The 71,221-nt window shown below is 33.5% G+C and overlaps 7 protein-coding genes and 1 long non-coding RNA gene across 9 annotated transcripts; 3 read left to right on the plus strand and 5 right to left on the minus strand.

Moving 5' to 3' along the window:
• The first annotated feature begins 224 nt into the window (after positions 1-224).
• LOC149380131 (ubiquitin-like) lies at positions 225-2,123 on the plus strand. The gene is made up of 2 exons (XM_089604108.1): positions 225-329; positions 1,875-2,123. The coding sequence occupies exons 1-2, from the start codon at positions 225-227 to the stop codon at positions 2,121-2,123; spliced, it is 354 nt and encodes a 117-aa protein (XP_089460234.1).
• A 2,172-nt stretch (positions 2,124-4,295) lies between these two features.
• LOC149380132 (VASCULAR-RELATED NAC-DOMAIN 6) lies at positions 4,296-7,416 on the minus strand. The gene is made up of 7 exons (XM_089602888.1): positions 6,999-7,416; positions 6,768-6,909; positions 6,236-6,327; positions 6,067-6,166; positions 5,757-5,884; positions 4,544-4,800; positions 4,296-4,461 (listed from the first exon to the last, which is right to left on the minus strand). The coding sequence occupies exons 1-7, from the start codon at positions 7,314-7,316 to the stop codon at positions 4,311-4,313; spliced, it is 1,188 nt and encodes a 395-aa protein (XP_089459014.1). The 5' UTR covers positions 7,317-7,416; the 3' UTR covers positions 4,296-4,310.
• A 3,607-nt stretch (positions 7,417-11,023) lies between these two features.
• On the plus strand, positions 11,024-13,871 carry LOC149380133 (tubulin beta-1 chain). The gene is made up of 3 exons (XM_089604503.1): positions 11,024-11,509; positions 12,148-12,417; positions 12,959-13,871. The coding sequence occupies exons 1-3, from the start codon at positions 11,116-11,118 to the stop codon at positions 13,651-13,653; spliced, it is 1,359 nt and encodes a 452-aa protein (XP_089460629.1). The 5' UTR covers positions 11,024-11,115; the 3' UTR covers positions 13,654-13,871.
• A 2,951-nt stretch (positions 13,872-16,822) lies between these two features.
• On the minus strand, positions 16,823-18,430 carry LOC149380134 (uncharacterized). The gene is made up of 4 exons (XM_089603765.1): positions 18,370-18,430; positions 17,905-18,234; positions 17,603-17,734; positions 16,823-17,097 (listed from the first exon to the last, which is right to left on the minus strand). The coding sequence occupies exons 1-4, from the start codon at positions 18,428-18,430 to the stop codon at positions 16,994-16,996; spliced, it is 627 nt and encodes a 208-aa protein (XP_089459891.1). The 3' UTR covers positions 16,823-16,993.
• A 2,121-nt stretch (positions 18,431-20,551) lies between these two features.
• Positions 20,552-22,155, minus strand: LOC149380135 (uncharacterized). Its single transcript, XM_089603301.1, has 3 exons — positions 21,962-22,155; positions 21,528-21,857; positions 20,552-20,919 (listed from the first exon to the last, which is right to left on the minus strand). Exons 1-3 carry the CDS (start codon positions 22,035-22,037, stop codon positions 20,738-20,740), a joined length of 588 nt encoding a protein of 195 aa, XP_089459427.1. The 5' UTR covers positions 22,038-22,155; the 3' UTR covers positions 20,552-20,737.
• An 11,671-nt stretch (positions 22,156-33,826) lies between these two features.
• On the minus strand, positions 33,827-38,470 carry LOC149380136 (CwfJ-like family protein). Its single transcript, XM_089603210.1, has 9 exons — positions 38,277-38,470; positions 37,870-38,185; positions 37,656-37,792; positions 37,130-37,510; positions 36,224-36,607; positions 36,047-36,129; positions 35,050-35,416; positions 34,511-34,723; positions 33,827-34,419 (listed from the first exon to the last, which is right to left on the minus strand). The coding sequence occupies exons 1-9, from the start codon at positions 38,319-38,321 to the stop codon at positions 34,081-34,083; spliced, it is 2,265 nt and encodes a 754-aa protein (XP_089459336.1). The 5' UTR covers positions 38,322-38,470; the 3' UTR covers positions 33,827-34,080.
• A 15,157-nt stretch (positions 38,471-53,627) lies between these two features.
• Positions 53,628-54,798, plus strand: LOC149380137 (uncharacterized). The gene is made up of 5 exons (XR_016294265.1): positions 53,628-53,808; positions 53,948-53,985; positions 54,068-54,161; positions 54,276-54,365; positions 54,512-54,798. It is a non-coding gene; the product is annotated as an uncharacterized LOC149380137 (long non-coding RNA).
• A 753-nt stretch (positions 54,799-55,551) lies between these two features.
• On the minus strand, positions 55,552-57,010 carry LOC149380138 (uncharacterized). Of its 2 annotated transcripts, none has more exons than XM_089603759.1 (3): positions 56,801-57,010; positions 56,550-56,604; positions 55,552-56,054 (listed from the first exon to the last, which is right to left on the minus strand). In XM_089603759.1, exons 1-3 carry the CDS (start codon positions 56,870-56,872, stop codon positions 55,789-55,791), a joined length of 393 nt encoding a protein of 130 aa, XP_089459885.1. In that variant the 5' UTR covers positions 56,873-57,010; the 3' UTR covers positions 55,552-55,788. The 2 variants fall into 2 exon arrangements, with proteins under 2 accessions (XP_089459885.1, XP_089459884.1); XM_089603758.1 differs by having other exon boundaries at positions 56,792-57,010.
• Between the last annotated feature and the right edge of the window lie 14,211 nt (positions 57,011-71,221).

Consider the following 71,221-nt stretch of genomic DNA (forward strand, 5'->3'; position numbering starts at 1 on the left):
AAGGGAACCAAACACATAGTTTGGTTTTCAAATCACATGCTTTATCAAGCTTGTTTTATCAAGTTTCCCTTTCAAAATCGCACGCGGAGTCCGAAAAATCCCCTCCAAGTCCTAGCACTCTCTACATATCCAGAAGAAGAAGAAACATAAAAATTTCTTAGAGCTCTCTTAAGTCGAATTACATTGTTGATTAACTATACAGCTAAAAAAACAAAATCCCAAAGATGTCAAAGATGCAGATTTTTGTGAAATCTTTGGATACCAATACCTTCTACATCTTCAATGTCACCAGCGACGACACGATCGATTCAGTGAAGCAAAAGATCTTCGTAAGTCGTTTTATGTTAACAATCTACCCACTTCGCAACAAAAAAAAACGGAAATTGTTAAAACTATGAGTAATTTGCAGGAGATTTCTCTTTCTTTATCAATTTTAAAAATTTATCAAACTAAAATCTTTTAGTTACTAGTTTGTCACTAAATAATTGAAATTAGTGACATAGTTGTAAATAAAGAGATATAGTTTGATAAATTTTTTAAATTTATAAAAAAGAGAAAGCTCCTCTTAAACACTCAAACACTGTTAGCTTAGAAAATCTCCCACAAAATATATATATACACATATATATATATATATATATATATATATATATATTATAGTGTGTCTTGGTGGGCGGACTTTGTAGGTGAGGGTGGCCTGGGAAAAAGTTCATGCATACCCCATTTAATATACAAATAATTAGCAAAATAGTCAACTCAAACGTTGAGAATTGCTAAATAGTCAATGTTTTGTAAATATTAGATAAATAGTCAACAGATTTTAATTACACATCTAAGTTTACTAAAATGCCCAAATTTCTTCCCGCCCAATCGATTATTTACATGTATTTACTGCAGAATATGTAAAGTTCAAAAATTGTTATATCTAATAAGAAAAGAATGTATACTCGGATTCAGTAAATAAGAAATAAATAACGTCTAATATATAAGGAAACAAAATAACAATAAAACACCCACGTAAATTTCAGTCGCTATATATAAGGAAACGAAATTAAATCCAAAATTATGTTCACACTTAATTTAGGGAATTCTGAAACAAATAACGAGATTATTTACATGTATTTACATGTTTTTAGGAGATTATTTACATGTATTTACTGCAGAATATGTAAAGTCCAAAAATTGTTATATCTAATAAGGAAAGAATGTATACTCGGATTCAGTAAATAAGAAATAAATAACGTCTAATATATAAGGAAACAAAATAACAATAAAACACCCACGTAAATTTCAGTTGCTACATATAAGGAAACGAAATTAAACCCCAAATTATGTTCACACTTAATTTAGAGAATTCTGAAACAATTCAAAATTCAATTTCTGGGAATCCTGAACAATTCAAAATTCAAATAATTTCCGGATTCAAATCTAAAAGGACAGTCTCCGGAATTAAAAAAAAATATGATTGGTCCACGTCATCCTAGTGGCTATTTACCTATTATTTACAAAACCTTGGCTATTTAGCAATTCTCAACGTTTGAGTTGGCTATTTTGCTAAATTACCCTTTAATATAATAATTTTTTTAAATACCTGTAAATTTATAAACTTCCTTAACTACCTCATTTGTTTTTATAAAATTCCACAGATACCTCATTTATTTTATTTCAAAATAGTTCTGCCTAGAGACTACTAATAAAAATCTAAAAGAAAATGTAAAAAAAAGCTACTATTTTTTTTAAATGCTTAACAAAAAAAAATTACTAATTGTGATGTTCCGCCCTTAAGTACGTACGACTGTGTTTTACATGCATGCATGAATATTGAAATATAAAAAGATTAATTGTGATTTTCTTTTTCAATTTTCTTTTTCCAGGAGAGGGAAGGCGTGATGAGTAAGTTTCAGCGACTGGTGTACGGATGGAAACAATTGGACGATGGTCAGTCGACACTTTCGGATTACGGAATTCAAAATCTGTCCACGTGTCACCTTCTCCACAGGCTCCGCTGTGGACCTTCAACCTCCACCGTCTCCACTCCGGCGCCGTTCTCGTTCATCGGCGACGATGTTGCCGCCAGATTCACCAACGCCTCTGCTGACCCTTTTTCATTCATTTGCAAATAAATTTATTATATATTTATGCATATGAACTGTGTAGAATACTTTATGAAGACCAATATGTATAATGTGTTAGACCATACCCAACCGAACGTTATAACATTGATTTGGAGTGATGAATGAACCGAACGCCAAACAAGACGTCAAAATGGCGTGAGGTGAAGTTGATATATTGTGCTGCGCCATATTTGGCGTAGTATTGCTCACTATGCTAAAAACAATTTTCATTTGTTATTTAGTCCTTGCAAAATTTATTATTTACTCAATTGTCATTGTTTTATAAAATTATATCATATTTATCTCAAAAATTATTTTTATATATTAAATATTTTAAAAGACCACAATACTTTAAAATACAACATTGACATTTGGAATTTGGGAAAAACTAAAATGACATTAATATTAATACCGAAAAAAATAACATTACAACGACATTGAAATGAAAAAAAAAAAGACATTAAAAAAAAACACAAAACAACAAAATAAAATTGAAAATAAAATTACAATACATAAACTAATAATCGGGAAGATTAGCGTCGGATCCTCCAAGACCGGTGAAATATTGTGAATATGAATCAGAATTTGAAAATGGTGTTTGAGATTGTTGTTGTACGGCTCTCTTTTGTAAAACTTTGGCTTGTTCAGCTTCCCAAAATGCACGAACTAGAGGATCTGATATTTTATTTAAATTCATTTTCATTATTTTATTTTCTTCTCTGATTGTTTTCAAATTATTAGCCTTATCTATACTTTCTAAGAGGCGTTCCCTCATATCACCCGACTTCTTCATCTGTTTTCATTTTTAGTTTGGGCTTTTTCACTCCAATCGGTCGCTCAGAAGGAGATGGTTGTCTAACCGACTCAGGAGTTTGTTATTGAATAATTTTATGGAGTAATACTTCATTATTAAATAATGAATAAGTGGTATAATTGAAAGATATTAAATAAATATAAGGGTATAGAAATAAATAAGAGAAAGTTGAGTAAAAAATTAATATTTCAATTTGGTGTAAAAAATACAGTTCGGCTGCAGATGAAGTAGTGTTTGATGTGACATGTACTGTAAAATAGAGTAGAAAATTGTGTTATTGGGTGGAGTTGTTCTTAGACTTTTAGTTAGTGAGGATATGTCTCGTACATTTTATGGATGCACAAGACTTTATGCAGATGATCATATTATTTCTCGCAATACTAATATTATGACTTAGTAAATTACGGCTTTTTCTTATTCTTAATTAATTAGTTGGGGTATCATAAATATAGATGATAAATTTATGTTGATGCTTGTATTTAAGAAACTCAATTTTCAGTTTTACTGATACATATATAAAGTATCGTTATTTTTTAAAATTTATTTTGGACGTTTGGATCGATGATATAATTATAAGATTTTATTTTAACAACTATAAGAATTTAAATAATTTGTACATGCAGGTGAATCACTACTTGTTCATATATTAGTAAAATTGCAAGTTTTAATCCCCGTAGCGGATTAACCGGCAAAAACTCAATTCACTGCCTTCTAATTAAATGAATAAAACAGGTGTTTACATTTAAAAATGAAAAATAGTTTGAAATCTGTGCTTAGCGGTTAGTTAGATTTTCGTGATCTAATATAAGTTCAAAGAGAGTCTCTTCCCATTCCACTGTTAAACTTAATAAATAATTTACAACTATAGATTGCATTAAACGAATACATCTAGTAGTACTTGGGTAATATATCTATGAAACCCTAACGTCTCTCAAGTGTCTTGATCGAGGAAGGAGATTTTGGATTGACCGGACTCATTGTTTTTTTGTGATAGAATATTTTACTGTAGAGCTCTTGGTTGTTCATTGTTCATTGTTCTTAGGAAAATCTCAAACTATCTCTGCAATTGTGTTTGTGTTTCTCAGAAGGCTTGTTTTATAATGAAAAATATACTCATTTGTTGTGACTGTATGCACTAAATAGTACTCTTACTATAGTTACATTAATGTTATTACTAATCATATGTATATTTAAACATGGAATTGACAAGATAACAGCCATTAACATTGAGAACAAAATCAATACTTTATAGTACTACATTGAAGGGAAAAGAAACAAAAAAAACAAACAAATAGAATCGGCAATAAAAAGGCTTGGATAGTAGCACTATAAATTGATAGGGAATTGAACAAAAAATAACAACATGGCTTGATAATAAATAATTAAATAGCTCGCGCTTTTACGATATCGAGGCTCATTTCGCTCGGATCGGTCGCTTGCAACTCCACTTGAATTCCGTCCAATTCTCTCTTGAATCTGTCTTTCGAGCTCGCATAAACCATCTTACTTCTTACGTTAGACGTGTCCGGCGACCTTCAAAAAAAATTAATAATTGTAATAATTAAACCATCTTATTTATAAGCACGTTTCGATTACAAGAAGTTGGTCATATTACCATGCTATGAAGAAGATCTTGCTCTTCTGGCAATTCTCGACGGTGACGAAATCGAAATCGAAGACGGCGTAACGACATTCGTCGGCGGGTAGAGATTCGGCGAAATCCTCGTAGGTCTCGGAGGGACTACCGAGTTTCTCGATGACCACATCTTGGTTCTCGATCTTGAACACGATGAACCGATAATTCCTCTTTTTCAGCTCCAAGAATCTAAGTTTACAATCGTCCCTCACAGCCATTCCCGACGCCGCGTTTGCCTGAACTCGGTATCGGTTTTTTCGCAGGTCAATTCAATAAAATCCCATCAAACATTATTCTTTAGAAGGAAAAAAAAAAAATATAAAGGACGTGAAAACAACACGTCAAGTGAATAATTGATGATCACAAGAAGGGTAAAGATTACCGAAGAAGAAAAAACTCATACCATGTTTTTCTTTTCTCGAGTGAGAAACAAAGCGGCTTGTTGAGAGATAATGATGGAAAAGAAAAGAAAAAAAAATATCAGAGAAATGGGTTTTGGTGTTGAAGGTGATCAGGTTATCAAACCAGAAATCAGATCCTTATTTTGTGGGACGAATTTGAGGTGTGAGACTTTGCCGGTGTGGTGAAGAGAAATTTAAGGGACAAAGTCTAAGGTTGGGAATTACATTCATTGCCACGCTGTAGATTACAATTCCATAAACAAGCTTTTTAGGTTTAATTTATCTCGTAATTATTATCATTTTGTTATTAAACCCCATCATTCTGAGCTCATCACAAATCTTTTTCTTAGTTTGTGTCATAGCGATAAATTTTCATTGAAATTATAAAGAGGTATTTGAATAAATTTAGCTAACAATTCATCAAATTTGGTTTTTTTTTAATAGTGTCGAATATTTGAAAATTATGACTTTGTAACCAATTTTTTTTCCCAGCTTCAGCCAGATAAAGTACGCTGTTTTTTAGTGATTCAAGGTAATCATCTATTTTCAATTTTTGATAAGTTTCTACAAAATCTTTTTTTTTTTTATCCACATTTGGGATGGGAACATAATGATACGTATAATTGAAAACCCAAAAAAATAAAAGTAAAAAAATTAGGGATTAAATATGTGTTTCAAAGAAAGGATACAAAATATGAGCTTGGAATCAACATTACAATTTGTATAATACCTAAAGTAAAGGAGGACAGATAACAAAATGGATTACCATGATGTCAAACAAAATTCACCACTTTAGGCCCTTGTTTCTTTGGTTTCACATTACTCTGTTTTGCATTTTCTTCTTCCATGAAATCGTCCTCAAGATCGTCTCCGCTTAGCTTGGTCACCTTCCCAGTAGGCCTGTCGGCACTTATCGAAACTAAAAAAATAAAAATAAAAAGATATAGAATCATCAATCAACCACCCGAAAAATACATAAACAAAATAGTAGAAAGTAACGACACCTCTATGAATATCGAAACCATTTCAACACCGAGATTGACGAAGTATGCAAAACGATTGATAAAAAAGGGAAGAGAAGGAAATAAAAAAAAAACATACAACGACCAGGTCTACTTGAAGATGAAGAATCTCTGCTTCTTTTCTCGGGACAATCTCTCGCCAAATGTGTAACGCCTTCACAAATCTTGCAACAGCCTCCCTATAATTGAAGAAACTCAATGTCACCATTAATAGGCTTTTAGTTTTGTTTCATTTGACTTTCTTTTACCTTGGGATAAATGCCGTGCGTGTTTTTAGGGCAGTTTTTGCTCAAATGTCCGGTCTCGTTACAGATGAAGCAACTTGCAAACTTCGTTCCTCCTTCATTATCCACCGAAAACAAGTATTTGAAGAAATTAAGAAATAAATAAAATTTTGTTGAATTTGAACAAAAGCGCTTCATCCAACAACTTTTTCAATTACACTTGCAAGTTCGTACATTCCGTTATACGATATGAACAAAAGAATCATAATTATATATATAAGCAAGTGTCTAATATAACACCAACTATATAATTACATTTTAACATCTTGTTCATCAATAGTAGAAGAATCCACTCTCTACATCTTGGAACTTCATATTCAGGCTATAATCAGCAAACTAATTTGGTTAATCACTCAAAAAAAAAATATATATATATATGTGCTTTCCCGTAAAGCACAACCAAACCTGATCAACTGAACAAAAGCAAAGTGTTTCCTTTTGGTTCCTAATTCAATATAACAGACTTGAAGAAAAAAAAATTAAAGAAAAAAGTTACCATCTTGAAGAGGTTGAAGACATTTATCAAGAGAATGCCCAGATTCTCCGCAATTATAACACATCTTCTTCTCAATACTCTTCTCGTTCTGATTCGGACAGTTCTTAAGACTATGGCCTCGGCTTCGACACAGCAAACATATCTGCAACAACAACAACAACAATAACAAACTCAAGACAAAAAACGGGTATTCAATCAAAAGATCCCAAAAAACACAAAAAAAATTAAAACCTTGTTTCTTTCCCACTGAGCCTTTTCAGGGCAAAGTTTGGCGATATGGTCCAAGCCTTTGCAGATGAAACAGCTCTCGCCGGGCTTCATTCCCGGGACTCTGAGTGGGTGTTTCCTATAACCCTTATTGCTCGCTGTTCTGTTCGGATTCGAATTCGATTTCGAGTTCGGGTTATCCTTTTTCTTCTTGAAGTTTGTCTGCTTTTTCTTCTTCGGTTTCGTTGGGTCTTTGGGTGGCGTGGGTTCTGCTTTCGGGAACAGCAATGGATTCGCGGATTTGAAGCCCTTGCGAGCTTCTTTTTGCCTTTTGCTCACCATTTTTTTTTGTTCCTGCTCTCGGGGAAAAAAAACCGAGGAAGGGTTTATGAGGGTTTTGTTCCACAGAGTTGAAGATTCGGCGGCGAAATTGTGAAGCTGATTCTCCAAAGGAAACGATGATTTTGATTGATTGAATCGAAGGAAAGTTTCTGTGTCGTTTTACTTGAACGACAGCCCGTTCTTCTGACTTCGGACGACATTTGTTGTCGTTTATCTAGAAAACGACATCCAATTCCATTTGAGTATTGAGAAATAACAAGGTAATGCTAACTTTTCTCTGTTTTTTTAGTTTTTGTATTTTGCAAATAAAAATTATTAGTCAATTTTATTACTACTTTTTTTTGGAGAGTTAAGTGAATGGACCATACGGTATGGCCCATTCGGACTCTTTATGTTAAATTTGTGGTTTAATTATCCAATATTTAAGAAATAGCTCAATATTATGAGATAATTAAATATGAGTTTGACTATGTTTCATATTCAAATGAATATGCTATTTTCACTCTTTCAAACATAGTCTTCTGTTTTTCAATGATGATGCCAACTAACAAGTTTGTTCATATAAGTGTCATCATATAAAATAAAATAAAATAAAAACATATTACTTAAACAAAAAAGTGGCAAGTCTATTTCTCAAATGTTCCATCTATGGTTGGAGAAAATAAGCTTAGACGAATAGGCCATCGACCAGTATTGATATGTAAGGGAAAAAAATATATATATATATATATATTCACTTTAAAGTTCAAGTTTATTCAGTACCATTTTACTATTAAGATTTAAAACCCACAAAAAATAAAATATGACCTAGCTAAACTGCTTACTTCTAGTGTCCGCATAATACACACACACACACACACACACACACACATATATATATATATATATATATATATATATATATATATATATATATATATATATTTGCATGACCACAAAACAATCAATGGTGATGTAAAACACAAACAAAAATAAAAAAACAAAAAACATATAACTTAATTTGCTTACGCATAAATTTGCCTCACAACAATTCTTGAATACAAAATTGAAAACTAATCAATTACTCAATTGGAAGCAAAGCAAGTTCACGAGTTATATAACATTGTTAAATTATGATTGCCAAAAACATGGCATAGGCTACTACTTCCACTATTATGCTTTTCAAGGAAGGTTTAGTGATGACTACATTTGCTCTTTTTTCACTTTATTTATGTCATTCCAATCCCATATAATTGTAAGTTTGTAACATTGCTTCTCTTGTATCCCTCATATGTCCATTCTTTTTTCTTTCTTTCTTTCTTTCTTTCTTTCTCCCATTCATTATATTCTATTTTCGTATCGCTTATCCTTTCTTTCTTTCTCCCATTTATTATATTATATTTTCTTATCTAGTTGAAGTCCTCACAAAGGGTTTTCTTGAGGGACCCATTTAGCCATGCTTGGTGGGGTTAGGCTTGAGTGAAAGGCAAGTATTGAGTAATGGGCCAGAACCACTCTGTGGGCCCAAAAGAGGTTTGGGCCGAGACATCTAGATTAGTCCACATCAACTGCCAAATAAACGTTTGGTGATCTGTTTCAACTTTCAATTCACTGCTCTTCTTAATTTTAATTTATTGATTATTTAAATATGTTTGTAATGAGAAAAAGGAAAGTTGGATGATATAAGTACAACTTATCATATTTTGTGGATTGAATTTGAGATCAGCAAAAGAATAAACAGAAGACAAACCACGTGGAGTTGTTTGAGTGGATATATTTTTTGGTGCAGTGATTATGTGATTATAAGGTGACAGATCTTTGTCTTCTAAGAGAAAATATGGGAAAGCATCGGTGGAGGAATTTCAGTAACTTCACACTTGGACAACAAGTAGCCACTTTATGATTTTCCTTTTATTTGGTTCATTGCCTTTGCCTGTTACCTGTTCGTAACTCTATATATTCAGCAAATTAAATCATATCTATTTAAATGAACTCATGTCATGTCGCAAATGGTATATGAATTATTTATATATGAAGAACCTATCTTACCTTATATTTCTATTTAAGAATAGATATTTTGATCTTTATAATATATTTACCGGCAAGTTATCACTTAAATTTGTTTTGGACATTGTTATCATCATTACGTAAAACTAGTTATAAAAGTTTAAAACAAATTTTGTAATATTTTTGTTCATTATTTTACATTGGTCGTATTCATACCTACTTCACCTTCAAAACACAACCTATTTCTTTAAGGTCTATATAAAAAGATGGTCAAACAACACTTGACACTAATTTTCTTCTTTTACTAATTAATAACTTACTATCAATTATTTTTGAGACATATACTCAACACGTCTACCCTCACAACAACACCTTGAATTTATTTAGCAGGAAAGAGAGAAAAATGAATAGACGAGTTAAATATGATGGAAGAAAACAGAAAAATAATCTAGATAAAATTTTAAATGTTGACTGGTATACTATGAGAAAATATCAGAATTACTATCCATCTCGACTAACGCGTTTGAAAAATATAATTCACTAATAGTCGGGTTGAAGTAGAAACAAACTAATAGTCACAAGCATCAAGCTATTATAAATTCTAAAACAATGTAAATATTCTTTTTTTTTTCAAGAGGAATTTTGGCTCGATCCAAACTCACAGCTTCAAAATAGTGTAGGTGAAAATACTCAACATTTAAAATACTACATTTAGGCCCTACAATTATTCAAGTTTAAATGTAATAAACAATTTAACTTAAACTTGAAAAATTATTTAATCATTATAATATGTTGAAAATTTTACCAAAAAAAAACTAACTTCCAAATAACTAGATAGCTTGGGGGCCAAGATATAATTGAGAATATTTAAGATATTCCATGATTTACATTGCCGGCCGGTTTATTGTGTCATTCGACATAAAATAATACTCGATATATATTAACGGTAGGCACATTGAAAGTTCGTGGTCTTCCATTCCATGATCTTCCGGTCAACGTTAAAAACGCTAGTGCAAAAAATTGAGTAGTAGTTGTAGCTAAAAGTAAAGATGCCCGATGAACTAAATTTTTAAAAAATTGTTGTTAATGACATAACTAGATTTAAGTGTTTTTAGTTTCTTCAAAAGAAAAGGATTCAAGTTTTCTAATATAAATTATAAATGGGTTTTATAGTTATATAGCGATAATTATAAATGAGATTTCATTAATTATAATTAATTAGTCACTAATTTTATTAATTATTATTAAATTAATAATTTTGTTTAAATAATTTCTGTCTATTAATTGAGTTGTTTAAATAAAATTATCAATTTAATTATAATAAATAAAATCAGTGATTAATTAAATATAATTAATAAAACATTTATTAAAGTTGCTTATAAATTTCATATACGTAGAAGAGCGAAAGTGGATTCATATGAATCATATCTATTCATGTCACGTGCTTTCAGTGCCATCGTCAGAGTCAGAGACCCCTCTTGCATGTGCACTATATCAGTCGCTTTTTCTTCTGGAACACCACGCTCGTCTAGAGCGCGTAACAAACACTCCCCTCAACGGCACGTGACTCCTAGTCCTTCCCGCGGGTTTATTAATCCATCAACCGCCGTGAAATTTCTAACAGACCATACAATCAACGAGTTCGTCGAATTTCAAAAAGGCTTCGAATTCAAAACGACGTCGTTATAAGCGCCGTTAAAACTCTACTCGCCTCTATAAAACCCATGCACTTCAATCTCACCAAACAACAACTAAAACGATTAAAAACACACATATTCGAACTCAGTGACTCGTGAGCTCTGACTCAGCGACGATGAGAGAAATTCTTCATATTCAGGGAGGCCAGTGCGGGAACCAGATCGGAGCCAAGTTCTGGGAGGTCGTCTGCGCCGAGCACGGGATCGACTCGACGGGTCGGTACCAGGGCGACAATGAGTTGCAACTCGAACGAGTCAATGTCTACTACAACGAAGCGAGTTGTGGCCGATTCGTGCCTCGCGCGGTTCTGATGGATCTCGAGCCCGGGACAATGGACAGCGTTAGATCCGGGCCGTACGGCCAGATTTTCCGGCCGGACAATTTCGTCTTTGGACAGTCCGGCGCCGGGAATAATTGGGCCAAGGGACACTACACTGAAGGCGCTGAGTTGATCGACTCGGTCCTTGACGTCGTCAGAAAGGAGGCTGAGAATTGTGATTGCTTGCAAGGTATTGTATCGTTTCAATAAACTTAATTTTGGCGCGCTTTTTGTTTTGGTTGTGGTCAAATATGGTTTTCATTTCTGGAATTGTTATGGTTTCTTTTATTGAAAGGGAAAGGTGGTTCACACGGCTAAGTTTTGTATGTTTTGGCCTTTACAGTGAAAATAAGTTATCTTTTCATTGGAATGTGTCTACACGGCTAAATTTTTGGTGTAGCAGAGGAATTAAAGATCAGAATTTCAAAAGGAAGGCCTGTCTTAACACGACTGTTATTATCAGCCTAGTAGAAACAGTTGAAAATCTGATATGTTCATATTTTAAGTCAATTACAATATCTCTGTTCTTAGACTAGGAGCAGTCACTGCTAGCCTCATGAGTTTCTGTAACTTGGGTGTGAAGCCAAAAACCGTCTAATGATTTTATCCGCAAAATTGATCAAGGTTTCAAAAGGAATGCCTGTTTTTACAGGACTGTTATTATCAGCCTAGTAGAAACAGTTGAAAATCTGATATGTTCATATTTTGAGTCAATTACAATATCTCTGTTCTTAGACTAGGATTAATCACCGTTAGCCTCGTGAGTTTCTCTTAACTTGGGTGTGAAGCCATAAACCGTCTAATGATTTTATCGGCAAAATTGATCAGGGTTTCAGGTCTGCCACTCCTTGGGAGGTGGAACGGGATCGGGAATGGGAACGCTTCTGATATCGAAGATCAGGGAAGAGTACCCGGATCGGATGATGCTCACATTCTCGGTGTTCCCATCCCCTAAAGTTTCCGACACCGTAGTCGAGCCATACAACGCCACGCTCTCAGTCCACCAGCTCGTCGAGAACGCCGACGAGTGTATGGTTCTCGACAACGAGGCTCTCTACGACATTTGCTTCCGGACCCTCAAGCTCACCACTCCAAGCTGTGAGATTTTCATTTCCCCTACATTGATCATTTGTTTTCACTCCTTTGAAAATGGGCCGAGAGTAGAATATGATCCTTTTTTTTTTTGGTTTTCGATCTTGAATCGGATCGAAAAATCTGATGGATTTAGGTGTTTCTAAGTGTATGTGATTAGCAAACGGTAATGATGGGACTTTTTTTTAACCATTTTTAAACCTGGCTAGCCAAGATTAACCGATTTTTTAACAATCTTGAATCTGATAGAAAAATCTGAGGTATCTAGGTGTTGTTCCTATTATGTGTATGTTATTAGCAATGATGGGACTTCTAACCATTCTTATAATACCGTTTTTAAATGGGGTTATTAGGAATTTAACAGGTTTTTTCAAACAAAAACAGAGTTCTTTGGGCTATTTTGATGTTGAAAAATAAAAGTCTAAGTTTGGCCACTTTTAGTTCTACTCTCCCTTCCACCCGAAAAATCAAATTCCGCTTGTTATTAATGGGTATTTTTCCCAACAAAAAATCACATTTCGGAACGTTGTTCTTTTCATTCGTTCAGTCGGAGATTTGAACCACCTAATATCGGCCACAATGAGCGGAGTAACCTGTTGCCTCCGATTCCCGGGTCAACTCAACTCGGATCTCCGAAAGCTCGCGGTCAACCTAATCCCGTTCCCGCGCCTCCACTTCTTCATGGTCGGGTTCGCGCCCCTCACGTCCCGCGGATCCCAGCAGTACCGAGCCCTGACCGTCCCCGAGCTGACTCAGCAGATGTGGGACGCGAAGAACATGATGTGCGCCGCGGACCCTCGCCACGGGCGATACCTCACCGCCTCGGCAATGTTCCGCGGAAAGATGAGCACGAAAGAGGTCGACGAGCAGATGATCAACGTGCAGAACAAGAACTCGTCGTACTTCGTTGAGTGGATCCCGAACAACGTGAAGTCCACGGTCTGTGATATTCCTCCGACGGGGCTGAAGATGGCTTCGACGTTCATCGGAAACTCGACGTCGATTCAGGAGATGTTCCGGCGAGTCTCCGAGCAGTTCACCGCCATGTTCCGCCGGAAAGCGTTTCTGCATTGGTACACCGGGGAAGGAATGGATGAGATGGAATTCACCGAGGCTGAGAGCAACATGAACGACCTCGTCTCGGAGTATCAGCAGTACCAAGACGCCACTGCCGAGGAGGACTACGACTACGAGGAAGACGAGGAGGAACAAGAAGATGTCCAAGCTCGCGTTGAAGCCTAACTAGTCTGATTTCAATGTGTGTGTGTGTGTGTGTTTTTATTTTTATTTTTTTGGTTTGTGCAGTATGTCTCGTGTTTTTGTGGAGATGAAAACTTATTATCTGGGAGTGTGAATTTGTTTGATGGTTTCTTTGCCAGCTTCTGTGCTGGCCTATTATGATTGATATTATTAGTCTTCCTGATTTGAAAATAGCAAGTCGTCACTTTTCTTGTGCTCAATTTTGGCGTTGTACTTATATTCAGTTTTTATTTTAGTTCTGATTTTGGCGTTGTGTTTTGATTCAGTTGTCATTGTATTTGTTCTTAATATGAATGGTAGTGAATCTTTTGCTAATTGTTCAGTCTCCTTTGTATTGAGAGCTACACAACATTAGTAATTAATAAATAAATAAACAAATGGCTTTGGGTCCACAGCTATCGAGAGTGTAAGAGATTTAACCTTCATATTTCATTTTAAATGAGACAATAAGTAAGGCTCTTGGTAGCTCAACAAACTGAATTCATAGCTTAATATCCATTATTCTGTGTTAAAAGTGCATAATATCAATAGATCAGATTATGGTTCACATAAAATAAGTAGCTTGAATTAGGCGCATGTTTCAAGGCCGAAATGAACATAACCATAAGAATTGAATCTTGTGTCAAAAAGATATTTGAGAGAAATATGTTTGTCGTTTATACACAAACGACTAACAGTTCAAAGATATCGCGTCTTCTGAGTAGTTAAATATGACATATTTCACGAGCGAAGGTTCAAAAGTCATGTCTACTTATCATATACTGATATTGACCGTAGAAGCTATCACCATATCGAGACGGATCATGTCATGTGTGAACCTAACTCAATTTCATTCATATGGGGATTGTTGGAATAAAGTGTGTTTTATTGATATTAAAGAGCATTTAATATAAAGTTATTGGCTGATTTATGGGCCCAAATAGCTTTGAAAATTACCCAAAATCCTATATGTACTAGTTAGAACCCCTAAAAACATAAGTTTTGTTTATTTTTAGTTTCTCTTTTATTGTTTGGCTCTTTAGGAGAAAAAAAAAAGCCGGAGAAGAAGCCATTCATCACCACTATCACCATCACCACCAAAATCAGTGTTTCCATCTTCTTCTCTTTAATTATGGAACTCCTATTTATTATGAGTTGTTTTAATTTAGCTTTCATGGTTTGTTTTAGTTTATTTTGTCTTTCTGTTACTCTCAACACCATAAACTGAATCTCTTAAGGGTGATGGCGTAGCTTTGCTTGAATATGGTTGTGGATTCATAACTTTAATTGAAGTATTTTCTGTTCATCTTCTCTATCGCTTGAATTAATGATGTGCTTAATGCTTACCTCGTTCATGAATTCGAGGATTGTTCAATTGCTCGAGAGAGAATTAATAAGGGTTATTAAGTTATATAGCCACACGGATATAGTGGATTGAGATATAGCCCACCTTTGTTTAATTTCTTGTAAATAGCCAAGTAAACTTATTAACAAATTAATAAAAGCTTTATTTAACACAACCAAACATATATTTTAGGTAGTTAATAGGCTGACACGTATGCAAGTTGGCTATTTACAAATTATTTACCAAAGGTTGGCTAATTTACAATTCCTATAGTTTAGGTGGCTTATGTAGCCAATTTTTTGAATTAATAATCGTGCATTAGAATTATTTCACCGTAATACATTCCTAAACTAGAGATAGTTAGGCTGTTATGGAGTCGTGTGAACACTCTTGTTTATAATGCTTGTCATAATTTTTAGGATTTGAGATCGAGAGATAAAAATCCGGTAATGACATAGGTTGTTAGATGCTCGAGAGAGATTTAACGATGATATTACGTGAGTGTGATCAGTGAAGAGAGAGAGCCAAAAAATCGTGCATAATTCTAGGAATCCCGACCAGAAGAGAGTTTAGCGAAGCCGTTGCCTTTGCATTCCTCATATTCGTTCACTCGTATTTGCTTGTTTATTTAATTTTTGCAATTTAGATAATAATTTCCTTTTTTTTAGTTCAATTCATTGCAAACTCGTTTGATTTTCGGTTAAGCAAAGTCCTCGTGGATCGACTCGTACTTACAAACTTTATTACTTGAGCGACTACGTACACTTGCGTACGAAAATATCGCAACATCAATTCATAGTTTGATAGTAGTAATGACATTTATTTAACTTGTTCCGTGGTAAGTTTATCTTCTCTTAGTTTTGATAATTAATGACATGTACATCATATATTTTTAATAAACACTTTACATTAATTATACATTATCTTTTATCTTAAAAAAAAAGGTGCTATAGGTTAATACGAAATTTATAAATATACGCAAATATCAAGTTTCAATAGCTTTGACGCAAAAAAAAAAAAATAATAATAATAATAAAATAAAAAATAATAATAATAATTTAATAGCTGAATTACTTAAATACGGCATCATAGATTTTAAATGACTATCAAATTTTGTTTGTTTGATAATGTAACTTCAGTTATTTTGCTTAAACTAAATTTTTTTAGCTGTTATGCTAATCCATTAGTTTAAAATAACTTTTCGTATACTTTTCCCCTAAAAAAATTAGCCATTCTCCAATATGCGATTTAGTTATAAATGCCGACCATTTTGTAAGGCATGGGTAAGCCAACTCCATTTTGTTAAACTTGTGAGAATCTATAACTCAGAAACCACGGCATGCAATATTAAGAGAGAGCTGCAATAGTCTTAAATTTACACGTCTATTGTTTTTTGAAATATATTTTCATAAACACTATATATATTGCTCTTTTAATAATCAGAAAGCCTTAAGCAATTATCATATGGATTCGCACATGAATACAATCTCCGTGTAGACAACAAAAGCACAAATTAAATGAATTTACGAGGAGAACTAATACATCAAGCAATATGCAAATCATCAAGCAATATATATCAGCGATTGCTGATATACTAAGATAGGTGGGATCTACTTACATCTTGGTTTCACTGTCTATCTCTCATCATCATGTGGTCGCTGATGAAAATCATTATCGATATGCAAAGTATAGTTCATAACTGAAACGCATTTAATTAATTAATATTTCTCTGAAGCGCAAATACATTAAAGCAACGTAACAAAACCGGTACAAACACACAATGTACCGTACGTTCATTAATCTATATACGAACTCAACAGACTCGCTTTATCTGTAAAGAAAATTTTAATAACTATTACAAACTCTTCTACACATGATTTGATCGTACTATCAACAAAGGATATCAGTCAACTCCGGCAACTAACTCTTTGGTGTATCTTCAAGGCTATGTATATATATAGTATGTTAATAATATAATTTTATTTAATATTAACAAATTCATAAATTATAAGGTGGCAGCGCAACAGATCTAGAGAGTGGCAAAGCGAAGAGCTCCTCCGACTGCATCGGTGCCCATGCGGGCATGGGAGGTGGTGGAGCAACTGTTTAACATTAAAAAAAATAGGGTGTATAAAGTAAAAAAATAAAGTTTTACGAGGGTTAAAAATTAAATTTAAAATAAGTAATTAGAAAAAAAAATATTTCAATTTGTAACTTTCAATAAAATAAGAGGAAATAAACTTTTATATATTTAAAAAAAAAAAACTGATAGTCTCCAAAACAATAGCAAAAAAACAAATTAAGACGGCAACTATTAATTTTATTATATAAAGAAATGATTCAAAATTACTAAGGAAAATTACTAAAGATAGTATTAGTCGGTTTTAATGGTTTGTTTGAGTATTAGTGTATTTGGGTGTTAATATGTATATATATTTTTTAAAGTGGAGATTGAACCCACGACCTGCACACAAAAAGTGGTGTGGAATTACCACTAGGCTATCCTAGGTACCACGGGGGTGTTAATATATTTAATATTGTACTCTTCTCGTTTTGGTTTTTGTTAATTTAAATTTTGATATCAAGAGCATGTACATAGACTATAACCTCTGTTTCTTTTTCTCCTTCTTCTGTCTGCTGAGATCTCAAATTTAGCAAAGCCGGGGTTGCTACGCTCAACCATTTCACGGCGAACATTCTCGGCTAATTGCCCTTCACATAATTTCAGAAGAATTACACCTGTATGTGGACACCAATATTCAAAAATAAAAAAATCTATACCAAATAAAATAAATCTTATATTTTTTTAGGAAAAAAAAACAAATCTTAGCAACTTATCAATATTGTGTTCATGATAAAAGGGACTAGTCAACGGATAAATCATTAAAAAAAAATGCAGTCCTAATAACCATTATATGCGGCGAGATTCGAGTAAAGATCAACGACGTTGGGACAGTTGTTGTAGCAGCGAGCGGAGCAGAGTTGACTTGTGAAGCCAGTCTCGCTGAGAGAGTCCGACGAGATTCCGAGGGTTTTCCGGTCAAGTCCGCACGCTTCCACGCACGTGTCGGTCTCCAAGACGTCGATTAATCCGCCGGCTTCTATTTCCGACGTCTGACACGTGTACTCTTCTCTGCCGCTTCGCATCCTCACGTACTTCTCCAAAATGCACCGTCTTCCGTCGTACGACACCGCAAACGCGCACGTGCCTTCATCTAATTCCTCACAAAGCACTTCTCCTGCGTAAAAAAACATATATATTTCAAAACGTGGTATTATGGTCCATCTAGGACCTAGGTCCATGTTGATACGCACACAAAGCTAAATTCGGAAGTTTTAATTTAGAGAATAAAAAATAATACACTTTGAGAAACCTAGAGTGGCTTGCACGGAAATGGCAATAGCAAAAGCAAGGAAATTAAATTTAGAAGCCATTGAGAATTTATTAGCTCAATAAATATGCAGAATTTATAGTGGTGTAAAGCTTTATGTTTATGGTTAGGTTCCTAAGGAGATGGAGTGATGACTTGGTCTCATTATTAGAATCCCATTATTCCACAAAATTGCTATTACGTTGAACTTTCAATGTTCCAATTTGTGGGGGGGAAAATTAGAGGAAATTGTTATTTTTTGGAAAGCAGAGTCTGTTCGAGAAGCCCTACATGAAAGACTTTGATATCTACGTATAATAAATAGAAAATTTTAAATATGATAATTCCGATAATCAAGGAAAACTGAGATGACATGAATCTTTTGAAGGTTAGAAGTCCAAAAGTATAGGGATTTTGACTCAAATATTCCTAAACTCAAGTCAATTTATCAAAATCAACTAAAACTTAAAATTTGACAATTCTATTATTAAATAAATTGTGCAAAAACAGTAATAGTCGTTATAATTTCGTGACAACTAGTGATAGTCCGGTCACGAAATTATGTATAACGTGAACAATTTTAAAATTTTGTGACGTATCAGTAGTGATATAAGAAGATATAATATTTATAACAACAGTAGTTTTACCTCTCTTTTTTTTTACTATTTGTATTGTTGCATAAGAGTGTATAATTTGATCATATTGAACAGAAGCACAAAATAGTATTTAGTTTGGTCTAGTGGTAATTTTACACCACTTTCAAAGTAGAGGTCGTGAGTTCAATCCACACCGGCAGCAAATGTCCTTACAAAAGCAAAAGCACAAAATACAAATACATCTTTAAACCTCAATAGTAAAAGGTTCCATTAGGTATATAATTATATTTACACTTTCACATTGCTATATAGCCAACGTTTCGTAAATCTTAGATAAATAGTCACGTACATATATATTTACAAGCGTAAATTGACATAAATACTCCACCATTTTATTTCAATGAAAGGGCAAACCAAGAATGTCACGTCATGTTTGTAATTATTTACTTAAGATTTATGAAATGTTGGCTATATATAGCAATTCTAAACGTTTTAATTGGCTAATTATCTATTTTTTTTTATAATAAATACATTTCTAAAGTTTATTTTTTAGATTTAGATAAGTGTTTTTTGGGTTTTTGCATTTTCTTTACTACCATCATCATGAGACTGCGATTTGTTCTCAATTTTTTTTTCACTAACTCGAGCTACTAATGGTCACGAAGCTCTAGTCTCAACAAATAGAATATTTATTTTTTATGTTTTTGTGTTTGAATTTTAATTGTGTGTTTTCACATTTCACTTGTGGATTGTTTGTGTAAAAAGGGAAGGAAAAAAAATTATAATCATTTCAACTCTGCTTAAAAAAAAAAAAAGACCAACTTTTGAAATATTAAATAAACACTCATTAATAGTTCATTTTCAAAGTACAATTGGGAGTATCGTAATAGTTCACAGTCTAACAAAGAAGTCAAGGCAGTCGATCTTGCTCCAAAGTCCAAACTAACGAACTTGAATTTCGAATTATCTGGTTAGGGTTCTGCAACAGAATTAATTAATAAACGTGACTTAGTCCACAATGTAAAATAGCGCTTGTTCGTTCATTTATTTATTCATTTTGAAAGTGCCACGGTATGACTTTTTCAGGGGACAGAAGAAGTTAAAAATGGCCAAACTTACGCGGCTTCGACTTTTGGACCTTTTCGTACGCTTATAAACACTTTAGATTAAAATAATTTATTAAATGAATATACGATTCGATAATAAATGAATGGCCAACTCTTTTACAAGCATGCGTAAGTCAACTGATATTTGTCAAACTAGTGAGAACATGTAATATGAGAGAGAGAGAGAGAGAGAGAGAGAGAGAGAGAGAGAGAAGTTTGACGATCATATGATAGTGAGAATTCCAACGGATCGCATTGATCTAATTAGACTTTCATCTCATTCTTTGATCCTCATTCGACATAAAATGAATTTACGATCAATATAAAACATCAAGAAAAACGAACTGTAATCTAATTCACAAACTGAAACAAACGCTTATTATTAATGAGTAATTCACTGAAGCGCGCATACAAATACAATACAAAAATACACTCACATCACACACAAGAACACTCACTATATTTTTTAAGATTTTTACTTGTAAACTCTTTAGCACGTGAGTTTATGGTAAATCAACAAAGGATATCACTTAACTCCGGCAACTAATTAAATCTCAGCATAGCTTCTTCAAGGAACGTATATCTCTATAGAAAATGCACTTAATTATAATTCTATTTATCGTATACATATATATTATAAAATATTCTTTATTGAGTGTGTTGCGAAACTTAGAAATTGGAAGGTGGTTGAGCGATTAAAGGGCTAGGGAGTGGCGCAAAGGACAGCTCAGCGGATTGGATTGGTCCCGGTGCGACTGCAAATTTAGCGGCGCCGGAGCTACGAAGCTCACCCATTTCCCGGCGAGTATTTCCGGTCAATCGCTCTTCGCATAGTTTCGGAAGAAACACTCCTACATAACATAACAAAATTAGTTCTAAGAATATCATTGTTCTAGCTCTAACCTATTATTTTCTTTTTTGCATTATATTAGCTTTTTTCCTTATTTATATATTTATTTATTAAAATAATAAAATTAGATATTGATCCCTATGAAGACCTTGATTTTCATCATTTAAATTAAAATAAATAAATAAATAAGAAGCATACTACTTCATATACAAATTTATATTTTACTCATTTTAAGATCTTTCTTTGTTTCAAGTAATTTTTATATTTGAATTTTCTGTCTGAACTTTTAATTTTGACACACATGACACAATATTCAGTTTCTTTCTCTGCCTCTCTGATTATTAATAATAGCTCATTATTTGCTCATGCACACTACTAAAATTGTAGTTACAAATTTATTTTTAACTCATTTAAGCTTTTTTATTCGTCTCTATTAAATTTTACATTTAAATTTTCTATCCAATTGTTTTTTTTTTTTTTGACACATGACGCAATTGATTCATCTTCTATACCTCTGATATTAATAATTGTGCATTATTTGCTCACGCACACACTGAAAAAACAAATATAATAAAATGATTTGTTATAGTAAATGAAAATAATAAATACCTTCACCGGCGGCGAGATTGAAGTAAAGGTCAACGACGTTGGGACAGTTGTTGTAGCAGCGAGCTGAGCAGAGCTGGCGAGTGAAGCGAGACTCGAGAAGCGAGTCCGACGAGATTCCGAACGTTTTCCGGTCAAGTCCACACGCTTCGACGCACGTGTCGCTCTCCACCACGTCGCTCAGATTTTCGGCTTCTATGTCAGATGCGCGACACGTGTACTCTTCTCCGCCGGTTCTCAGCCTCACGTGCTTCTCCAAAATGCACCGCTTTCCCTCGAAAGACACCGCAAAAGCGCACGTGCCTTCGTTCAACTTCTCACACACCACTTCTCCTGCATAAAAAAAAATAAATAAATAAATCAATAATAAAAAATATTATCTATTGTTTGTAATTGTAATGAAGGATATAAATATTAAATAAATTAATTTCACAGACCTAGAGTGGGTTGAACAGAAATGGCAAGAGCGAAAGCAAGGAGAGGCAAAGCAAGGAGGCAAAACTTAGAAGCCATGATTTTATTATAGTTTTGGTGACGATGAAAATGTATAGTTTCTAACTCTTGTTTGCTTTGAGGTGTGAAGATTTAAAATTTTAAGAGTTTGGCCGAACACATTTATAGCCGGTTTCTAAGGAGATGGCGAGTAACGACTATAGTCACATTTAATGCTTTTAGAGTATAGGGAAAGAGAAAAAAGAAAATCATATTTAAAATAAAATAAAAAAATAAAATAAAAAAGTAAAAAGCCGAACCAAAGGCTTGCAGTATGTTGGACTTTCAAAGTTCCTATGTGAAGGGAGGAAAATCGGAAATTGCTCTTTATTTTTTTTTATTTTTTTTTTTGGAAAAAGAAGAGTCTAGTATTGCGACCCTACTTGAAAGACTTCGTCGACTCTAGCTACGTAATAAATAATGACATATATTTATGTATAATCAGTCATTATCATTTTATACGCATATTTTCCACCTTACATTAATACATGATATTTAAATGCAAATTAGAACAAATAACCTTCAAAGTTTTAAACCTATAAAAACCCCAAAGACTATTAAGAATTTAAGATTTAACATTTAATGGGGAAAATACATCACGAAGTCCTAGAGGCTGCTAAACCATTTGAATACGTATCATAAATGTATAAATAGATTACAAAAAAGAATAAATATTATTATAGCCTCTAAGTGAGAATTGTATACGTAATATAATATTAAAGAATTGTCTGCCGCTATCAATGGCGCGGACATATGCATATAGACATATAGATATAGTGGAACTTTGTACTTAATTTGTCACCGTATGTGAGGAATAATGTGGTTGTTAGATTATAGTTGAACTCTTAATTCCATTCCGTCAGATCATATCATATTGGAATTTGGAAACGGCTCATTAATGTGCTCGAACAGTGATTTATGCTGTTTAAAACCTCATCAATTTCAATAATAATACAGAAACGAAATTGGCTTTTCTAGTTTTTTTCCCTCAAACCAAAGTGGGGACTCTAATGTTGTTTTGCACTCCATCCATTGATATTAGGAACTATGTCATTTTTTTTTTCTAACAAATACAATACGCCATTGCATTGAATATATCGTTTGACTGCTATGTACTTTATTAAGATGCAACTATATTTCCTCGTAAATTGATCCACCGTATTTTCACCAACGCGTTTTCATGCAGACCGTAGTCCAATCACGTGTAGACTCCTTGATCATTCTAGTAGCGAATACAGTTACACAAATGTTAATTTTTTTAGGATAAATGATATTTTTGCTTCTGAACGTCTTTAGCAACTGACTTCTGATATCTTAAAAATTGTTATTTTCTTCTTATATATTATACATCAATTCATGTTTCATCTTTCTGTCAATTTTTTCGTCAAAATGAATGTCAAATAAGTCATATACATGTCATGTGACTTTTAAATCAAAAGTCACGTATATATTTTTTTATTTTAGCTTTTTATTAATTACTTCTATATACCAACAACTTACACAAGTAAAAAATACATATTTAACAAAATATATCAAAATGGGACTAAACATAGATCCTAGATTTGCAAAATGGTTGCTAAATGGGACTATATAATTGAAAAAGAAATGTATATACTTTTTCGCTTTTTTAATTTTTTTTCTAGTTTATTTACATTAAAAATTTACAACATAGCCTTGTCTAATTTTTTATTACATAATAGTCCCCCGTAATTTATATGTCTGACTCTATCCATGATAACAACCGCATTCAAGGAATGTCGACAAAATCCGGGCGGTGTTCCTTCCATTCGAGGCTGACACGATCATTGCCATTCCCCGACCCCTCCACTGTCGTGGGGACTCCCTGATTTGGCACTTCGATGAAAAAGGGCTCTATTCAGTAAGAAGCGGCTACCGAATAGCCATGGAAATTGCATCTGCAGCCAATGCCTCAACCTCCACTCCGACAAGCGCTCTCCGGCCGAACTTATGGAAAACTAAAGTTCCTCCCAAGATCAAAATTTTCCTATGGCGAGCCTGCAAGAACTTTATCCCCACTAGAGGTAACCTTCATAGGAGGCATATCCCTATTGAACCTCACTGCAACTTCTGTGGGTTTGAGGAAGAAACTACAACCCATAGCCTTATTTTTTGCCCCCTAGTTGAGGAGGCTTGGCTCAACTCCCCTTTTGAAGCCATCCTGGAGCTAAACCAAAGTCGGGATCTTTGGGAAACGATTACGCGCTTTAAGAACACCCTTTCGCTTGATAACCTTGGGCTGCTAGCCATCATGCTATGGGAGATATGGTTCTGCAGAAATAAACTTATTCACGAAGGAAGGAAGCCCGATATGGCAGCTATCTTCACCAAAGCGGTCGGAACTTTTGACGACTATGCGCTCTTCAACCTTTCCTCTCCCCGGCGTACTGCCCCTGCTGACCCAGCCATTTGGTCCCCCCCCCCCCCCCCCTTTACCAAGAGATGGAAGATCAACACTGACGCATCCATCAACTCTGACACTGGAACTGGTGGCCTTGGCAGGTGCATCAGAGATGCTGAGGGCGGTTTCTGCCTCGCTTTCTGTAGCCAGATCCGCCACACCCCCTCGGTGCTCGCGGCCGAGTTGATGGCTATCCGGGAAGGTATCGTGATTGCGATCAGATTTGGCTTCTCCGATTGTGAGATGGAAACATACTCCATGAACGCTATCTCGCTTCTCCGAGACGGGGCTAGGAATGCTAAAGAGGAGGGGTTGATTGCTGAAGATATTACTTTGCTTAACCATCAATGTACCTTTTCCTTTAATTTTATCCGGAGAACCGGAAACACTGTGGCTGATCGCCTTGCTTTGTTGGGATCTACATCCCTTATCTCTTCCCTGTGGGTTGACTCTCCTCCTCCATGTATCTCTGATCTTATTATGGCCGACTTGGCCCTTGCTCCCTGAGAGCGTTAATACAAATGCTTTTCCCTCAAAAAAAAAAAAACAAAACAACCGCATTCAAAGTACACACATTGCGGTAAAAGTTTAATTTTGCAAAAATAAATTGACCAATTCAGCTTTGTTGGCTTAGTTTATATTGTATGTATACATTACATGGATCTAGGGTTAAGATGTAATAAACATACACTTGCGACACTAATAGTAAATTAAGTAGCTAATATTTACTGCCTCATGATATTTAATTCACCCCCTCCCAAAGAAAATAAATATATGTCAAGTTATCCTAGATCCAGCTAAGACTGTCGATCGATTTTGAAAATTCAAAAGATCGAAGAACACGTGAGTTAATTGCATATAAACGTGTTTATAAGATCATAAATTATTCATCTCATTGCTAAAGGATTTTGAGATGAAATTTTTTTTAACACTTTTAATATTATCACAGCCCAATAAAATTCCAAAAATATATCCGATTAAATCTTTTTGCACTGACTAAAAAATAATGACTACTTCTTGAGAAAACATACTATAAATTCTATATTAAAAGTGAATGAGAATTAACAAATTTCATGAATTATTCTTTGCTGGTAATTGATCTCGAGATAAAACTGCACAATACATCACAATTGAACCTTCAAATATGGAGTTTGGGTCAATGAAATAATTTTCCTCAATCTAATAAAACTATAATACTAAAAATATTTGTTTATTTTATTTTAAGATGAAGAGAAATAAAAAAATCCTTATAGGTTTATTGAGCCGATCATAATATAAAATTAAATAGTTAAGAGTTATTTAACTCGGACGATAAATCCCACTAGCTAGCTCTGTATGAATATTTTATATATTGATGCCCAAAATGCTAGTCATACTTATGCCTCAACAAAGAGATTTTGTATATTTCTTTTCCAAGGACAAGTCTTGGCTTTTAACTAGATAGCTCTAGTTGAATATTTCAAAAGAGGTTGCCAAAAATACTAGTCATACCTCAACAAACATATTTTGTTTCTTTCCTAGTACAAGTCTTGGCTTCAGCTTCGTTTGATGCATTGATAAGAACCTAAGCTAGAAAATCATATATACCTTTGTCTAAGTGACAAGACCTTATGCATGAGCAAAATGTTTTTAAAAATTATTGTATTGGTGTTTAAAGATTATTTGTTGTAATTTGTACTCTTGTTTAATGTAATTATAGTAGTGTATGCGTAAGTTGAAAATATTTAATTTAAAAAAAAGTAGGACTAGAATTACATATGATATTTACTATACTCTTATCTTGGTATTATCTATTACATACCATAAAAGAGTGGTGGCTTAAAGGTTTCGTCACATTTGCTACCTTGACACGTGGCCATTTATTTGTTTATTTATAGAGATTTGTTAGCGATTAGCCTATTTAGAAAGGGGATTTAAAATTATAGCCAATTTATTCATTTATTTTAAACAATAGTCAACATGAAATTCGGTTACCCAAAATGCCCCCACAACTTCTCGCTCACCACTTCTCTCTTCAAGAATCGGTTAGAGGTGCACAAAAAGCTCCGCCGAGAAGGACGCCGCAAAATGCACCAGAAGCTCCGCCGACAAGGACGCCGCCTTCACCGCCGCTAGCGCCCTGTTCGTGCCGGCGATTTGTGCGGCCAAGGTGGCCTCTAATCGGGTCTCGACAGCGTGGCAGTCGGCCTCGGCATCTCTGAGGGCCCTGGAGGCGGAAGAGAACGAAGCGGAGCTCCTGAAGCAACACAACGAGTCCGAATCCGTCTCCAATTTCCTAACCCTAAACGCGGCGGTGGCGACGAAGCCGTCGAAGAAGAAGAAGGGACAGACCGTGACTCTCCAGGAGTTCGCGGCGTACGGCGGTCCCAAGACGTCCTCGGATTCGGCCGGTCTCACCCCCGACGACCTTGTCTCGCTCCCCAAGGGTCCGCGCGAGATGACCGAGTATGAGATCGGCAGAGCCAGCCGCGGCGGCGGAGGATTCAGATCCTTCGATCGCGGCGGTGCCGGAGAAGAGTCCAGACGTGGAGGCTCCAGAAGGGGTGGAGATAGGGAGAGAAGAGACGGAGGAAGAAACTGTCGATGATGGTCAGCGACGTCCGGGGCGAATGAATCTCCAGCGTTGACCACTGCGACGCCTCTCCGGCAACACTCCGCGAGGTCAACGCGTTTGATTCCGGTTGCGGAGGTTGCGAAGATCCGTAGCGCCGGGAAGCGCCGGAAGAGATCTGCGTCGACAGTGGTGGCGTTGTGTCCTAGCAAGGCTGTGGCGGATCTGGCGTCTGGATCGGTGGAGGAGAGGAGACAGAATTTGTCAGAGATGATGGTCGGGAAGAGTTTCAAGGTGAGCGACTCGTTAAGGACGAGGACCTTTGGTCGGAGATCTTCGCCGTCGGAGCTCGGTGTCGCCGCCATATCGATCGCTCACTGCCCGTGAGAAACATAGATTTATTTATTTATTTTATTTTGGTCTAATTATTGTTGCTGTCGATATGGCGTGCTTTCATTTAACCATCGGGCTGGTATCCTAATTATTGTAGTCCCGGTGCTAAAAAAAAATTTAGTTGTGTTTGTATCGACCTCATAAAAATAATTAGTAAATCGTATTTACCGTTAGATTAACTAGTCATATTTACCATAGAAACGAATTATTTACTCAATGGTTAATATGATTTACTGTCGGATTGTTAGTCCTCAATTGTTCACAGAAATAATTAGTAAATCGTATTTACTGTTAGATTAACTAGTCTTCATCTCTGATATTTTTCCTGTTAGATTAACTACAAAATGTTACGATTTTTGTTGACGGGTTTCCGATTTTTGTTTTTTTTTGTTTCTCTTTCTCTTTCTTTCTTTGTGTCTTTTGTCACGTATTCAATTTTTAACTTTAAACTTCATAGCGCCTTTATTACACAAGCATGCGTCAGATGGCAAATGCAAAATGTACAAATTTTCAAGCGGCAAGGGTATTATAAAAATCTAACTAATATGTATAAACATCGAAAATTATACTTTTAAATTAAGTTATCAATTGATCCATTAAAGAGTTTCTAAATGAGGTGTATAGATAAAATAAACCAAAATTAATCATTTTAATAAAGAAATTATATTTTATAATTTGAGGTCCAACATACTGGTGTTAGTATACAGTTAATAATACATTCTAATAATAAAATAAATTATTTGAATAAAAGTTGATGGTTTATGTTTTTATTTGCTGCAGAATATTCTTTCAAATTGTAACATAATCCATTAACCTTTAACTATTGTATTTCTTATATTTAAAATTGCTAGATGAATTAATTCACTCATAGGGTACAAATATTAGCTAACTCATTCCGAATATCAATTTCCAAAAATTTATTAACAATTTTTTTAGATATATAAGATGTGATTAACAGATTAATCATGATTCATGAGCCGTGCCCACGAAAATTAGTTAGAATTAAAGAAAAATCATTTTCGGGCTTCTACAAAAAAGAGTAATGATTATTGAAGAAAAGTAAAACAATGACATGGACTTTTCTTCTCCGTATTTATCGGGCCAAACTTAAGTATATGTGCTTAATTAGCAGACCTTTCTTGGACTATTATGAAAAGTGCGATGTTTGAACTTTGAACCTTGAAGAAGAAAAACGTGGACTGAAATTTGATCATCTCTATTTGTGATTGTGTCCAAATTTAATATTTCATTATAACGTGTATGATTATTATTTGAGTTATGAAATGGTAGTATATTAGTAATTTTCTCTGTACTTTATTATTTTTTATTGAAATAAATAAAATTTAAAATTTTCCATTTTTTTAGGAAATAAAATTTTCCATCTCAATGGCTCAAATTTCTAGACTATAATTTCCTGTTTGGGAAATAGTGATTCAATAAAAATAAATAAAATTGTTCCGTGTGTACTGTCTCGAAGATTGAAAAAAAAAATTCATTGATCGTTAAGAGTTAAGATATATTTAATGTATCAATGATCGTTCATCATGTGCATACTTCTGACAAAGGAAGAACATAAAGCATAATTCAACTCGAGCACACATAAATCTCTTTCTAAACACCCATACTGATTAATGGAAGAGATCCAAACAATCGAGGTCCATGACTATGAAGAAAATGATTCTTCCACCTGTAAAGACAAAAACCTAACAGAAAATTCAAATGGATAAATTGGACGACTAATCCGTTTACAGACCAATAACAAACAACCACATGAAGGTAATTAGACCCAAAACAAATCCGACTCTAAAAATAGAAACAGTCCTAATGACAAATCCAAAATAAAATTAACTTTAACTACTAAAAACTCCCAAAATAACTTTATCACCCTCCAAAATCTAACTCAGACCCACACAAACACGTTTAGAGCTCGAGATCAATGTCAGCCCGGGAGCCAATACTCAACACCGTCGGGGCCGCGACGGTGTCAACAAAGGAGTCTCCCGGCCGGTGGAGAACGTCTCCTGAACATGACACTGAGACAGAGCGCTTGAGACCTACGAGTTTGATGAAGATGAACTTGGGCTCGAGGTTGTCGTGGCTCGCCAAAGCTTTGTGACCTCCTCCGGTGAGGGCGAATGTCACCGTCGGAGTCTATACGGAGTAGGGGACCTCTCTTTCGGCGAAAAATCTTCAAGAAATTACCACACCAACTTGCAATAAAAACCACATGTGAAGGTTGCCGGTCTCAAACATGGTCGCTGGAAAGGTCTCCAGAAAGAATGCATGATTTAGAAAAAATGGAGAAAGAAAAGCCATGGGAGTAGAAGTAAGATCTAAAGGAGACGAAAAAAGGGCCCCTCTCCCGGACGGAGCTTCGCCGCTGGATAGACCAAGGTGCGTCCGGTGACCCAGAGGAGGGTGGCCGTGGAGAAGAATAAGGGTTTAAGAAAAAAAAAACCCTAATTTTAAAAAGAGACTTTGTTTCTAGGGAGAGCGTTTTGATTTGTATCTTAATCAGAACGTTTACATAATGCAGTTCTATATGCCCATTTTTTAAAGTGAGACTATCAATTATGACATATATATTCGCAGTACAAGCGTATGAGACATATCAGTCAAGATTACATGATAGCACATAGTCATTCAACTCAAAGAGAATAAAATTCCACTTGTACAAGAGGGGACATGTATTTCTGCAGCTCATGAGAATCAAACTCAGGACCTCGCGGTGGAAGTAGATATGATATAACCACTAAACCAAACTACTACATTCCCACATTTGATCAAATATGTGATGAATTGATTAAAAAATGACAGAGGTTTTAAGTTTTCAGCAAGATATACAAGATTTATAATTTTTATGTAAATTAGTTAATGTTTTAATAGTTCCAACTAAATTAATAGTAAACTATAAATATACTATCATACACAGTTTGTTAACAGCGAGGGAGCGACGGTAGGGGTTGGTGGAGTGGCTGGTGGGCTTACTTGTATGGCAAGTCGCCACTTTAGAATCTATTTGTGAACGTCGACGAGTAGCTCGTGCCACCAAAGTCTAAGGCTCCGTTTGGAACCCGGAAAATAGGAGGGAAATGAAAATGAAAATCCCTCCTATTTTACTTAGGTTGTTTGGATCGATGAAAATATGGTAGAAAAAAAATATGATGGAAAATGCGAGGGAAAATGTATAACTAAAATGAGGATTTCATTTTCCTTCGAAAATCAAATGAAAAATGAGAATCTCTCCACATTTGTCTATGAGAGGATCACATTTGTCTAGGGTAAAAATGTAAAACTTTTTTAAAATGGGCAAAAAATGTAAAAAAAAAAAAATTTAGGGGGTCTAATTAAAAAAATTCAGGGTAAAAATGAAATTTTTTTAAAAAAATGGGTCAAAAGTGAAAAAATTTTAGGGTAAAAATGTAAAACTTTTTAAAAATGGGCAAAAAATGTAAATAAAAAAAATTTAGGGGGTCTAAATGAAAAAAATTCAGGGTAAAAATGAAATTTTTAAAAAAAAAAAGGGTTAAAAGTGTAAATTTTTTAGGTTAAAAATGTAATTTTCTAAAATGGGCAAAAAATGTAAATAAACTAGTCTCTTCGTTACTTTCCCGTCAATTTTCTCTCATATTTTCCATGACTTCCAAACACAATTAGAATTTTGACTTTTTCTATTATTTTCTCGCACATTTTCATTTTCTCTATTATTTTCACTTTCTCTCTTATTTTCCGGGTTCCAAACGGAGCCTAAGTGTCTTGAGAAAGGATTGGTGTTTATTTGTCTACAACTCTCCATGTCTGTCATTCATGATCCGTTTTTATACTTCAAAAAATTATAACGATCTTAGCCCATGAAACTTTTCACTTAAGTGTTGTTATACTTCAAAAAATATAACGATCTTAGCACATGAAAATTTTTAATTGCACTTTAGCGAACGTTTTAAAAATAATAAATAAATAGTCTATTTAATGATGTGACAATTAAAGCTAAATATTTTGTATACTCTTATCAATTAGGCAATTATATTACTTTTCAAAATAAAGTAAAAGTTATAATTGAATCGGTGTTTATTTTATTTTTCTATTGTAATATTTAAAAAAATTATAACGATCTTTGCGCATGAAAATTTTCAATTAAGTGTGGTTATATGTCAAAAAATTATAACGATCTTAGCGTATGAAAATTTTAATTGCACTTAAGCGAACGTTTTAAAAATAATAAATAAATAGTCTATTTAATGATGTGGCAATTAAAGCTAAATATTTTGTATACTCTTATCAATTAGGCAATTATATTACTTTTCAAAATAAAATAAAAGTTATAATTGATGATTAAACGTCATAACTTTTAAAATCTAGGTAACTCATTCAAACTCTCTCTCTCTCTCTCTCTCTCTCTCTCTCTCTCTCTCTAAGCTTTTGCTAAAAATTAGGTTTTCCGGATATTTTTTTTTTCTAAATCGTGTTATCAGTAGTTATGAAAACAAATTGAGCTTATGTATTAACGTTTTGTCCTCTGCTTTTTTTTTAGTCGATTATTTTTAATAACCGGTAGCAATTAATAAATTTATGGGTTTCTAAATTGCATATAGTTAATAATTAATAAAACTTGTTAATAAAGTGCTGTCTACATTTTTATTTTTATTCTAAATTAGAATCGATCAAAGGGATTTTTTGAACCTTCTGATCAGTTAATAATTTGAGGTGTTGATTTTCAATTATTGTTTGCTAAAATACAATTTCAATGTTTTAAAAATGCTATTTAACTAATACTCTTATTTAAATGTATTTTTCATGTGCACTAGTAAGGTCTATTTTAGTGTTAAATATAGAAATTGTACTTCTTTTAAAAAAAAAAACAAACAAACAAAAAATAATTAAAAAAAGAGTACAATTTGGAAAAGAATTTTATTTTAATTTTATTTTCTAGACCTAATAAGTAGCGAAAAAATTGTAAATGGACTTGCTATGTGCCAATACATTGAAAATGACTTTTGTCATAAAAAATTAAAAAAAATAAAAATCCTCCAAATACCTTCTCTCATTTTTGTATCTCCTCTCGATGCCCACTCTTCGATGTCGAGAAGGACGGGTGTGGAATTAATTGGAAAAAATCATTTTTTATTTTATAATTCTATTTAAGAAAAATACTGAATTTTAATGACTTTAGATAATATGTTCTTCAATTTTAATTATTTTTTAAATATCAATCTTTTAATTAATTCCGATCACTTTTGATGAAATATAATATGTTCTACAATAGAGTTCAAAATTCATCTATAGTCGTCAAACATCGTCAGAGTAACATATATTTAGAGAGATATTTTTGTTAAAAATGATACAATAAATCTAATTTTGATATATTACGATTTCCTAGATCTTCGAAAATGAAAAATTCAGATTTTTTAAGTAATAGTTACGACCAAAAAACACGGTCGCTCCGCCTCGAGAAGCCGAGTCTTCTGGTGGGCCCCGGATCGTCGGAACATCGGATCGTCGGGGCCCAAACCCGAACCGAGGTCCGAATTCGGATACCATTATCAGGGAAATCAACCACCGAGAGTCACGAGGGAAACCCGTGACGCGGAAATGGGCGGTCCGACCAGAAATGGAGTCTTTGGTATACCAGATTGCAGAGGCCCGAAAAAAAATGATACCCAGGACCTTAAAAGCCAAGACCAAAATAGTATTTTTATTTATTTATTTTCAATAAGATATTTTTCCATGAAACCCAAAAAAATGTACTCCTTCGGTCCTTCCTTCCCACAAAATAAACAAACATGTACAATTTAAATTATTATAATAATAATAAAACACAGTTCGTTCAGGGAAAAAGACACAACAGTACTTTCACAGTACCGACTATACACATAAAATGATGAAATACATTTAAAATTATGCGCAAGCCTGGTGGAAATAAACAGCGTAGATGTGGGAAAAAATAAATCCAGAGAAAGACGATGGTACATCCTTTGAGAATAGCAGTGGATTAAACGCATCTCGTTGTACAGAGAAAGACAGTGGAGATTTTGAAAGAAGCTACGAGAGCTCTCTACTTTCTCAACTGTCATTTCTTTGTACAAAGAAATGGATTTAACCCTTTTCTTTTTCAAACGCCGCAACTACATAAATACCATGAACTAGGTTTCAGAAATTGTTTGGGTTTAGAAAGAGTGAACTTTCTTTTGCCATTTATAGGCAGATTGGAATCGGAGGGTTTTCTTTGGCTCAAAGGCTGTGATCTTATGCCACGTGTTTTTTTAACTTTAATCCGACGGTGAGGCCTTAGGTTTTTTTTCATTGACCACTCAGTTTTAGTTATTTCAAGTTCTGCCCCCTAAATTACAATGTATTTAACAGTTATGCCAAAACTGACCCAGAATACAGATGATATTATACTAATTGCCCGCACATAGTACTTCAGTCAGATTTCGGAAAAATCAAGAATTATTGAGGAAAATCTCATGTATATTTTTAAACAAGTAGCTCTGCCATTTTCTACAATACCATCGTTACACATTGTATAAAATAAATAAACTCTAAAAAAATATGTTCCAAGGATGTTCCATGGAATTCAAGGTCAACGAAGAAAAAGATTAGTCTAAAATCTATATTTGCAATCTCAGAAGTTAGTTTAAAAGATCTTCCAACTAACTTATTTTCTCCTTCAAAAGCTTCTAACAATTATCTTTTCAACTATTTTATCCGTCCAACTGTTTGGTCCAATCAAACGATGCCCAGTGGCTGGCGAAGCTCTGAACGGCTAGTTTTTGCTCCTCCGGCGACTCGTATCTCCGCCGGCGCCGGCGATACATGTCCTCCTCCGGAACTTTCAGTATTCCTCTCACAATGTTCATACCAAAGTCGTGGGAAAATTCTCCCTCGTCGTCGATCGGGTGTAGAAACCCTTTGCTCAGCCCGAACTCGACGTGGAAGTACGGAATGTTTTCGGGGATCGATTTTCGCAGACCCTTCACGCCCGTCTCGATCAGCTTCTTCGCGTTGTGTTGACTCCACTCGCTCTCGGCTTCCTCTATTTCCTGAGTCAACGTACCCGATATGAATAAATAAAAAAAAAAAAAAATCAAAGTGTATATCTGTATTTACGTTATTATAATATTAAAGACGGACCATTTTGAAGTAATGAGGAGCTTCTTCGGCGATCTCTTGAGGCATCGGAATACACTCGATCATACAGTGGCGGCGTTGCTTTGCGAAACCCATGGCCGTCTCGAGAAACACGACTTGTTTGTCTTGCTTGGCGAACATCATGATGAGGCATTTCTTGAAGTTCCGAATCTCCTCCCAGACGTATTCGTCCACGCTCCTCGAGGCTTGTACGTGCTGCTCAAAATTTCAAATTATCCTCCACATATATATAACTAACATTTGGATTTTATTTTCCTTGAAAAATAATGAGAAAAATCTAAAAACTCAAAGGATTCTTGCACTTTTCCTATACCGCGTCTATCTTTTCATTTTACAACTACATTTTTTACCCTCAGATTTTCATGTTTTTCTTATTTTACACCATTTTTCTGTTAGGATCTAAGTGGCTCATAATGATTAGTAGATAATTACGTGAACGAGATTCTTGAAATTTCCCTCGATAAAATCCAGTTTCTGAAGAAAGGCTTGATAATCGCATAGATATTAGGGATGCTTATTACCTGCATGGGTAAGATACAACAATGGCCGGGGACCACGGGCTCCGACTGAGGCAACGTCAGGTAAGTGAAGTTTCCGACGGAGACGACCAAATGGGCCGGTCTCTTCGGGTTGTTGTAGCAGAAAGTGCAGTCATGTTGTTTCATCGAAGAGAAGCGATTCGAAACGGCGCTCGTCTGAGAGGAGGCCTGGTCCCGCCTCTTCCTCGCGGCCGACTTCTTGGTCGGAGCGTCGCCGTCGTAGTCGTACTCGTCGTCCGCTTGCCCCGACAAGCTGAACTTTTTGTTTTGCGTTATCTTCTGGGCGAGGTTCAAGTCTCCGTCGTCCTCGTTCCTCTTCTTTCGGAGAGACGCGTCTTGCTTCACAAATCTGGGCAAGAATGAAAAGTAATATATGCAAAAGAAGAAATGTTAGGAACCTAGGGTGTATTACTGTTAAGTATAATTTAGTAATTAGTTGAGAGAAAATTCACTTTATATATGTAATCATAGGTCAAATTCGGTTCATATATCCAAAGTTTCGTAAATTCTATAACTAACGGTATTTTTACCAAATTACCCTTAGAAGCATAGTTTTAGAAGAAAATCCTGATGGGCGGCGCAATAAGAGAATTTTATTAGTTTTAAGGGTAATTTGGCAAAAATGCGTATAGTTTTAGAATTTATGCAACTTGGGATATAAAGACCAAATTTGACCCATCATTACACATATAAAGTGAAATTTATCTTAGTTAAAACATTTATAAGCTATGAATAGAGAGCAGGGAAGTAACCCAAGTGTCGTTGGTCTAGTGTTTCCAGTTCCCTAAATGTTGTGGGGTCAGGCGGGTAACAGTAAATTAAAAAAAAAAAGAATAGACAGCAGGGAAGTGGGAAATATAGGCCGATTTTGGGTGAAATTTGGGATGTATTCCTTAATAAGAACAAGCCTCTCGAACTATCTTTGCATTTTTCTACTCTGCTAGTAAATGAAATAGGCAGGTTCTTATCAGAAAAGTACCTGTTTGAGCCTTCCTCTTTTCGTGGGGGTCGGACCATAGTAGCTTTAGTATCTTGCTTGGCTCTAATTCTCTCCACTTCTTGCTGATAAACAAATAAAACCATTCAATTTTGTTTTACCAATACATAAATTCCAAAAAAAAAAAAAAAAATGAATGAAATGAGAAACCGTCATTACCATAAGTTTCTCAGCTTCCTCGTGTTTTCCTTTTAGACGAAGCTGTAGAGCCTTTGCTGCCAGCTGGTTAGCGCTCATCGAAGGGTCGATTGCAAAACTAGTCTCGGGTTTTTCTGACTGACTGCTATTCCTAACAGGACTACTACTACGAGCTTCCCTGCTCTGGCTTTTGAGAACTTCTTGCATAAAGCTTCCGTCCCCGGAAAACTTGTTTAGCATCGATACGGTGTCGGAAATGAGACCGGCGTCGTGGGTGGAGGAGGAACCGGGTTGACTTTTTCGTTTACCCCATGATAAAGAATCTTGAACTCTAGGCTCCCTCATTTTGGGTACTTTCACAGAAACGTCCTTCAGATAGTCCCGTTTGGGTGGGCTCTGATTATCCTGATCATGTGGAATTCAAAAAAATGGTACCATCAAAAGATAAACATGTACTTAAAGTGAAGATCAATAATAAACAATGATATCAAATTTGTACAATTAGTCGTGTAGTAAAATAGTATAATATGGCCTAAATTTGCTCAATTAAAAAAACAAAAGAATTAGCCAAATAAGCTACCGAAAGTCTAAAAATTGCTAGATAGCCAACTTTTTGTAAATAGCCACCTCAACTTATTTACGGCACTCAAAAAAACAAAAATACCCAAAAATATTCCCGCATATTTTGGGTTTTTTTGTCTTTTTGAGTGCCGTAATTAAGTTGAGGTGGCTATTTACAAAAAGTTAACAAAACGTTGGCTATTATACAAAACGCTATTAGTCCAATCGCTATATAGCTAAAAGACCCTTACAAAAATGAGGGTATACTTACGCAGAAGTTTAAGATGCCAAGGAATTATTTCGCAAAAAATAATAGAAGCAATAATAATTACTACAGAAAACATCAATTGTACTCTTTCCAAGTACCTTGTCGGAATCCTTGCGGTATTGACTTCCCGAACCACCCGTTTGACTTTCTTCAGGGGACCGGTCCCTTCTTTTTCTGCTATGTATGGCATGAAGATGAGCTCGAGCCGGTGCAGCTCTATGCGATGATACTGATACTGCCAGCTGGCCCAGAGAACCCCATCGCTCTCCCACCACGCTCTCGATTTCCCGTCCATCCCGAGCCGCTTGTTCTTTGGCTCGTTTCAAGGCCTTGAGTCTCCAACTCGCTCCACCGTCTCCGACGATAGAAGAAGCCAATAGTTTGCTTCCACGGCCTTCTTCTTCTTCTTCTTTTTCCTCTGGATAGCCACTCCCATTGTCTTTAAAATACGGATTCAGTTCCCTGGGATTGGCCTTTGGCTGATTTCAGAGCAAAGAGCACTAATTTTAACACACCCAAAAAAAAAAAACCCTACACACCATTGTAGTTCTTCACCTATCAACACAATGGTGTTCTAATTTGCAAGACTATAATTGAATTGGGACTGTGATTGGATGAACATACCTCCTCGTTCTTCGATTCCACGGGCTCTGTCTCGACTGGTCTTTTTTCCGTCTTCTCGCCAGGTTTGAGCATCCACTCTAACCCCATTTCCTTCCTCACAGTTTCCTTCTCTTTCAATTCTTTTTCTCTGCCATCGTCTATACAAGTAGTTTTAAAATCAGCATATTTACACACATCATACATGACATTAAATTAATACAGCTTCGAAACTTACCAGACTTGTCGATTTCAGACCCGTCTTCTCGGCCCCTTTTCTTCTCTATTTTCCTTCTGTCTCTCTTGCCCTTTCCTCTCCGGCTAGAACGAGTGTCGCTGTCTTCAGATTCAGACTCACTATCTCCACTTTCACTCTCTTCCGACGAATACCATTTCTTCTTCCGAGAGCTCTTCTTCACTCTCCCAAGCTCTTCATCCGAGCTGCTATACCGAGAAGAGCTCTTCTTCTTCTTTTTATTGTTCTTCTTCTTATTCTTCTTCTCATTGCGACTCGACTTCGTTTTATCTGTTTTTGAATCGTCCGAGCCATCGTCCTAAGACCCAATCACCATGGAAACAGCTCTCCGTTAATCAAATACATTTACGAATTTCCAGATTAAAGAAGAAACCAATATATTTATTTACCTTATCAATCTGGTCGCACGGTATGAATTTCAACCCTTCAAACATGCTTTTTTTTTTTTTTTCTTTCTTTCTTCAAATTCAAAAGAAGGTATAGCTATCGTGAGAAAAAAAAACCAAGAAAAACCTTTCTTCTTGATTTTTAGTCTTTCTCTGAGGCAATTTGGTCACCGATTGCACGGAGCGAGAGAAAAATAAGACTCAAATAATAGAGGGATGTCGGTTTTTGTTGGGTTTGTCGTTTTTCTTAGACTTTGCTCTGTCGTTTCAAGATGATGAACTGTTGTTGTCGTTTGATTTATATTTTTCAAAGAAAAACAATGACAATATAGTTGCCCATCATTTTATGATGTTAGCCCCCCTTTCACGCTCTTCTTTTATTACTACTTTATATTTACATATAATTTAATACTAAAAAAATGATATTGATTTAGAATCAAACATATAATAAGATATAGAAAGTTATCGCTCAAATGATGTGACATCCACGCCTAAATTTCTCTGTTTATTTTTTTTTATTTTTATAGAGCCAGTGTATTTGTTAAATCATAAAATCGAGTTTAACTTTAATCACAGTTTCTATAACAAGTTAACAACAAAGGAACACTCTCAAGCCAGTTATTGTAATGTTCACACAAAAAGTCACAAACAAAATTTAACTTTGTTAGCGAATATTATAAATGTCACATCATAGATTATGAATTTGATGATTTAAGGTTCAACAAACAAAAATAATAAAAAACTAAAATAGCTAAACTCGATCAATATAACCATTACATGATTATCAATCTTCCATATTGACTCGTGTCTTAACGTGATATAGTTTATTATTATCACTTGAGGTGATCTTATCATAAGCATGTCAATATATTGAGGGCGAAAATCATGTTAAAAACAAATATTTTTCATTTACTTTAATATTGACATAATAAAGGTAATTCTTAAATCTGTCACCAAAAAATTGCAAGTCATGAAACTTGTATTTGTGCTATGTAAGTATTATGTTAGTGCAATTATGAAGCCAAGAGAATTGCGGAAAGAATGATGATTGACTACATTGCATCTTTGTTTCTTCGATCGACTTATTTTTAATGATCCAGATACCCCCAACATTGAGCAACACCTCTCCGTTTTCAACTAGGTCATCCATCATCAAATATCCATTTGACGCGTAAGACTAAAAAAAAAAAAAAAAAAAAAAAAAAAAAAAAAAAACACTTACTGTCTCGTCTCTAAACAAATCTAATTTCTTATAAAGTACTTGGAATGGGCAGAAATGCAAATGCATCATAGCTAAAGAAAACTTATTATGAGCGATGTTCAAAATAATGATAAGTTTATCGACCATCGACAGGTAAGTTATAATGATTTTAATACAATTACCGATTTCTACCGATCTAAATTTACTAGTATACCACCGACGGGTATATATATATAAACCTATTTTATATTTATAATATTTAGACATAATGAAAACTTAAATATTTCGATAGTTATAATTTGTTATAAAAGTTAAAAAAAAAAATTATGATAGGTCATATATATATATATATATATATATATATACACATACATGAGAATACATATTCTACTTTTTAACTATATTTTTTAGTTATATATATATATATATATATATATATATATATATATATATGATAGCTTTGTAAACGAGAAACGAGGTTTAACGAGAAACGAAAAAGAGGTCGAATACTATTAGGGTTACATTGTGAATTGGTTAATCTGAACAATACAATAAGAGCGGAATATATAGACAAAGTAATTAACGCTAAAAGACTAAACTACCTTTATATAATATATATAACTAATATATTCAATATCCCATCGCAAACTCACGATCCTACATCGAGAGTTTGTTATACAAGAAATGGAAGCGGAAGTAGAAAATGCACCGAGTCTTCATGAAGATGAGGAAGACATTGCGTGAGATAGCGAGCGAAGAGCTATCAAAACTGCACGATTCCAAACTTTGATAATTTATACCATCCAAATGAAGACCGGTCAAATGAAGAGAATCTACAATCCTTGATCTTTTCAACTATCTTGAAGTTTATAAATTCCCGAATACGAACTCAAAATACCTAACAAACATCGAAACAACCAACTCGAAAACCCCAAATAAAATACCTAAACAACCAATACCCAAACAATCAAAGTGAAATTTCCCAACAGAATACCCAAACAACCAACCAAAGTGAAATTCAAAAAAAAAAAAAAAAACCCAAACAATCAATCAAAGTGAAATTCTCAAACAAAATACCCAAACAATCAATCAAAGTGAAATTCTCAAACAAAATACCCAAACAACAAACCAAAGTTAAATTCTCAACCAAGACCATAACACGCATTGCAAATCAGGGTCAAGAGATGAAATCCACGGTAAATCGAAACAAATCACGATCAAAAGAGAAACGACCCACGACAAATCGGGGTCAAGAGAGAAAACTCACATCAAATCGAAACAAATCGGGGTCAAGAGAAAAACGATCCACGGAAAATCAAAACAAATCAGAGGTCAATAGAGAAACAACCCACTAAAAAAACTAAACTATTCAAACAAACCCCCAAATAACCAACTTCAAATCACAAAACAAACAGCTCAAATACCTGCTTCAAAACACTTAAAATACCCAAAAATCTAACCATTTCAAACAAACCAAAAATCCATTGCAAATACTCAATGCAAAACAATCAAATACCCATTACCTATAAATTATTTGCAGTTTTGTTCGTGCTCGATAGATAGACTTTAAAAGACTCAAAATGAAATCTTTAAATTTCTTATTTTACTATGTTCAACTTTATGTATTCCTCTATCCGTATAGTACATTGAATGCACATGATTGGCTATAATGGAGTTATCGTTATTCGTATTAAGAGCTACTCTAGGAGGAATGTTTTTATGAGGTGGTAACGATAATAACTATCTTTGTAGCTCCAAATTGTTTCAGTTTATGCTCCTACTTATTATCTGGATATACCAAGAAATATGTACGGTTTAATGAGGCTACTACGAAATATTTACTCATCTCACCGTTGAAAGTCTACCTCTTATTTTTACGAATATTATATTAATCATTTATGACGATCCAACGGTTGACGAAGGCGCACACTCAATTTTGACATTGTTGGTCGGGGCAGTTGCGAAAGTAAATTCGGAACTCATATATTCACTCAACAGAGAAACTTAAAAATACTCCAAACACCATCTCCACCGTTCAGAATGGACGAACATGTGTTATGAACATTATGGATAAATTTTGTGACATTCCAACGGTGAACGTATGCGAAATTTTGATTTGAATGCTATGATACCATGATAACTTTGTAAAGGAGAAAAAATATTTAAAGAGAAAAGATTTAAAGAGAACGAATGCGGAACTTTGCCTCGGAAACTCTGTGACACAACTGTGTACCTCCTATTTTATCGGAGACCGGTTTGGCAAATATGCATTTTAATCCATAGCCCATGCGGCTTTCAAAAAAAAAAAGGCCAAATACTAAGATTACATTGTGAGTTATTTAATCAAAACATTAGAATAAGTTAAAAGACCAAACTACCTTATATAATATGTATAACTAATATAATCAATAATATATATAGATATATTACATGTAATATAACAAATAATGTATTATACAACGTTACTCTTAGAACGTAATTATAAAAAATAAAAATAAAGAGTTTAACGCGCAACACAAGTAAAGGCTGACCATATTAAATCATTAAAAGCACAATACAAGCGTTACTTTTTTGTTTGAGGTATAAAAGTCACAACTCTTTTTAATGAATTCGATTTTTTTTATTAAATATTTATCGGGAAATAAAATCATTTATCAGAAAGAAATCGAAATCCCCAAATAGTATTGACCTAGGGTTCATCTTCTTCCCAATTTGTTCTTCTGTTCTTCAATTGGTCCGGCATACAGTGATGGAATCGAGTAATTGTCGTCAATACGTCTAAGTGGTGTTGAACAAACTTTATGGACTGCAGATGATCTGGAAGACGATATCATGGATGCCCCGAGTATAAGCTGTGTTTTATGTGAATATTATTTATATTTTCATCTGTCACACTTTGTATTTGAATAATATTTGTGTTATGCTTTGTACCAGAATAAGAAATTAAGAGAATGTAGATTTTTTGGAATGGTTGGACCCATCTATGTGTCAAGAATGTTGTCCACAAAAGAGTATTAAATGAAATATAAGGGCATAATCTGTTAAGGCGTCATTTTCCGGCGCCGAAAAAATGACCCCTCAAAAAATAAACGACTTGCAACGCCATGCTCCCGACTCGCCTCGCCGTGTACCGTGCCTTGTCGTGCTTTGCCTTGACTGACCTCGCCGTGCGCCATGCTTCGTCGTATGCCATGCCCGACTCGCCATGATGAGCCCTTGCCCTAGCACATAGGCCATGCCTCGATGTATCATCGCCCTCGCTCATGGGCCTTGCCTCAATGCACCCTTGCCCTTGCCGTACGGTAAGCCTTCCTACCTGCCCTTGCCGTACAGAGAATCCTCCCGATTGCACTTGTCGTAAGACCAGTTGGTCAGGCCGTACGGCCATCCAAAGTCGTGGTTCCCTTGTAACTTAGGAATCGACCTCTGCTATCACAGTTGACAGTTTCGGCAGAATCGTTGGATTTGTTGCCATTATCGGGTCTCGACCCCATAGCAACATCTCTTTCGAAACCAAAGGAAAGGTTTCCATGAACATTTAACAATTTTAAACGAGAACGGACACGTTATTGAAGGTGCAATACATGGGGAAAATATGTAAGTTAGCATATTTTTCCAATGAGCCTCATGTCACACTAGTGGCGGATCCAGAACTTGGAAAGAGGGGGGGCCAAAATTCAGTTTAGGTTGAAATTTTTTTTTTTTTTTTTTTAATTAAGCCTGAATTTTTTTGTCCGGGGGGGCCCAGGCCACTTGACCCCACCACCTGAGTCCGCCCCTGTGTCACACTCAAATGGGAGAGAGAATAAGAGTTTGATACTCATTATTCATGTTATTGTTATAGATCGGGGAATTTTGATTTTTGAAACTTCTATCGGTGTATATTGGTTTTTTCCTTCATTTTTTTCCCTATGCCAAAATCCAAGTATTTAACACGGGCAAACTAAAAGCAGGAAAACCAAAAATGATAGCAGGATAAAAACCAAAATTTCCTGGAATGTAACAACCTAAATAATGTCACTACTAGAAATAATATTAAGAGAATGTAACAACCTAAATAATGTCAACCTAAATAATGTAACAACCTAAATAATGTCAACCTAAATAATTTCCTGGAATGTACTTCAACAATAATATTAAATCATGACATGCATGTCATTGATCATGCATACAAATACAATGCATATATTAAAAACTGATCACCAGAAACGGAAACATGAATCAAAAAATTCTCAGGCCTCGTTTCCGAAACCGGGTCAGTATTTTTCTTTGGCCATGTGGGAGTGTTTTTAAATATACCAACCAAGTTCATGCTCATTATTGACATTTCGAAAAAGAAAACAAATTATGTTCGACAATCTCTCGCAATCCGACAGAGACCACTGTCTTAGTGGCTTTGTCTTGAGATATTTGTGTCGATTTTTGCTCGTTAATGGGTGTCACCAAGAATCACGAGTTAGAATTTTGTAGCACTAAGTCTAGTACTTTATATTATGCTTTATAAAATGAGCATAATGTGTGTGTACAGTGTGTATATATTGATTCTATTTAAAAATATATATATATATATATACATATATATATATATACATATATATATATATATATATATATATATACATATATCAGTAGTGGCGGAGTCAGGTAAGGACCCCCGACCCACTGATCTTTTGAAATTTAAAAATTTTACCTAAATTTTTATAATTTTTATAATTTAGTCCTAAAATTACATGGTTTTTCGTATATGTCCCCTGAATAAATTATTTTTCTTATATATCCCTTACGAAATTTATAATACGTTTATCACATGTATAGTGACTGTAACTCTTGGCTCCGCACTATATATGTGTATTGGTCAAGATTCTACGTTTGGTATAGTTTTTTATGACTATTAGTTTGATGAATAGTAAAAATTAAGCACTAAGAATTAATTATTCAGACTTTGCCCCTTTTGTATCTTTGAATGATATCAATAAAAAAAGGGTTTAGTTAGCTAATAAGTTATATATTGCCTGTAACTATATATATTGTTAACAATCTTTAAGGCACAATCTTAAAGGCAATATTGACGAGTAGAGAAAATAATATGAAAGATACAAACGTGCATACAATTTATGTATACTCTCGACTGTGAGAAGATAAAATTTGATTAAAAAAAAACAAGAATAAGACTGATCATAGACCTAAAGCAAATCCAGAAGAAAAATAAAAAGGTAATTTTTGTGATTATTTCTTTGTATTTGATACATATTTTTCTCTCTGATATATATACACACACATATATGTATCCTAAAATTTATATAGAAACAAAAAACTCTCACAACAAATTTTCATCTTGTAGATCTTCTGTAAAGTATATATGAGCATATAAATCATTTTTAAAATCTATCAATAACACAACCAATAACGAGATAACAACTTGGTAGTTGAGAAAATTCATTCCTATCATGAGAATCATATGTGAACAGGAATATTCTTAGAAGAGCGCACTAATTTTAAACAAAATTCGATTAAGATGATAACTGAAGAATCTAAAAGAAATTTACAACAAATACAGTGAAATGAAATACGATTCTATCGCCACTTTTACTGAACTGACTGATAATCAATATCGCAAGAAATCAGTAGAGACTAGCTAGAACAAGAAACAACTACATGGTAATAACAATAATAATAAGCTTTTTCTTAGTATGAATTAAAAAAAAAAAAAAAAAAAAAAAAACTACAACCCAGAAAATGAAACCAAAATAGTAATATCAAACCTTCTTACCGGCAAAAAAGGGTAGCAATTATGGATTTGTAGAGCAAATATGATGGAAACTTCCCAAGGGATAGCATGATCCAATGTAAACCAACTTTGATATATAAATAAATATGATACTAATAGTGTGTGTGTGTGTGTGTATATATATATATGTGTGTGTGTGTGTGTGTATATATATATATGTGTGTGTGTGTGATGAATTATTATCTAAGTATGAAAGTCTAATTAGATCAATGCGATCCCTTTGGAAGTTTCCACCTGCACTAAGATGTGATCTTCAAACTCTCTCTCTCTCCACCAATTTTTTTTTTTACAGTTTCTTGAGTTCGATGCGATATGAAAGCTAAAAGAAAGAAGAAAAAAAAAGCGCACATAGCTTCGATTGGAAGAAGCTGACGATATATACACTTATATTGCACATCTGTAAGTATGATTGTTTGTGGTGGTCCAAGAAGAGAGAATAAATAATAATAAAAAGAAAACTCGGACTCGGAGGTGTAGAGTTTATTTCTTTGGTTTTTATAATAAAAAGAGAAAAAAAAGGCAAAGGCAAAAGGTTGGCTGTTTTTAGAAACAGTTATGCTGGCTGGTTTAGCTACTACTTTTGCTCACGCATTTGGTGTGATTGGACATGGTCCAATTTAATTACTACACACACTCTCATAATATGTATTTATATATGTAATGTTCTATCATGCCAATAAAGTGCCTTTTTGCTAACCATTTAATATTTATTTCCGATTTTTATATTTTTAGGAGATTTTCAATTTTTTTTCTTGTGTATTTATATTATTATATATTATATTGGCTTTTTATAATATTGGCTTCATTAGTACTTAAAGCAAAGTCTAGGGCTAGCTTAACTTTGTAACCACTAAATTATTGACAAGTCTTTTCCATTTGGACCGCCGTAAATTATGTTCTCATTGGTAATGGGAGCTAGTAATCAAGATTACAAAAAAAAAAACTATTTATGTAACAGTAAGAATAACTACATACCTATCTACCTATACCATAGTTAATTTAAATCTTTTTACACCGCAACCGTAGTTAAATTTCTTTATATTCAAAAGTACAAGATACGTAAAAAAAAAAAAATTACTGAATTTTTTCTTCTAACTTTACAAATACTATTTATAAATTGTCTAGCGCCTATCATCTCACAAAACAACGTCATTAAATTTCACGTGTATCTTTCACGTGGTTGAATTAAAGCGACATTAATAACTAAAGGAGAGAAATAGAACACAGAAACAAGAATGGTAGACTTTTTTTTCAGTGAGATATATGAGATATACTGTTTATTGCTTATTGTTTACCTATTAAAAAAGTAGTAGCGAAATTATTATATTGTGAAAAAAGGTAATTAATAGTAATATTGCTTATTAAATAAGATTTCAAGGACAAAAGAGCATTTTTTTTTTCTTTTCTAGATAGCACACGTATTTTGTGGCACTGCTTTATTTATTTCACATAGTAATTGTAGCAGTAGTTCTACAGTTAAAGCGCATGAGTGATTGAAACTCATGAACCACTAAACCTAGCTACATATTATTTGTATGTATGCAAAAAATACAACCTATACAAAGACCCAATTATTTCAATAATTTATTATAATAGTGTACATGAAATAGAAACCCTAATAGTGACGTGTCTTGAATTGTATACTCGTTTGATGTTTTCTGTTTATTTGTCTTTTGGTTTTTCCTTTTTCTGAGATCAATAAACAGGAATATGTACGAGGGGTATAGCTCATGTTTTGTAGGACATTGTTTCTTTAAGATTAGGGTCTGCCTTTGAAATTTGAATTTATCAAAGTATATTACTTTCCTTTGTACACTACAAAATAAGACTTGTTTCTAATGTATTGCCTACTCGTAAAGTTATGACATAATTAATTTCTTGTAAGGAGTAGGATAAATAGTTTTATGCAGTATTCACTGCATTTTTTCATATTTATATCTGCATCGATTTTATTTTAATATATATATATATATATTTATATATATATATATATATATATATATATATATATATTTAAAGTTTTCTGCTAAGGTTATTTTCAAATGAGCATTATTGTGACCAACTGGGATAGTTTAAGTTGTGACTGTGAGTACCTCCATTTGTAGGTTCAAACGAGAAAATCATAGAATAATGTTTTTAAAATACAAATGTCTAAAATAGTAACTCTTTCAAATCTTTTTAAATATAGTATTTTTTTCAGTTATTTAGGGTTATCTTCATTATTAATGAAACTGTAATCAATAAATACATTTAAATAAAAAAAAATTTATATATATATATATATATTTAAAAAAATGTTTGATTACAACTTAAAAAATAATATATCTGTGATAAAAATTTCAGACACTATTTTTACAACTAGTTTTAAAAAACCACTAACTATTACCACTGTGATAAAATTCATGTTTACAAAATAGAATTTAAAAAGTTTCATAACCTTTTTATATTTTAAAATGCAGATGTAATTTATCATGCCGATTTTGGTGGATAAATAGTTGTGCATAATTACAGACAAAATTATATGAAACAATAAAATAATATATATATATACGAGTACAAATCTATTTTTGGCCATATTTAATGTTTAATAGACAAAAAAACCATAATATTACTATTTTTCAACTACTGCTTTCCCCATATAATTTCAATCATTTTTTTTTAATGCACGAGACTTCCATTAGAATACGGGTAGAATACTCATTGATACAAGAGAATACCATTTTAAACACAACTCAAACTTAGGTAAGAATGAATCTAATACAAAGTACAAATGTTCGTTTATCTTGTGTATATTTCCGTTAAAAGGAGAGATATAAAGCACATCAAATTTTCAAGCACTCATTTGATTCTTTCGATAAAACCCACCATGATTGATGGAGAAGTCTAAGCAAACACGATCCGATTATCATGAAGAAGATGATATTTTTAAGTTTGTATAGACAAAACTCTAACAAAAACCAAAATTTTAAATCATTGTATATAAACAGATAAATAAGTAAAACATATGACGAAAATATCCCTCGGACATAATGCAACACTGCACTAATTGTCAAAACAATGACTTTATCACATGTGTGGGGGTCCGTTAGTTTTATGGTCCTTGTGACATTCCTCCTCAAATAAATAAATAAAAAATTTACCAGTTAACTTATAACGCTTACCATTATTACACTAATTAATGTGACATTAATATAATTGAGACATGTGATGCCCTACTAGCATTTAATATGTCCAATCTCTCTAACCCACTAAATGTAATTCATCATGGGGACCGACAAGATTACAAAAAACTTGCATGGTTCTGAGGTTGGTACAAGTTACCATCAAACAGCTATTTTTGCTGCCGATTAACTCAACACCTATTCTGCTCTGAACATTGACACTTCACTTTTTTTCTCCTTTTTTTTTTGTCCTCCTTGATTTCATATCCCCTAACTATAATCGATTTCTTCGTTTACACACACACATTTGAGTGTGTCCATGGTGTGGCCTTGACGATGATGATGATGATGGCGTGACCAATCTTGTTTATACCCTATGTTTTGTGATTAATATTAATTAATCATGTTTTCAAAATCGTTAATTATATATTAGTTTGTTGCGGTGTGAAAGTAGTCAAGAAAAGTGGTCAATGATCGAGTTCAAATGTGAGGAGTGCCGATAGGACATAATTTCAATATCATACCTTCCACGCGTGATCTTATGTATGGGTTATTAATTATAGTATCTATGGTATATATTTGGAGCCATGTGTATTCTTTCTCACACTTAAATAGACACAATGGGCTTTGAAAACCTCTATTGTACCTGTCACAATCTACTGCTTATTCTTTTGGTAGCTTGGTTTTGCTTGTACCGACTATTTAATTATTTATTTTTTTAATTATTTAGTACATACAATACAATGACACACCACAAGCAAGAAATTGTTGATTGGTGTTTGATAAACGCATAGAGATAATTTAAAAATCTTTCTTATTTATTTTGGTGTGAACCGAGTTCCGGCGATAGCTTGAAAAAGATCTATAGTAAAAACGTCCCAAGTGAAGACATTATTTTGCTCTTAAGAGTCTAGAGTGCATAGGAGGCACAAAGATGGGGTGGGGGGATTTATTAATCGGTTATAATCCGAGCTCCTAATTAAGGACGCCGCCTCTTGTATATAGTTAAGTAAAATAATAAGTTTATCCCAACGACTAAGGTCTAGATTTTGGCCCGTGATCTCGTGATCACGTGACCAAGATATAGGCTTTTGACCCCCCGTGATCAACAGGGAGGTATGTCATTCGCTACTAGCTTAATTAGGAAAATTTCTAAGGAGGTGGGTTTGATCCCCCTAGTACTCTCTTATCCTATTTGAATGATCAGCCCTCAAAAATTGGATCAACCGGTCACCTTGCAAAATTTGAGCAAAATATAAGAGAATTTTGTCGTATTCGGGTCATCAAGGACTTCTCACAGCCAGGTAAGGACTAGGGATCATATGCCTCGTGAACTTTTAAAAATTAAAATTTTTACCTATATATTTTACATATCAAGCTTAAAATTAAATGATCTTTTTTTTCATAAATGCCCCTCTTAATATATTTTTTTCTTACACGCTCCATACAAATTTAAGAATAATTTTGTTCATTAAATTTGCTCTAACTCTATCACTAGGGCTTCATGTCATCCCTTGTTGAGTCTATACATGCGCAACACCCCCATTTTAGTCTAAGTGAGGTCGAGCCTTGTATGTTTTTAGGAGCTGTGAACTTACCCTCCTACCACTATCATGTGTCGATGGCGTCCAAAAGTTGAAAATTATTACTAAGACTTCAATCTAACAACTTAGGTTATTTATGTAATTTATACCCTATACATGTTATGGATATCTAATTAGCTTTTTTTTTTCCTTTTTCTTTTTTGAAGAATGTGGACGAAAATACGGATAAATTATATTAAAACTCTCACTTAAATGGCGAAAGAATACCGTACTTATAAAAAAGTCACATTTAAACTCCTATGATCAACAATAATTTCATTCATAGCACACGGCGGGACAACATCCAACCACTCAATATTATTTTTAACTAAGCGCAAACTTAGTTAAGTTATGGGCAACCTCGTTATTACAAGACCGAAATGTGTGATTCTCATGAATTTTTTTATTTGATTACATGTGATTCACTTTTTATGTATGATAAGTCATCTAATCAAACATACATGTGTACAACTCTCATATATATATATATATATATATATATATATATATATATATATATATATATATATATATATATATATTCTAGTATTTTCCATATTGGAATCCAATTATGAGAACCCTCTTTTTGCATACCATCCATAAAGCGCCGGCAAAAGTTCCAAGTGCTGGAGCAATGTGCCTTTTGGGAACCATACAACATGATGCAATATTATTGGGGTTTTTTTTTCATCTTTCCTTTTAGTACGTATGAGAAAAAAAAATCAATTACAATAAAAACAAAAATACACATCAATTTCGTCGGCCCATTATAATGCTCATAGTATTTATGAAAAAATCATTCAGCATTAAAATGAAATCGTTGGAAGAAAAAATTTGATGGTGTGTATTTCAAGCCGACACACTACTTGAGTGCCAGTTGTTCAGTAGATTGCTTGGCGGAAACCATGCCAAGTCTCATCACTTTCTTCTTCTTCTTCTTCTTCTTTTTTTTTTTTGTATACTTTAACCTGGAGATTAAACTCATCTATCTGGTCATAGATAATACCATAGAACTTTAAAAGTCCATATTTAGAGTATTGATTAGTATCCGATGCACTTTAAAATCACGCTAAAACTAAAATAAAAAAAAAAAATGTGTCGTGACTAGTGTTAAATCAAATATTTTTAATTCTTTAATTTTTTAATTTATTATTCATTTTAATTAACAAAACTAAGTATAAAGGTTTTTGGAATGTATCCTCTAGTTAAGAAGATGGTACAAAAACTATATCAAATAACATCGTCGTTAGAGATGCTCTATGTGTCCACACAATTTAAACTCTCGAGAGTTTTAAGTTTGTTTTTACCAACTATGTTTTATAACCAGTGTAGCAAAGCAGCCACTAGCAAACATTGAATTTGTAAATTAGCTAAATATATGCCTTAAAAAAAATTAGCTAAATATAATGTTCGGTTAATTTTGCGATACAGTCATTAACGAAAATAAACGAGTTAATAAGGACCACAATACCCTTATGGTTACAATCACATGCGTTCAGAGTAACAAAATAAATAAATAAAAAACCGAAAAAGAATTATAATCCATTAATCAATAATAATAATAATAATAATAATAAAACTTTACCTAAAAAAATAGAGAAATTAATTCATATTCCATATTATAATCAATCTCTATCTCTCTCTCTCTCTCTCTCTCTCTCTCTCTCTCTCTCTCATCATTATAAAAAATGACAGAAATTTATTAGCTCATCTTATATTTTTTGGATGGTGCTATATAATTTCAAAACATAAACTGAAAAAAAATTAGAGGGGCTGAAAATACATATTCTATGACATTAATAAAAAAACAAATATCATGCAAATGAAATGGGGATTTCTTTTCCCTTAGGTGTGTAGTTACCGCTTGGCCACTTTAATGGCGATAATGATATCTTTGCCTAGAGAGGGCATGGTTGCGTTGTTGAGGACTGATATCTTATTTTTTGTATGTCTATTATTATAATAACTGTTTTATTTTTAATTCGTTTTATTAAATGGGGTCATATTTAAAGTATAAAGTATGTTTATATCAATATATATATATATATATATATATATATATATATATATATATATATTATCAAATAAAGTTAACGAGACGAGACCACACTATTGCTGATGTCTCAAGTTATTGTCTTAACAAATTAGGAGGGATTTGTGATAAATTGATACTTGTTAAGTTGATCATTCAAGTTATAGCCAAGGCCGGCTTGAAGTTTAAGTCACTTAAGCAATGGCTAACGCCTTTTTTTTTTTTTTTTTTAAATGATCAGTCATCATTACTTTATTAGTAGATGATCATTTTTTTTGCTACATTGTTATTACGTTTTTCTTTAGTTATAGTTACTCATTTTTAATTTAATATTCAGAAGAAAAGCAAGATGCCCGATATGTGGACACGGATTGTAATTTTAAGAAATTATGTGAAAATTTGGCCAGCCGAAAAACGTTATTTTATTCATTAGGTCATTTTATATCACAAAAATTGCTTGAAATATTGCATTTTTTTGCGATATCGTTGCGTCCATGTTTTCAAATGGAAGAAATAATATATTTGGATTCTTATGTACTGTGGGCAGTCGTTTGATCTATATAACATATATATTTTAAAAAAATGATATAAACAAAATGATAATGTGATTGATTTATATCATGTGTATTTGGAACTTTTTATAAATTTATTATGTGTGTTCCAAGCTTATTATATTATATGTATTTGAATTTCATAAGTTATTATATGTGTTTCGATTTAGGAATCTATTAAAATTCTGCAACATTAATTTCGTCGCACTTTTTCTCGGCCACTGAAATTTTTATGGACACATTTTTTTTATTCAAAATTTCACAATATTATCGTCGCAATTTTCACCGGTCATGTGATTTTCGATTTTTGGGACTATGGACACAAAATCAACCATAAAAAAATGTGGGTATCCTAATTTGTTGATCGTTTTACAAGGTATAGATAAGCACGAGGGAGCTTTATAATCTTGAACACAAAATTTGAATTCATTATGTAAAAGGATAAAACTAGACTAACTATTGTTGAAGTTAAATATAGTCCTAATTTATAATTTAGACTAAAATGTCCTCAACATAATAAAATTTCATTAAAGTCTCCCCACCTAATTTTTCTCACCTACATTTCATTTTCACCTCATGTTGCCTCCATTTAGTTCTGAGAGAAAATCAAATAAGCGATGAAAGTAAGAAAAAAATGCAAAACGGCCGGTAGCACTCAAATCGAAATTTGGATTTTAAATATAGCGCGAACATAAATATAACGACTTTAAAAGATGTAACATTAAAAGGAGACGATTAATTTTTTAAAAAAAAAGGAGACGAGGCTCTCCTCACATTCATAGTTTTTCTTATTAAAATTTCTCGTCAATATGTAATGTGACATCAGAGTCAAAGACAATGGATGTTGGTGGTGCAATTGTCTTAAAAGCCGTGTCAGATTACTGCTCGAGAAATTTGGCTACTATCTATTTCATTTCATATTACTGGACCAAGAAGTATCCAATGCAGAGATACCAAAATCATTAATCAAGTATTCGGCTATGGAAAGCATATTCTAGACGTGAAAATTCTCCATTACATAAAATAAAAAAAAAAAATAAAAAAATAATAATGGACATGTGGCTACCCCTTCCACTACTAATTGTTTTTGCGACACTACACATTGCAGTTCCAATGTCAATGAAAAGTGAAGCTGGTCGTAGTTTTACTTTGGATCGGATCAGAGCTTCCCTTTTTGAGCTTAGTTGTCCCTCAGATATTGACGAGACGTACAGTATTGGTATGAATGGCTTTCTATATATTCATTTTCTTTATGGCATTGCTTTCTGCCTATTCATCTGATTTTGAAATCAACTAGTCATTTCAGTTTTTTCGTTTTTTTTTTTACTGTTGTCTACTGAACTCACATACCTCTACAGACTTGAAGAAAATTATTGAACTTGCCCAGAATGAAGAGGTTTGTTTCATCAGCCTTATTTCTATAGTAGTTCGGCTTTATTCTTTGACGTACAGTTCTATTCAAAGTTTGTAAACTACAGGTAGAATCCATTGTGTTGAAGCGATATGGGAGTGATTCTTACAGAATGTTAAGGGTTATTGGTTAAGGCCGGTCATTTACTCGAGACAGAGAAAGTATGTATTTATTTTGGTTCAAATTTTCGTACTTAAAATTTGCTACAACTATCTTTGGTAGTTGCAGAAAAAGACAATACACTTGTTTTTATTGCTGCTTCTTTTCCTTCCTAGATTGCAGATATGACATTTGTTGAGAAAAAGGAAACACCCAAGGCTCTTTATAAGCTATATATGGAATGATATGAATATTTGCACCTAGAGGTAAGCACTTTTACAAAATCAGATTTAGCTCTAGATATGATTATGGCTGTCAAATTAGGGAGTGTATGTAGTCTCAACAAATCCCAAGGGTTTAGTCTGGCGATATGGGCTAATGTTGGTTATGTGTCTCACGGTTGGCTTTTCAGGGGACCCGTTTAAGAGTGCCTGTAGTTGAAATATAAAATTGGGCTTCAATGTGTGAAGGGAAAGAGTGATTTAAAAGATATACAAAACAGTGTCATCGCCAACTGAACTCATTGCGGGGTTTTTATATTGCTGCACCAAGTGCTTTAGTCACTAATGTGTATTTGTTTCATAGTGTGTTGGATATTAATTGACCCAGAAACGAATTTCTGTCCCGACGGTCACATAAGACTATTCGGAGGAGCACTGAAAAAATTTCATTTCTTATGTTGTCTTAGGTCACTAAAGGGCTCAGGTTTTCGTGGCCTTTCCCGAAAACAAGCTGAGATATCATTGTTCTACTCATAGAAAACAAGCTGAGATATCATTATTAATAAGATATCAAGAGTGTTTATTAAGCATAGTTTCCTTGTGGAAAGAAAACTGAGAAGCCACTGAAAATTGGTAGCCTGGACAGACTATTGATAATGAGTAATAATCATTAGTTTGTTGCTTTTGATGTTTCTTGTCTTGGTAGAAAACAATTTGCTGTTCTGTTCAACATTCAATTATCATTATAGCCATTTTAATAACAGACTAGTTTAATTGAATTGCTTCTAATAATATCAGATCAGAAGCAGCACTAGTTGAATTGAACTGCCTCTCCTCAGCTGAGGTAAGTTTATATTATTGTAAGCTGTTTCTTTCGGTTGCGGTTACAAACTAACTCTCTGCAGATCTGACGTGCATTCTTTTTTACTGTCGTGTTTGTAGAGTTGAACTTCCTTTACATTGTGAGTTGGTTGAATTATTATCCCGTGCTTAAATGCGGGTAAGAGCAATCACGTCACTTCACCGAGCCTTTATTTTAGGTAAACTTGGAAATTGCATCGAAAGATTGTTACTTGGACACCGTAGTGAGACTGAAAGTAAGTATGAGCTACTTGTGCTTCAATGGCCATATATGTGGATTTTTTTTTTTAATTGTAATTTTTTATCAGCAACATACTTGTTAAAAAAAAAAACGGGGAAAATTAATGAGCATGTTGAAATGTTGCCCGTACCTAAAAATTTAAAGCTCTAAAATGTTGTTAGCATTCTTAAGCATGAATTCAGATTTTAGTTCTAGTGTTCTAAGGACAGAGTAAATACCTGTTGTAAAGTGGTTAGTACATTACATAAATTCTCAACAACAAAACACGTGAGAAATTATGACAAAAAACCTACCTCCAAAAATTAATATTTTTCTTTCTATTAGGCCTATAGTTCTAAATCAAGTCCCTATGGTTCTAATCTAAACTCACTTTCGGTTCCTGCGAAACATTTCCTTTTGGACACCATAGTAGACCGGCTTAGAACCTGGAAATGTGATGAAGTTCCAACCCGAAACTGACCCGCCAATAACGAACGTCAATTCTCCATGGAATCCGCCGATCATCTTCTGCTTCTTCCCCAAGCAACTCTCCATCGGTTTCTTCACAAACTCGCTGCTCCGATTCGAGACGCGACTTTGCTCGCTTGGCTCAACCATAGTCTGTTTGTGCACCTCCATAAGGAACTCCAATTCTGCATATAATAAAAATAAAATATACATGCAATAAAATAGTCATATCTTTCAGAATTCTCTGGCCACTTGAGTGACCCCATAACCAAATCATGAAACCTGTTTATTTTTCAAAAGACTAGAGTGCCCATAATAAAAAGCTTGATTAAACATTCTCTTGTAATTTATACTAAATATTATGAAAGTCGCATAAAAAATGGACAATCTAAGTATGTAACAACATGCATGGATTTGGTACAGTTCAATAATAATGACTATCATTGTTAATTTGTATTACTCTTTTTTCTCCGACTGGTGTCTAATACTGCGAAATGTCTAAAATGAGTTATCTTAAATACAAGATTTGTAAGAGGAGACAAGGGTTTTGTATAGGAAATAGAGATTGGGAATTTAGACCCAAATCCCAAGAACTCTTGGCCGTTATATTCTAATTTATTAATTGAAAAAAAAAATCGAACTATCTAAATATCCTAATCGACATATTTAAAAAAAATCACCTTTGCAAATTTCCTTGGCAGCTTTACTGTTCCGAAAATCAGGGGTTCCAATGACCTATATGATACACGTAAAAGATATATATAACTAATAATCAAACAAAGCAAGCAAGTTTTTCACCGACGAAAAATGTATGCTTTAGATAGCCGTTCCCGAAAGTTCATGTAAAAAAGTAATCTTTATCATGATACAGAAGAAAAATGGAACTATTCGTAAATTTTATTTATGGAAAATGTTGAGTTACATAAAGAACCTCGAGGAAGAGAGGACGGAGTTTGCGAAGGATGGCTCTAATTTTAGAGATAGGCAAGCTTTGAACTTCCATTTTCAACGTGGAAAGTTTTTATTTTATTTTTTTTGTTCGTTCTTTATTGAACCGAGGGAATACAGAGAAACCGAAAAGTGTTAAGGATATTTGAGTAGTGGGTCTGAGTCTCTTTGTTTTGTTTAAGATAAATAGGTCTACTTGGAGCCTTTACAATTAATCTTTGGAAATAGACACTACTAGTAAACAATCATGTTTATTATTTTACCCCTAAAGATTTAGTTTTGGTGGCACTAACTCTTGTTTGTGAGGTTTTTACCTGTGTAAAAACATAAATAACGATTTGTTTCAATGTAATTACGTATATTAAAGAAAAAAATTAGTAAAAAAAAAATCATGTTTTTATTTTATCAAAATGTTGACACAATATTTTCTTTTAAATCTGATTGTTTTTTTTTTTTTTTTTTTAATTTCAAGATAGAGAATTCTTTCTTTACCCTTACAGTCACACTAATACCATGATTTTTTAGTTTAGACGGATCAAAAAATGTAAATTAGAGGTTAATATGAAAAACAGAGTTTAGGAGAACTAATTTGTAAATTTTAGGGTAAGATTTTTTTTGACAAAAAGTGTAAAAAAAAAAAAAACAAAATTGAGCACGCAATGGATCCGTCCCTAAAATTGAGCATACTCTTTGTTTTATTTCTTTAGCTACAAAAATAACAGAACTTGCAAATTGTCTAATCCATTACAAATACCATTGAGCTACACATGGTCTGAATTTCTCATTATATATGGACAACATCAATGATAAACCATTATATGCATCACTAGTTATGATTCCTTAAGCCCATATTAGAAGTATAGAAAAGACAAATATAATTCTTAATCTAAACACATCGTGACGACCCAACCACCGACGAAGAAGTCATTCTCGAAACTCTGTTCTTTTCATTGTTTATTCTGTCAATTTTCACCTATAGAAGCAGTGCCTGAAGAACAGTGCAAATTATTTTGAAAAAAGCTCTTCCTCTTCCAGCAATTTCTCTTTCAATTTTTTTTTCTTGGTCCATTAGTTATATAGCCATATTTACAGTTTCACATTGCTATGTAGTCAACGTTTCGTAAATCTTACATAAATAGCCACGTCTATTTATTTACACGCATAAATACTCTTACTATTTCATTTAAATGAAAGGGCAAACCAAGAATGACACAAAGAAAATTGATACCACCTACGTAAGGCTAATTTTTCTCGGATTTAACTTGCGTGTTTAATGCAATTTTAGCCGCCCGATCGCATATAAAGGCCCATAATGCTTCAAAAACACCCTAGAATACCTATTTAAATGGTAACACAAATTGATTAAGTCTTTAGCTAGTTTTTTTTTTTTTTTTTTTTTTAGATCTTGGAAGGAAAAGCTTGGGAGAAAAGAAGAATTGGATAAGAAAACTCGTTCTACCACTATCACCACTAACACTAAAATCATAATTTCTTTCTCTTATCATTCCTTGGAACTCTTGTTATTCGTGCTGGATTATTTGAATATAGTTTTCATGAATCTCTACATAATATTTTCTGGTTTTTTTTTTTCATCACCATAAACTAATCTTCTAGAGGGAAATTATGTAGCTTAATTCAAGTGTGGCTATCGATTTCGTTTTGTAATTAATTGAATTATTTATTCCAATATTGCGTTCCTTTTTTCTATTCCGTTCTTATTGGCTGTACAAGATTAACTACTTTGTGTATGATCTCGGGATCATTTAAATGCTTGAGAAAAGTTTATACGGTTATGCACACGAATAGACTCACCATAGTACATTCTTAGTTGACTAGATATAGCCTAGGTTGATACGGAGTTGTGTGTACGGTCCCGTACTCATTGCTTGTCGTATTTTATGATTTGAGATCTGTGGGGGTTAAAAATCAATTTTCTAAAAAAAATAATTTTAGTTCGGCTTTAGTTCGACCAAAAGCCCAGCCTACCCAGTCCGACTCTTGAAGGTCGGTCCAAGCCCAATCAGCAGCCGAGTTCGCCTAAGGAAGGACGAGTCGATCGTGTTGACTTTGTCGAAGGAACCAGTCTTGGTCAGATAGAAGACCTCGCCGCGAAGACCGGATCTGAGATGACTTCGACCAGCGACATGGCAGAGCCGAGCTGATCAACACGTGTCCTCTCCGATGAATTCTCTTCTGCAATAAATAGAAGCCGATATGCAGATATTCGCACACACAAGCCTACACAATTACTTTCAATATTTCTCTACTGTTTATAGTCTCATCGTTGAGCTCGCCTACTAGAGCTCGACACTTCGATCATTTGTAATACATTCGATCATCAATAAAGATCTTATTATTCTTTTTTTGCCATTATTCATTCCTTCCTATTAAAATATTTGTTTCTTATACGAAGTCTTCTGAGACCTATATTTAAATAAATCAAATATATATCATATTATAATTTGTGATTGTTGACGATCCAAAAATCGACATCAACAAGATCTTGAGATAGAAATCTGGTATTGACATATAGGTTGTTACATACTTGAACTATACATAGCAATACAATTTCGTGAACGTAATTCGCATAGTAGGATTGAATAATCAAGGTCAGCTTTAGGAATCCCGACCATATGATAGAGAGTGAAATCTAAACCCTCGCCTTACTCATATCTATTTATCCCATCGTTTTTGTGTTTTATATATAGTTTATTAGTTCTTAGGTAATAATCACTTTCATTCGATCTCGAGTTCAATTTGTCGTTCGCTTAAAAAGTTCTTGGTTAACACCTAATCTTCATGGGATAGACTCGTTTTTTGAAAAAGTTTATAACTTGAGCGACTACGTGCATGTGTGTACGGATGTTTTCCATTTCTTAATTTGAGAAATGGAGATGAATAACAGTACAAAAAAAATGATATTTTTTCTACCAAAAAAAATGATATTTTTTCTACCAAAAAAATTGAGAAATTTTTTCTCCCCAAAGTTGATAGTTATTTTTAAGGAGATATGCTTTTTTTTTTCTCTTTAACTTCCTATTGATGAGTGCATTTCTTACGTACGAATCCACCCTCATTTAGCTTGAATCTAGCGCATTCTTGTGTGAATTTGACAGTTATTATGAGTGTTTCAAGCGAATTTCAGACTTTGGGTGTATCATCAGGAGCTAGGACGACTTAGGACCTATTTTGGAGCTCCCGAGAGTCAAAACGAGCAAAAACAGAGAAAGTCAAAGCTGAGAACTATAAAAAGAAAAATCGCCGCAGCGCGGAGAAAGTGGGAGCGCCGCGGTGAAATTCCAGTGGTTTTACGCGCGGCAAGACGGCCAGGATTACAGTGCGATGGATTTTTGGCGCGGCGCGGTGGACTTTGGCACAGCGGGCTAACGAAAACTTTAATGAGATTTTTTTTTTCCGAATCTTGAGTAAGTATGGGCCATTAGATCTCATCTAAAGGCCTAGATTGACTCCAAAAATACACCTTTGACCTAATAAAACAACTTTTATAACCTAAAAACACAATCCTTCTTTTCATTCTACTTTTTATTATTACTTTGCATCCTTTGAGAGATTTTGAGTGAAGAGATAGCGTTGTTCGTTGGAATCGACAACTCCGACTGTGCACTTGAACTCCATTAATAGTTTTTCTTTTTTCCTTCTCTCCTTACTTTTATTTTTGCAAACTTTGAAGTATTGTGAACCTCTAGTTTTATTTAATATGAACTTTCTCTTGCTCTCCATATTCATTCTCTTGTTTTCAATAGTTATTCTTTACTTATCTATGATCATTAATTCCATTAGAGGTTAGGTCTTTAATGGGGTTGCATGTAGTCGGAATTAATAATGGTTAGGGGGTTTCATTAGGGTTAGATTATGCTTTAATTGCTTCAATAAGATGCTTGCTTGACTGAAATTGTTCTTAATGCTTTTTTTTGCTTGATCACTACTAGAACTGCATGCTAGGAGCGTTTAGCTACTCGAGAGAGTAAAACTCGTGCTTTTATTTAGTCTCCATAATTGATCCTACGTTAGTAGAAAACTTAGGCAGTTCATGTAATTGTTAGAATTCTTATGTTCATTGCGTGCGATTGCTTTAATAGGATTCGAGGCTGAGAAGATAACAATCCGACAATTACATAGGTCTGCTAGATCACTCGAGATAGATTAGTGAATATCGTTGATAGAGTGATATTAACTTGCATAGAAGTAATCTAGTTGTTCATACCCGAAACCAATGATCCAGTGTTTTTCGGCGAAATCATGACCCCCAATTTATCGTATTTTAAAGCTCGTGTTTATTTACCGTTTTTATTTTATTCAATTTAGTAATCTCTTAATCACAACCTTTTGCTTTACTTCAAATCAATTCGCTACAACTTAGATAAAAATCAATTCGCTACAACAGAGATGGCCGACTTATGATGGTGGAGATGACAACTCTCTCATTGGCATCGGAGTGAAAATTGGAAAAAAAAAGCATTGACAAGAAAAAACATCTCAGCAAAAACATTCTTCCAAGTCGAAAATCTCCAATAGTTTAGACCAAAAATGAGAGAGACGACTGCGACAATGATTAAAAGCCCTAGTTGTTGTTTTTTTTTTTATTTTTTTTTTATTTTGAGAGCGAGAGAGAGAGAGAGGCACTTCCTAAGGAAGAATTGACAACGTGTGTGCTTTATTATTACTGATATTGAAAGCCAATTAGCATTTTGATTCGGCTGCTGTGGGCCTAAATCGACTTAAACGTTGGAGTTGTGTTGGAATTTTTCCCAAATTCTTGACACGTATTACACGAGGACAACTAATGAGCTTATATTGAATATATTACACAGCTAATAAATTAATAGGGGAGAATAAACTCCTTGAAAACTTTCGATCGGGAGCATTGACAAAAAAACATGATGAAATACTTTATACATGTTTCAAACTCAGTCACGTGAATACTCGTCTCAAGCTTAAGTTCAATTCAAGGGGGTTCTAATTAGTCAGCTTGATATGATATGTATAGTAGATAGCTGTTCTAATACATTGCGTAATGGCGATTTTTTTTTTTTTTTTTCGTCGCGTTGATTCATTATTTCTAACGCATGTACTACAAAAAGCATGCATGTATTATTCTTATTATTATTTTTTAAAATCGTTGTATATAGTCTTTATTTTTGTTTATACGCGGGTTTTCTTATTCATTCCCCCGAGGCAAAATATACAAGCTATTAATACGTTAAAAAAAATAATTTGACCAGAAAAATTAGTCAATATGTCATCATTAAAAAAAAGGCAATGGCAGTTTTTTTTACATCACGGTCATCACGTTACAAGTTACAACGGCTGCGGCGGCTCGAACTAATTGTCTTTGCAAAAGTTAGTTAAGATTTATTTATTTATTTTTGTTGTGTGTGAGATTAAGAACTTACTTCCACGGGCAATAACTTATTGTAACATCAACCCGTAAAATCACATTCACACGCATTTAATTAACGTTTTTAGATTTTTCCTTAAGGTATATTACAAAAAGTTAATATATAGATAAAAGTTACTTTTGGACCCACCTAGCTAAGCTCAATATATATGGCATGAGTTTTAGCCATTAAAAAAAAAAAAAAAAAAAAAAAAAAAAAGTCGTGAATTGAGTACGTGATGATTTTGTACCTTACCTCACCTTAGGGGTTAATCCTGTCTACACTCTACCGATTGTCATCCTTAACTAATATGTACACCCATGACTAAATTCAAAGTTCTTTACGTACATTTACTAGATCTAGAAAAAAAAAATAACAAAAAATGTATCACTCAATTTTGTGAATTGTCTACTTGCCCTCTTGAATTATAAAAAATAATGTATTACTTTTATCCTCCAATTTATGAAATCACTCAAATGATCATTTTTATAAATTATACAGATGTACCAGCATAATATTTTTTTTTTAACACTTAGGCTTTGTTTGATAGAGGAGAAATGGAAGGAAATGATTGATTTTTTCAGTTGATGTGACATGTATACTTGTTTGATAGGAATGAGAGAAAGAAAATGGGAAGAATTCAGAGGGATTAATAATCCACCGGATCCACCATTTTTAATCCTTCCAAATTTGGAAGGAAAGAAGAGTAAAGAAAAAAATATGTTATTTTTTTTACAAATATATCATCAAAACAATCCATCCATCTATCATTTTTTTTTCCTTTCTACCAAACATAAATAAGAAATTATGTAATATTTTCCTTTCTTTTCCATTCTTTTCCCTTGTAAAACAATCCATCCATCTATCATTTAATCCTTCCTACCAAACAAGGCCTTAAACCCATATTGATATGTACCAAACTAATAATTTTTTTAAAAACTTAAATCCATATATCGTATGTAGAACTAATACAAATTTAGTTGTATTTGATTTTTTGGAGCAACTTATAACTTATAAAGAAAATTCAATTATTTTTATTTAAATTTCTTTATAATTAAATGAATTGATACAACTTATAACTTGTAAAATATTATTTTTTGTTACATAATGACAACTCAAACACAATCACTATAACTAACGAAATAAGTAAAAACAACTTTTTCTCCCTCTAAAAACTAGGGTTTTCTCCTAAACTTCTTCTCCTCCATTGAAGCAGCTGCAACCGCCCCCCAGGATGCTGCTCGCCGGCGTGCTCTCAGCCCCGACATCGGTCCTGGGGGGAGCCCTGTCCTTAGGGCATTCAACACCAACTCCGGTCAACCGTCTCCTTCCCTTCTTCGATCTCCGTTCTCGGGTGCTACTCTACGACGTTTTTATCCGATCTGAGAGCCTACTCCTCCAGCCGTCCTCTTGTGGTCTTGCTCGAGTGCTCCTCCCGGTCTTGGTTTTGCAATCTCGAGAGCGAATGAGGAGCCTTTTCCAGGAGATCTCCGGTGCCCCGAATCCTCTCCACCGGAGGGCCTCGCGAATCCTCACCGGTCTCGGTGGCCTGGGTGTTGACAAGCGTTTTTCGGAGGTGCACAGCGAATCCCACCCTCTCGTGTGTAGATCCGAAGCTCCGACGTTGTCCCGTCAACCCCGATCCTTCTGGTCCCTCTCGGATGGAATCGCAGGAGGTGCTCCGTGCCACGGGTTCGAGCCATCGAAGCCTGATGCCGAGTGACAGATGTGGCTCGTCGACGTTCGTGACGCGGCCGTGCTCACTGCAGATCTTGGGTGCGGGTGTTGGCTTTTTTTTAGTTTGTTTTAGTTTTAGTTTTTTAGTTTGTTTAATTTTTGGTGTTGGCATGGACCTATCCTTTTATTGTTATGCTTTGTTTGTTTTTTTTTGTTTTGGACTCGGATTAGCCGTAGTTCCCTTTCCCGTAGTGGATTTCCTGTTAGGTTTTGATCTGTGCAGGTTGAAGAGCCATCTTATTCATGGCTATCGGACCGAGGTTGGTTGGATTTTTCCATCGCCAATTTTTGGGTTTTTGAACGAGCCTCTTGTGTGCTCTATTTGTGCTTGTAATCTTTCCCGTTGTCGGAAGTTTGCATATATGTACTTCTACCGGAACTTAGTGTTAGATTCAATTCGACTTAGGTCTTGATGATCTATGTACTAATGTGTTTTTCTCCTGTATTGATGAGTATTTTTACCCAATTTTAATGGAAAATTCATTCCATTAAAAAAAAACTAACGAAATAAGTAGACAATTTGCTTGTTAGACCTCTTTAGCACTATGCTTTGTTTAAATTAATACAAATTAATTGTATAGTTAATTATTTTGTTTATGGCTGTAATAAATTAATACAGTTGTGCGGTGGCTATCATTATAACCCCCCACTCATCATTTTGTCATATATTACTAAAAGAAATGTTAGTATCTAAAGCAAACCCTATATAGCTACAATAGGTGAGTTTAGTAATCCACAAATCCGTCTAAAAGTTCAACGACTAGCGTTATATATTATTGTTTGATATTTCGCACTGTCTAACAATAATGATGAATCAATCCAAAGAGAGAAAAGTTTCAGTTATGTAAGCATTATTTATCTAAATTGGTTTGTTTGGCACATTAATCAAATTCAAACCTATTTTGTAAAGTTGATAAAGCCGTTATGACTCATGAAAGACACAACTTATGGGGCGAGATTAATATGGTGCATGAGTAGAGTTTATACTATACTCATTTTCACTTCCTTTTTCACGTGTTTTTAACCCTATCTCCGACCATTTTTTTTGTGTGAATTAAAACCTACCTAGAATGTTAATTAAGAGATACACATATGCTAAAGTTCATCTGAAGTCCGGAACAACATTAAATTAATAATAAAATTATAAACGCGATTTGAAGAAATGAATGGCCTCTTAAAATAATGACAATATTATTAATGAGCTAGTGATAAGAGATTGATTCCCTTAGTAGAGCGGGGTAATTGAGACTGATAATATTAACCGCCCATCAGGTTTGTTTAATATTGGATTCTTAGCTAGTTAATTTGCCAATAATTTTTCATCCACGACTTTGACAAAATGAGATGATTAAACAAAGAAATCATTGCAGTAATTATAAAATAAAATTAACGAAGATTTGGCCAGAAACATTAACAACATATTGTGAAATAGATCATAGACATTGTCTTAAAGCAATGCACACATTAATTCAACCATAATTACTAGTAAAGACCGTTGTGTTCATTGAATTGAAACAATACTCACTTATACTACACCCATAGACAACCTACAAAGTTATCATAAATATGTTGTTTTTTTAGATTTGAAAAAATATGCCACGCTAAGTTGAATTAAATACCCATTAAATTTTTTTCTCGTGTGATAATGTGAGTTTGGATATCGATAAATGACGAAATATCTTCATAATTACAGTATAAAATATTTCTTTGTAATTTTCTCTTATATATTAAGCGTAATCAGTTATATACTAAATATGTAAGAATAAAATTAGTTAAAGAAAAGTTAAGTACGTGTGATTTAACAGCCTCCAAATTGATACTAGTTATTTATTTATATTTTACCCCAAATGAATCCAGATCACCTGTATCATTTGTGTGTCACCCTCTTTGTCCCTCCAATTATATATTGACACGTCACTTAATTCATTTTACATTATACTTTTCGATGTTTTGTTAACTTTAACACCGTTATTACATATATATTAGAACGGCTCCTTTTTGCTTCGGTCGCATTAACAATTTAATTACAACCTAATTGAAATTTGGAACATTCAATACATTTTTACATTAAATACTCATCTAAAAACAATTTCTAAAAAAAGAGAACATTAAACCCTAATGATAAACTCATCAAACTCGGCCGCAACCTCATTATACAGCTGAGAAAATCCCCAAAAAGTCTATAAAAAGTTATTCCACAAAAGTTAAAAAAAAAGAGAGAGGAAATAACAAGAAATTAAGAAGTTTAATTACAGCAAAACATTATTCCACAAAAGTTTTAAAAAAAAACCTTGTTTTATATTTGTTTATAGCAATTTCTAAGTATTTACTATAGCCTTAATGAATTAACGCTCAAAATTTAATTATAAGAAGAAGAAAAAAAAACAATTATAGTAGTTAATAAACGGAAATAACAGTTAATTCAATGTTGTACTCAATAAAAAAAAAATCATAATCATTAAAAATTGATGAAATCTAAAAATATTAATATGAACAAACCTCAAAATAGTTTAGAGAAACTTAGCTACAAGAAAAAAAAAACGCAATTACGTACAGAAGTTAATAAACTAATATAATAGTTCATTTCATATTGTACACAATAAATAAATTACGAAATTATAATCATAATTAGGGAAGATTTTTTTTTTTTTGACAAAAGCTGGAAAAAAGTATAAAACCATTACTTATTAAAACCGTTGATCAGTCCACTGCAACACCCATAAAATAACCGAGATTTCATATAATTTTAATACATATGTATTAGAAAATCAACATATCGATATTGTTATTTTTCATTACTATTTTTCATTTATACATCGACATATAGTGTATAATTGATTAAAGTAAATATTTAAATACAAATTCAAAAAAAAATTAACTTAAATAATGAAGACATCTCATTATATTCGACGATTGAACTCACGGCCTCATATAGCAAGAGACCTCACATGAAGCAGACATTTCGCTATCATATTTCTCTAAATTATTGTCGGTAACCGGAACTACTTATAACCGAACAACCAGTAATAAACCATAATTCGATTAAACACTTATTATTGGTCAGAGATATTTATGCTTTAAATTGTATATACGTATGACCCAACGAACATGATTAATTATTAAAAAAAAAAAAAAAAAAAAAAAAAAAAACTGAAGACATTCCGATCGGACTCTGATCGACTGTCTAAATTAGTCTCAACAAATAATGGTCGTGCGAGGCTTGGGGTGAGTGAGAAGATCTCCAAAAGTGGATGCTATTGCTAATTAATATTATTTGAAACTCGAAGATCGAAAAATAAAAGTAAAAAGCTTCATTAAGGAGCAGTGTCTTTATTATAATAAGGAATCACATGAAAATGATGTATCAACCATAGCTGGATAAAAGAAATGGAGGTCGTGAAGACTTATCACATTCATACCTTATATATATGTACACAAAAGTCTCGATATTTATATGTTATTTTATACGATCTCCTCCAACCGTGTATCATATTTAATTGAACTTCCTTTTTTTTTTATACGATCCCCAACCGTGAATCATCAGATTTGATTAACAATATGATGACGAAAAAAAACACTGTTTTGTTATCGGAGTCGTCTTCACACTTTTTTAGTAATGTGTAAACTAAAGAAAAAGACGGAGAGGGAATCTCTTTGAGCAATTAATATATAATAACTAATTCATCGATTTTGACTTTTAACGCTACAAAAAACAATAGTCCTACTGGCAGAGAAAGTCACGCACGGCCTGACCTCATAACGTATAGTGCTGACTTGTCAACGCTATATATAAGCGACATTCTGGGGTCAGATTTTATGGTTTATCTATTGAAATCATATTCCGTATATTCCTTGAAGTTGTTTTGTAGTAATAATTCAATGCTAGCGACGTTTGCCACGAGTAACACAATCAGTTTGTCAAATTAAATTTGCTTGATTCAAGACCTATTTATCAGAGGCTCTCTAGTTAAATAGCCAAAGTAAAATATAGATTTAGTAAAATAATCAATATTTTATTCATATTCACTATAGCCATAACCCTTTATAGAATAGTATGGAAAGATAAAAAAATACATTTTTTTTACAAACAAAATTATCAAAACATAAATTAGATCAAAACGATTAGATAAATATAAATTAGATAAATGGCAACTGCAATAAAATAGGACAAAATACAATTTTTTATTGACTTTTTTTATTGGGATTTAGACACGACGTCTTTTTAATGTGGAAAAATATTTAGGACATAAAGGCAAATGCATATATCTAATTGTATTTGTGAAATTTGTTGTCACCAACCCAAATTACACTTCTTATTAGGGGAATAGCCCAATTTCCATTTAATTAAGCAAATAGCCCATTTTTTCTCAGCTGACAATTATACCCTTCACTATATACATTCGCTCAAACAAACAAATTCACGCTCAAACAAACAAGTTGGGCGTTCTCTGTCCAGAATCCAACCATCAAACCAGCTTTTACGATCATCATCATCGTGGCAAGATCGTTTGTCCTGGTAACGAACGATCTTCTATGAATTTCCTGATTCTTATCATCATCGCAAGATCGTTCACGCTCAAACAAGCTTGGTGTTCTCTGAATTTTTGTTTTTTGCTTTTTGTGATTTGCGATCAAACAGGCTTTTGTCTCCGAGATTTTCACAATCAAACAAGCTTTTGCGATCATCATCATCATTGCATAACGAACGATCTTCTCTAAATTTCCTGGTAAGTCGTTGTTTTTTTTTTGTGGTTTTGTATTTGATACAGCAATTACAAAAAAATTATCTATTGATGTTCGTTTATTCAATTTCGGTGTGTTCTGTCAATCCTATTGTTGATTCATCATCGTTCTTAGACAAATCAAGCTTTTATTTTATTTTAGGGACGAATCGTTTATTAATTAACCGGATGAGTTAATTTAATTTACTGATTTCTTATTTGTGTCTTTTGTTCGTTTAGTATTTGTTTGTATATTTATGTTTATTAAATCTTCAGTGTTCATATTTTTCAGTACACTAACGTTAATGGCATCACAATCTCATTCTCGAAGTGCATCCGATGAATTACAAGGTTTTAATTTAATTTAATTAATCGTTTGAGTAAATTTGATTAACTAAAACCATATAGGTTTCTTTGTAGTTGTATAACTGTTTTTGTTCCAATTTTTGCTTAGAAAACGCGGCTGGGTTAATTCTTTACGATTCTTCCGACAGTGGATCTTCAATTGATACCGTTGATATCGGAAAACAGGTTTCGATCATTGATGATATCAACTTTGACAACTTCTCTACGTCATTTTATATCAAAGAGAATGATATTTTCTTGTCTAAGGAGTATATAATTAAGGTCATGCAATTATATGCTATTACACATCATTTCGAGTACAAAGTCCTTAGATCTTCAAGTACTCGTTTCAATTTGATATGTTGTGCACCTTCTTGTCCATGGATGATGAACGCGGTGTCTTCAAAGAATTGTCATTTTTGGACTGTACGCAAGTACACTAGCCTGGACTCTATGGATCATAGGATGAAAGTCTTTTCTAATCGTCATGTTCAAGCTACCTCTTCCTTGGTCAGTCAATGCATCAAAACAGAGTTATTGAATAGGAGTGCTAGTCATGTTACTCCGAAAGATGTGATTTCAACCACGTTGGTTAAGGGAAAAGTCGAAATTTCTTATTACAAGGCATGGAAATCTCGACAACTTGCTCTTAAAGAAATAAGAGGCTGTCCCGAGGAGTCATATTATTTGCTTCCTCTTGTTGCAAAGATGATGAAGGAAAGGAATCCAGGTAAACCATTTGACATCATTCAGGCTCAGTAAATTAATTAACCTACTGTTCTTCATTAGTTAATTAATTAACTGAAACAACAATGCTAAACATAAACTGTTTTCTCTTTTACAGAGATATTGTAATTATTTTACCTACTTTTTGTCAACACAGGAACATTTACTGATTTACAGATCAAACCAAGCGGAGAGTTTTTGTACTTCTTCATTTCTTTTGGTGCATCCATAGCCGGCTGGAAGTATTGTCGTCCCGTTTTTTCCATAGATGGCTCATTTCTTAAAAGTAAATTTGGAGGTCAAATGCTTCTTGCTTCTGCCTTGGATGGCGATAATCACATATTCCCACTTGGATTAGGTATCGTTAATTCGGAGAACGATTCATCATGGGAGTGGTTTCTTTCTAAGCTCAAAGAGTGTATGGGTGATCGTGACGACTTGGTAATCATATCCGATCGTCACATTAGCATTCCTAAGGCAGTTTCAAATGTCTTTCCATTAGCCAAACATGCCATATGCATGCAGCATTTATGCAACAATTTGAAGACTAGGTTCCATCACGGCGCCATTGAGCCATTCTTCAAAACATGTGCAAAGGCTTACAAATAAATTGTATTTTGCCATTTATGAATAATTGTATTTTGTCCTATTTATGACAACTAATAAAAATATTTAGGACATAAAGGCAAATGCAAAGGTAAATTGTAACTAAATGGATAATTTTTTGCGCCTTTAATTATTTAAATCGACATATAATTGACTTTTACTTGTAAGTTTATCAAGAGATGGTAAAAGTGTATATTATCATATTGATTCAATGATTAATTCTTGATCAGTTGGATAATTCCTAATCTATATTTTAATATGATATTAGTAGGCCGATTTGGTTGATTAACTCGCAAAAATCAATTAAGATATAAATTAACTAAAAAGAGGTAATTTTTCAACTTGGCAGAAATCTATCGATTTAAATTCAACAACTAATAAAAAATTACGTCGATTCTTCATCGCCGGCGAGGAAGTAAACAATTACTGAATATAAAAACTACTGATAAATAAAAAATTAGATAAATGGCAAATGCAATAAAATAGGACAAAACGTAGATCTTCCAATTCTATAATTAAAAAAAAAGCTATGGAAATTCAATATCTCAAGTCTCAACCAAAATTGAAAACCAACAGTTTTTTTTTTATTATTATTATTATTTTTAAGGATGTATTTTATCCCTCATATTATAATAAATAATATATATGGTAATTGTTAAAACATCCATGTAGTGGTGCCTATATATAAATGTTTTACTTATGATTTATTTTACCATTTACTTGTATAGTGAGGATAATATTTTTTGTCGAAATATTGTTTTATTGAGATTTTTCTTTATCGAAAGCACTAGTTGTGGCATAATAAAATAAAAATAAAAAACCTACACGACTTTACCACAGGAGGACTAGAGGAAAGTTAGCTAGTTACAT

The sequence above is a fragment of the Urtica dioica genome, chromosome 12 (genome assembly GCF_054948205.1).
Source record: "Urtica dioica subsp. dioica isolate 48M chromosome 12, U.dioica_male_clone48M_v1_H2, whole genome shotgun sequence".
NCBI classification, from domain to species: Eukaryota; Viridiplantae; Streptophyta; class Magnoliopsida; order Rosales; family Urticaceae; genus Urtica; species Urtica dioica.

Excerpts from the sequence above, each read along its gene's own strand:
- LOC149380131 (XM_089604108.1), top strand. The coding sequence starts at position 225 with ATGTCAAAGATGCAGATTTTTGTGAAATCTTTGGATACCAATACCTTC. Across the intron at positions 330-1,874 it reads CAGTGAAGCAAAAGATCTTC|GAGAGGGAAGGCGTGATGAG; the intron begins GTAAGTCGTTTT and ends TTCTTTTTCCAG.
- LOC149380132 (XM_089602888.1), bottom strand. The coding sequence starts at position 7,316 with ATGGTGAGCAAAAGGCAAAAAGAAGCTCGCAAGGGCTTCAAATCCGCG. Across the intron at positions 6,167-6,235 it reads CGCACGGCATTTATCCCAAG|GGAGGCTGTTGCAAGATTTG; the intron begins GTAAAAGAAAGT and ends CTTCAATTATAG. Across the intron at positions 4,462-4,543 it reads AAGATCTTCTTCATAGCATG|GTCGCCGGACACGTCTAACG; the intron begins GTAATATGACCA and ends TTTTTTTTGAAG.
- LOC149380133 (XM_089604503.1), top strand. The coding sequence starts at position 11,116 with ATGAGAGAAATTCTTCATATTCAGGGAGGCCAGTGCGGGAACCAGATC. Across the intron at positions 11,510-12,147 it reads GAATTGTGATTGCTTGCAAG|GGTTTCAGGTCTGCCACTCC; the intron begins GTATTGTATCGT and ends AAAATTGATCAG. Across the intron at positions 12,418-12,958 it reads CAAGCTCACCACTCCAAGCT|TCGGAGATTTGAACCACCTA; the intron begins GTGAGATTTTCA and ends TCATTCGTTCAG.
- LOC149380134 (XM_089603765.1), bottom strand. The coding sequence starts at position 18,430 with ATGGCTTCTAAATTTAATTTCCTTGCTTTTGCTATTGCCATTTCCGTG. Across the intron at positions 18,235-18,369 it reads TTCCGTGCAAGCCACTCTAG|GAGAAGTGCTTTGTGAGGAA; the intron begins GTTTCTCAAAGT and ends TTTTTTACGCAG. Across the intron at positions 17,098-17,602 it reads AAGGAGAAAAAGAAACAGAG|TTGCTCCACCACCTCCCATG; the intron begins GTTATAGTCTAT and ends AATGTTAAACAG.
- LOC149380135 (XM_089603301.1), bottom strand. The coding sequence starts at position 22,037 with ATGGCTTCTAAGTTTTGCCTCCTTGCTTTGCCTCTCCTTGCTTTCGCT. Across the intron at positions 21,858-21,961 it reads TTCTGTTCAACCCACTCTAG|GAGAAGTGGTGTGTGAGAAG; the intron begins GTCTGTGAAATT and ends TTTTTTATGCAG. Across the intron at positions 20,920-21,527 it reads CAATCTCGCCGCCGGTGAAG|GAGTGTTTCTTCCGAAACTA; the intron begins GTATTTATTATT and ends TATGTTATGTAG.
- LOC149380136 (XM_089603210.1), bottom strand. The coding sequence starts at position 38,321 with ATGTTTGAAGGGTTGAAATTCATACCGTGCGACCAGATTGATAAG. Across the intron at positions 36,608-37,129 it reads ACCGCAAGGATTCCGACAAG|GATAATCAGAGCCCACCCAA; the intron begins GTACTTGGAAAG and ends CCACATGATCAG. Across the intron at positions 35,417-36,046 it reads AAAGAGGAAGGCTCAAACAG|ATTTGTGAAGCAAGACGCGT; the intron begins GTACTTTTCTGA and ends ATTCTTGCCCAG.
- LOC149380138 (XM_089603758.1), bottom strand. The coding sequence starts at position 56,872 with ATGGAAGTTCAAAGCTTGCCTATCTCTAAAATTAGAGCCATCCTTCGC. Across the intron at positions 56,605-56,791 it reads TCTTCCTCGAGGTTCTTTAT|GTCATTGGAACCCCTGATTT; the intron begins GTAACTCAACAT and ends TGTATCATATAG. Across the intron at positions 56,055-56,549 it reads TGCCAAGGAAATTTGCAAAG|AATTGGAGTTCCTTATGGAG; the intron begins GTGATTTTTTTT and ends TATTATATGCAG.